We start from the raw sequence: 72,089 nt of genomic DNA on the forward strand, positions 1-72,089 counted from the left end.
CTCTGGTGATTTTCAAACTGATGTCCTAACTTACATTACCCAAGTATGTGTTAGCCCTCATAATCTCGATCGTCATGCCCACTTGGAATACAACCCTAATTTCTACTATTGGCTTATGCCAAAGTAGATAGCACCATACTATGCTCAAATGCCCTTGCCTCTCCCATGTCCAATCCTAGGAAGGATTCTCATCATTTCCCGAGGGGGAGGGGGTAAGGTGATTAGGTGATTAAGAAAACATAGGCATGAAGGAAACAAAAAGACTTAATCAAAGTTAAAAGCCGGAAAGAGTAAAAAAGGGTTGGAAAGAAATTGTCAAAAATGTTTTAGAATGAATAGGCAACTGTTCAAAAATTTCATGTCTTTAATTTAGCTTGTTCATTCTCTTCATGGAAGAAAAATCAATTTCCTGCTACTGAGAAGCCATCTGAGGAATACTAATGTTGGACTATGGTAAATGATAGGTACCCACAATGGCAGGGCAAGATAAAGGTGGAAACTCCCCTTCACAAAGGAAGAACAACCGAGATATGGCCTAAGTGTAGAAACAAGGGGCTTCATTCAATTCACCTTCAAGCACATGATAAACTTGGACGAAGCTATCCTGGAGGAACCGGATGTAAAGAAGCTGGTGGACAAATGTGCCCTCTGAAAGTACATGGAGAAAGTAGGGCAAGTGGTGGACTACCGCATGTGCATAGAGTTCTTGAGAAGTTTTGATGATGCAAGGAACTATGGCGGCATAGTAACAGTTAGGATTTTAGGAGAAGAAGAACCTCAAGTGGAGGTACCACTGAGTGCTACAATGATTGAGAAGGCCCTAGGCTTGGCCTTCAAGAAAGAAAGATGCCCTCAAAGAGACGTATATGCCATGCTGGGAGTGAATAAGCATGATGTGCACACAGCGGATAGGATAAGTCTAGCAGACATCCCAAATCTAGAAGTAAGGATGCAAGCGAAGATGGCCCATGCCCTCTTCTCGGGACAGAGGTACAATGCATTGATGGATAGAATTGGTGTGCCGCTGCTGGAGAGCATAGTCGCAGGGTCCCTTGAAGAAGTGGACTGGAACAAGTTTGTGTCCTAAAAACCATCAAGAACTCAGCTGCCATCCTAGCCACAAGTGCAGCACCAGCAGGAGGGGAATCCCCAGCCTCAAAGGCCAAGATCAACAAGAAAGAAGCCGGCTTCTAAGGCATCCACAATCAAATTTGGTGGAGTCTTAATGGCCATCATCCAAGAGGCCATAAAGGAGGCAGAAGGAGTTGAAGAGGAGGTAGGAGAGACACTCTAGAAGTCACCACGCCCTGACATAGAGAAATCCGACGAGAGAACCATCAGCGCGACCAAGGAGAGTAGGAAGTGCAGACTACCTTTAAGGAGGCTAGGGCACAAGAGAAGAAGAAGGCCACAAAGCCCCAACAACAAAGGAGGGAGGAGATGACGAAAGAAGAACGAGCATAACTAAAAAGAGTCCAAAAAGAATCCAAAAGGGCACAAGAAGAACGAAGGAGGAAAGAGGAGGAAGAAATAAAGAAGGCGAGAGAGGAATCACAGAAAGCCAAGGAGGAGAGAAAACAAAGAGCAAAAGAAGAGGCTAAGGAGCTAAGGAGAAAGGAGGATGAAGACATGGTAGAGGCCATGCACAGGTCTGTAGAGAAGACCATGGTGCCGAAGAAATGGCCACCATGAGCACCCACGAGAGAAAGGCGAGCCCAGCGGTAGGGCATGAGAAGCCCATATTGTTGCAAGAAGGGGCAAGGCCCCACTACATCCCCTCCCTTCGACTTTCATGCCTCAAACCATCACCACCGCTGCCGCCACCACATAGATCCAACACCTGAATGGACACCACTAAACTTATGTCCATGATATAGTTCTTAATCACGAAATTACAAGAGATGGTACCAAAAGCAAGAGTCAAAGGGCCAGCTCTGCAGAGCAGAAGTGGAGTCTAGGAAAGACCCAAAAAGGTAAAGGTTGGAAGCTCCACCACCATAGCATTTCCTACAATGCCCCAAGCTGCAGATTATGATGCATATGTAGCTGAACTTCTTGCCCAACTGGAGAAGGCTAAGGAAGAGAAGAAGTCAGCAGCAGTAGAACTAGAGGCTAAAAGAGAAGTTTCTGTGGCACTAAGGCTAGAGGTGACACGATAAGCTGCGGAACATAAGAAGGAAATCCAAAACTTGAAAGAGCAACTCAGTGCCAATGAAAAGTAGGCACAAGAGAATGAATATTGCCTAAGGCAGAGGCTGGAAAATGAGGCACAAGACCTAGTGGCCGAGCAGCAAGGCCACAAGTTGCTCATCCAACAATATGTTGAGCTCCAACAACAAATGGCATATGTGGAGGAAATGAATGCAAAACTATAGGAGAACCAGTAGGAAATCGACCAAGCATCAGAAGAACAATGCCAAGAACAAGAAGATGCCATGGTATTCCAGCTGTGGTTAGCAAATGAGGAGCAAGGGAGACTAAAGAGGGAAATAAAAGTTGTGGCAAAAGAGAAGGAAGAGGCCATAGACGAAGCTACCAGAAGCTTGCAAGACAACCTGGAAAATGCCCAGCAGGAGGTGGAGGCACTGATGGCCATGGCCATGACTGAAAGAAGACTGCATCTGGCAGAGCTAGAAAGCCACATGCAAATTACTGAAGATCTATCAGAAAGGCTTGCAGAAGCCCACCAACAATTCACCGTGGTTGAGCAAGGTAGAAGGATAGTAGAAGAGCAGCTGAACTACCGAAACAAAGAAAATACCCAAATGTTAGAAGTGTGAAATGAGAAGCAATAGGTGGTAATGATGCTATCTCAAGAGATGGAAAAACGAAAGAAAGATCTAAAAGAGAAAGCACAGCAATGAGAGGGGCACAATTTTGAAAGAGTGCAAAGATTGACAAAGTGCCTGGTAGTGGTGGAGTGCGTGAGGGTGCTCAGAGAATCTAGAGCACAAGCTACAGAAGTGTGCTCAAACACTCAAAGGGAAGATTTTTTGAGCATGGTGCTTCATGTCACCCATGTTGAAGGCAAGGATTCAATGGAGAGAATGAAAATGAAGCTGGAGTTGATAACCAGAGCATTGAGGTATGGCCTGCAAGAGCGTGCACTCCCAATTGGCACAGGCATAACCAAGGAGCAACAACATAGCTACCTACAACAAGCCGGCCTCTCCAGTAATGAGCTTAGGGAACTTGGATTCGAAGAAAAAGAGCAACCCTATCCACCCCCAGTCCACACCCCCAATCCAACCCATGATGGAACAAGACACCGCGGAAGGGCCAAAAGAAGAACCGCAAACTAGAGAGCCCAGTTTGCCCTTGCTTGACCTACTCCCAGAAGAGCCAGAGGGTGCCCAAGTCCCTAAACACATCATTGCTACCAGAAGAAGAAGATGAGAACTTATGGAGCAAGCCCAACAAAGAGCACAAGCACGGTCACAGCAGCTTCCTGACGAGCCCATGCCACTATGCAAGGATCACCGTCCTATCAACTAGCGGCAGGAGCTAACCATCTAGCAACAGCAAGAACTCCAATCCCAACCCTTTGAGTTCTCCTTCCTCTACCCATGAGACTTGGAACGAGTCCTACCTTTGGATGTGGTGGAAAGAATCATTCGCCTAGGCAACACCCTTGTGAACCGATGGGTCGAGGAGCGGAGCATCGTAATCACGCAATGGAGATGGGAGCCTATAGATTACTGCAAGCCTATTAGATTCCCAAGACCATTCTAGGCTAGAGACATAGCCAAAGTGGCGGAGGAGGTTTTGGGATACCAATTTTGATGCATGGATGGCCTTCTGCGGGATGCTACTTGAGGAACAGAATGATCCTATCTACATGCCCTACCCACGTAGATATGGAGTAGATTATGACAGAAATGTGCATGGAAGATACAACTTTCCAAAGATCTACAACGTCAATGTGGAGACTCCTGAGGGATGCATGACTTTCAAAGTAGGGTAGGGACTTGTGCCCATCCATCAACCACTTTCTCAAGGATTTCTCTTTGTGGCCAAATCCTGCATTTATAACTACATGTAACTACCTTAGGACCATTAGGTTTTTACTTAAGAAAAATCCAACAGTTGAGGAAACCCACCTTCCCCTACTCTTTTTATATATTAACTTAGGAATAGATAACTACGCTATGGCTAGGCTCATGATGAGGGCAACCCTGCTTCCCTCTTTTTGTATGAAGATCCTTGAGGACATGAGCAATAGCCACTTTACAAGGTGCAATCATCCTTTCTTGTCAACCACACCTATTAATGTAAAGGCTAGTATCAAGGACTACATGCAAAGCTGTTCCTTTTTTACTAGGTCCCTAAGACCACCTCGGGAATCATCCAAGGAAGATCAGGGCAGAACCTGAGCACACCCCTGTGTTAGAATGCCGGTTGTAATCATCTAATCCAAAATTAAAAAAAGGAAAAGAAAGAGAGAAAAGAAAAAGAAAAAGAAATAAAAAGTTGGAAACACTAGACTCCCCCAAATGCTTCTTGAGTGCCACAATCACTGCACCTAGGGTTTCCATACCTAGCCCCATACCCCACTACACATGCTTAGGGCACATCAATGGTAGGAAATTCTCCTAGACATGTCTCTCTAAGCCACGCACCATACATACAACGATGCATGAACTGGGCCCTCAAGTGTGGGATACCACCAAGGGTGCCCAAGGTTAGACACATCTCCTAGTTCCACAAGCACGTGCACCACACGGTAACACCACACAGTAAAGCAAACACACCCCTTAGAAAGTGCACATCTTTATCTTATAGGTTAAGATCGTGTTGCATCAATGAGAGAGCACAACCAAGGAAACCCATCCAACGGTTCCCTCAACCTCGAGAATAGGTCCACCATCTTTGGCTTCTCCAAGGAGGATCCAACCAACACCATTTTTAATTTCAAGGGTAGATCCACCCCTGGCCAAACCTTAAGACGAAGGCTTGCCTTAACACCATTGTCAATTTCAAAGGCAAACCTCCACCACAACTACCTCCTCGAAGGGACTCACTCCAACACCATCTTTAATTTCAAGCATGAATCCCTCCAACACATCCTCAACCAGGGCTTGTATATAAACTTAAAAAGCCACCCAGCTACCCCATCACCACCATCCAACTCACCACCCAGCAATGCCATGGGACTGGCACTCCATTAGGAGGGGGGTAATGTTTACTGCAGAGCAAAGAAAATGAAAAAAGAGGCATCAAGAGGAAAAGCGCAAGGCAAAAAAAAAAAAGGAAAAGGTGCCTCACAAGGGAATGGACTTGAGAAAAAAAATCCAAAAGCATGGGAACAATGAGCAGGAGTCCAAGGTGCAACCATGGAAGCTACAAAAGAGCCAAAAGCGAGAAGGCGCACCTCTAAATATAAAGGGGCAAGCAAAATCTTTGTAAAAGACTGTCAGGCTCTCTCTTGTGCAATTTGTAACCATGGACGGGTGGTAGGACTAAGCTAAGAATTTAGGGCAAAGGGAAAAAGGGCCTAGGCCATGACCTACCATGTAAAAAGGGGATGACCACCCAAGGGAAAGAGGGCATGTATATAAGCCAAAAAGTTAATGGAAACTCTCATTCTGGGTGTGTGGCAAAAAGCTTCTTCTTCTTCTTCTCTTCTTCTTGCCTTCTTGTGTGTGCTTGAGTGAGGGAGTGTGAGAGAGTGAGGGAGTGAGTGTGTGAGAGTGAGAGATCGAGGAGAAGAAGCTTCCCACTATCCTCTCTTCATCTTCTTGTCTTCTCTTATCTCGCGTGGCTATGCAGGATGGAGCTTGGCAAAGAGGAATGTGGAGCTATCGGTGTGCAAGAAAGAGGAGGGTACTCGATCGAGCATGAAGGTAAGCTCACTATACCCCATAGGTAGGGAGAGCACGTTGGCTATGTCAGAGGTAGCCATGGCTGCTTGGATTGAAATGCTTGACCAATAAGCGGTCTGTAGGTCTCGGGGGTTGAGCAAGAGAGCTCCCTTCAGCCTCTACCTCTCCCTCTACCTAATGTCAATACTGGTATTGGTCGGTAGTCCATAAGGATTGCATTGTCCTTTTTGTTGTATGAGACGTAAGGGTGTACGTAGTAAGGCCCTTCGTCGTTTAGCTCTTCCATGTAGTGGATTGGAGCGTCACTTGGTAGGTCAGTCACACAAGGTCCATGTGATCTAGGGATGTGTGTAGGGTTTATTTCCATCCTAGGAATGCGGCTTGGCGTCATTGGGTGTCAGGAGAGCCAATGGGGCTCCCCTTCCGAAGAAGTTTGGCAGCCTATTCACTAGGTAAGGCTGATTGTACGATTGCAAGTACGGGATTCTCCTTAGTAGTCTACAATGCATGGCATCATGGCTGATGAACCTACTACAATTTGCACAAGGTCATGACCTAGGGGCGTGACACTTAGCTGGCAAGTGGTTTTTTCTACAATACACACACTTGATGTGAGGTTTGGGCATTATCTCTCACTCAATGTTGAAGCTCTTTATGAAGTTCTAGCATTAGGCTCATCCTAATTCGAGCTCCTGAGGCCTTGTTCCTTAAGCTAGTCATCCACTTTGATCGCCTCTTCAAAGACCCTAGTCTTAGTACATCTCACTACAAGCGCGAGTTGCCTGCCAAGGCCTTATAGAGCTATTCACTTCATATCCCATTACTAAATACCATGGATAACGCTCTTTTGGTTGGTGGCTCTCTAGTTGAAGAGACTCCTCACGTGGGTCACATAATCCCAAATATCTTCCTTCTCTCTCTGTTTGATGTTCATGAGTGGCACTAGCAGATTGTCGAAGTATCCTATCTTGGAAAATCTCTTAATGAAGAGATACTTGAGGTTGTTAAAGTTAGTTCGCTCTACAGCATCTAGACTCGTGTACCACGTCCTATCCTTATCTCCTATGCATAGATCAAAAGCTTGCGAGCACAAAGTAAGATCGGTGAGACCGTTCGCCTCGCAAACTTTCTCAAATTGCTCCATGAAGCTATATGGGTCATCGTTAGGCTAGTACTTGTCTAGCTACTTTGTGAGACTATCGGGATTTTAGACTGGCTCTTGGAGCCCTAATTAACTCATAATCTTGCAAGCAACAAGGTTGCCATGGCAGTGGCACTTCACTCGAGGGAAGCATTGTCTAACAGTCACTTCATGAGAAGCTCACTCAACGTAAGATCTCCCTCTAGTGCTCTTTCCCTCTTGGCATATCCAAACCTGTCCTATTTCTGCTTGCTAGCACTAGGACTCACTAAATTTCACACACTTCAATGTTCTGTTCCAGGATCCTACCTTGTTGTTCCTGATTGTAGGTCATTAGGCTTCGCAAAGCTTCGCGCGCTAGTCTCCTCTCCTCTCCTAGGTCCGCCATGACATCCTTGGACATCTTGCTATGGTGGTCTATCCAAGCCTATAGGATGCTAGATTTCGATCGGAAGACTTCCTAAGTTGAGCTCCTCATGGTTAGTGCTTGTCTCTGCCATGTCTGCAGTCTCATGCTCCACCAAGTTGTCAATGAGATTGATTAGGTCATGTAGATCCACTTTTCCAATGGGGTCTGTCCTTGCTGTGCCTGGCTTCTCTATTGTGTTTTTAGTTGGGTCCTACACTTGGGGTTTCAATCACCCAGCCAAGTCTCAAGGTCTTTTCTCCTAGTGGTGGGTTCCTTAAGGTTATTGCGTCTGAGTGTGTTCCTTGTTATTTACAAGAAATTCTCAATTTACAGTCACTTTGTGTGTGTGTGTGTGTGTGTGTGTACTCTTTTCTATGCATTGTGCACAATCAAGCTTTCAACTCTTAACAAGTGTACTTCAAGTGCTAGAAAATAGTATGAATGTGAAGACAAGATGACTATTTAGCTTCCATAATCCTGCTTGTGCTCGTGGCCTCATGGGGCTCTAAGCTCGATTCCTGGCCTTCATTGCCACTTGTTAGGGTCTAGGTTATGTCATTCAGCTTGTTCAAGGTCAATTTGGGGTCTTACAATTAGCCTACAACACTAAGCATGTCAAGTTTGCTGAAATGTGCATCAACACGGTTCTTGGCTATTCGCTTATGATTTCTAGGTATACAACTATATGTAAGGCTTTCGATGAGTTCTCTTGGTGTGTGGGTCACGCTCTTCGTCAGTCAGGGTTTATCAAATTTCTAGATTTTGTCTCTCAGGCTACGTCCGATTTACTAGAGTCCGATTCTGAAAATTAGATGTCTGATTTACCAGTGTCCAATTTAGGGTATGTCTGATTTTAGGAATCGGACAAGATCAGGTCCAATTGTCACAATCAGATAGGATGTGTCCAATCGGACAGTGCGGGGTGGTCCGATTTTAATATGTCATATTATAGGAATTGGATGAGGGCGCTCGGTCCGATTCAGGTTGGTGTCCAATCGGACAAGTTATTGGGTTCAATTCTATGGTCCAATTTTCACGATCGAACGGGTTAAGCGTTCGATCGAATGAGGTGGTGTGTTCAATTCCCACCTGTCTGATTCTCAGAATCGAATAGGGGTGAGTTGTCTAAGTGGTGACATGGTAGGTCCAATCTTAAGTGTCCGATTTTGAAAATCGGTCCGAGTGTCCGATTCTCAGAATCAGACATTGTTACAACCGTCCGATTCCGACGAGCCAAAATGACATACTCGAGTATGATTCAATTAAAAGCTAATGATACAAGCAATGCTAGCACTCTAGATTTTCCAAAATACAACTAGGGATGTAGAGGAAGGGTCTCATATACCTAGATGTCACAAAAACCTCCGATCTAGCTCAATCAATCCATTGCCAAGTAAGGGCCTCCAATCTCTCTCTCTCTCTCTCTCTCTCTCTCTCTCTCTCTCTCTCTCTCTCTCTCTCTCTCTCTCTCTCTCTCTCTCTCTCTCTCTCTCTCTCTCTCTCTCTCTCTCTCTCTCTCTCTCTCTCACATAATGCCAGATCACAAATGAGGCTTTCCATTGCCTCCTAGGGTTTTAAACCCTTGCTAGGCACAACCTTAATCTCACCAATCACTCCCCTTGCTATTCCAACACATCTAATCACTCATTTTTTCCATTTTTTTCCTGTTTAGGCCTTTTTTACATTGTTTTACAGCAAGAAACCCTAAGCTTTCCACTTCGATTTCTCGATCCTAACCTACTCTAAATGCAACAAAAATCAAAAGCAAAGTACTAAAATGTTTTCTCCTACTCAATTTATCATCAAAAACAAAAAATACTCACTTGTAGTACGGATTAAAAACCCAAAATCTCCTATCTATCTCAAGCTCTGGTTCGAGGATGAAACACTTACTTCAATGTTCGGTTTAAAGTACGAAAGCACTCAAGATTAAATCGTTGGTCCCAGAAATGGAACTAAAATGTAAAGGGAGCTCTTGTTCAACCGCCAAGCCCCACTAACTGCTTATTCCTTCAAGCATTTCAAGCGAGCACTAATGGCCACCTCTCATATAGTTGACGTGATATCCCTCTCTACGAGTGTAGTGAGCTTACCTTGATGCCCGATTGAGTTTCTTCCTCTCTCAAGCACTCCAATAGCTCTAGGATTCGTGATGCAAGATCAAGCATCCTCAAGCCTCTTCCTCCAAGCTCCATCCTCCATATCCATGTGCAAGATGAGAGAATAGCAGAGAAGAGAAGAACAAGAGAGGAGATGGTGGAGGGCTTCACCTCCAAGATCCCTCACCCTCACACACTCACTCCCTCACTCACACACACTCCCTCCCCCAAGCACTCACAAGCAAGCAAGCAAGAGAAGAGAAGGAGAGAAGAAGAAGAGTCCACTTTGCCACACACCAGAGAATGGGCTCCAAGAATGAGCTCTTCATTCACTTTTCAACTTTATATACAAAACCCTAAATCCCTTTTGGGCAGTCATCCCCTTATCCCCTTTTTACATGGTCGGCTGTGGGATAGGCTTTTTTCCCATTGTCCTCCTATCTTCTTCCTAGCTTCCTTTCTACTGCCCATCTACCTTTACAATTTGCACAGGAGAGAGCCTGGAATTCTTTTACAAAAAGTTTTAGGGGTGCCTTGTGTTTAAGAATATGCTTTTGCCTTTGACTTAGCTTGCGCATTTTCACTTTTTCGCTTTCTTTTTGTGATGAGGTTAACACTATAAACTGAATGCAATTTGACAAAAACAAAGTCTAAATTTTCCTTTTTGTAAATCATAATATACATTGAAGATACATAAGATTGAGTGAATGTCGTCAACTTTCTCTAAACAATCTTATTATAAAGTCTACATTATACAAGTGTACGTGTTGGGAAGGAGCATGATGAATGTTGATGCCTCAATGCCATATATAAAGCTCTCTTTCTACAAAGTGTGTGACATGGAGAAGCATGGGGATCTCCTTATGAAACAGTACAAAGGGTCTATGACATCAAACAAACCTAGTCTAACTCCAAGTCGATATTTTGTGTGTCATGCTCTACTACCAATTGCATGAGCTTGCCAACAATGCTTGAAGAGGAAGCACCCACAAGTATTAGTCTCACTATAACATAGATAATCAATTATTGCTATATTTGTATATGAAAGTATCACTCTCACCATTACATAGATAATCAATGGCTTCTTCATTTGTATATGAAAGGTAAGTAATTTAATTCATAAACTAGTACTACTAACCTTCTAAACTTTAAACCTACCACCACCACCACCACCAGTACCATCACCACCACCACCATCACAACATACTAACTAATAACTACTAACACCCTAAAACATAAACCCTAAAGCTACTTTTATTAACCTATTAATTTATTAAACAACCTAATAAACCTTAAATCTTAAACCTATTGCTACTATGTTGCTAATGCTGCTAATACTATTATTACCACTATTTACAACCAAACCTAGTAGTATTAATACCCTACAACCTAAGCCTACTAGTTACTAATCTATTACTATGCTATTACTATTAATATACTAATCTACTACTTCTACTAATTGATCTACTAACTACTCTAATGACCTAGTACTATTGTTTATATCCTATGTTCTCCAAGATTTGTCACCATCATGAAAACAATTCAAAAGAAGAATAAGCACCATTTGCATCCCCAACATGAATTCCATTGCCTATTGAATACTCATTGAATACTTAATTTAGTAAACATGTAAGTAATAAACTATTTCTTGGGCTCTGATGGCCTTGTAAATTTGGACCCTAGAGGTTCACTTCAAATAATTCATAGGTTTAAAAATCCACAATGGTAAGGCAATTATGCCTCTTGTAAACTCTCTCTTGACTTTGGGTTTCGTGTAGAGGCAAGACAAAGATACTTGATCGATGGAGTTGACTATGATTTTTCAATTGTTGATGTAAGTAGTAGGCATACTTCTAGCTTGACGTCTCTACATTTATCGATGCATGATCTTACCTCATCTTGATTAGAACATTGTGTTATTCGTCCGTTTACAAATGATAATTAGGTGCCGCTAGATGCACATCTTGTGTTGAGTAGTAAGGGTAGATAGCAATGTATCAACATTAGGAATCCATGATTAAATGCTTTTAATAACTTTAGTCCCTGCATGATTGTTAGATTTGACAAGAACCCTAGTCCATAAGGATTATAAAAGCCTAAGGAGGTGGAGTGGTTCAAGGGGCCATACCCCACTTTTACGACAAAAAATTCATGATCTAGGATTGTCCTTTCGAGCTTGCATAATGACCTGAGTGCCATGTACTTTTCCTATTCAAAGAGATACTAGCTAAGGATGAATTATTATGTTATATGCATTGATTATCTACATTCACTTGTCATTATGGAGTGTTATCATGTTAGCTTCCATATTTGTTCATGGTATTACAACCATAAGCTTACTCTAGCCTTCATGTATCCCTAATCTATCCTCCATCAAAACCATTATTTTATCCTTCGTAGCTTGAGGGTAGGGGTTTCTATCGATAAGATATGTGCCTAGTATATGAGTTTGGATGGAGAAAACTTTTAATCTAAAAAATTTACAAGCACATGCTTACAAAAAGGGGGCGATTTTGCTAAAAAGTTACTTATACGTCAATAAAAATGGTATATTTTATCAATTAGAAGCTTATAGATAGTGCATTTTATAAATATGCTTTAAATGCACATGATATATAGGATTTAGCTATAGTTTTATGATGCCTACATGTTGAACTTAAATTTTATGATCCATGTCCAACCTTTACATAATAGGTTAACCATCATCTATATACTCCAATAATGACTTATAAAGTTTTTGGTAGTTGAAACTAGTTAAGTACTACACTAGTTTCTTGTCTCTAGCACATTGCATACATAATTGTTTCTTGAGCACCAATGCCAAAAAAGGAAGAAGATCTCAAGTTGAACAAAATCCCTCAAACATCAAGAGGAAAGTACACACACATAATAGTTTCAAAAGCTCAAACTTCCAAGGGTGCCAATATGCTAAAAGGTGGGTTGTATTGGTCATAAACCTCTTGTAATCGAAGTTTTGTAATGGCCTATGAGTTGCATTGATGTAGGCTAAGAGGAGACCAAGAGGTGGCTCCCTCATGGTCAAAGCATAGGCATGAGAAATGATCAAACCACAAACTGTGAATCCTCCATCAAAGGCTGGTTCACAAGGTTCAAGGTAGCCATATCCAAATATTCTTAATGTATTAGGGTTTGATTTTTTATATTTTTAATGCATTAGGGTTTACCTCTTTTTTTTTTATATTTGTGTCAAAAGTAATGCCAAGTGAATAAATCCCCAATATTATTTCACTTTTATGATTAGCTTCAAATCATACTTGCAAGTGTGTGGAATTCATTGATAGGGAAATTTAAATTATATCATTTAAATTTTTACCTCCAAATTACAAAAATAGAAAAGAGCTTAAAGTGCAATTCTAGCTAATATCATCGTTAAGAAGACTATTGTCAAGAAGCCAAAGAAGCACAAATCATATCTTGATAGTCTCCACCTGTATGGACATTTCTCTAAGCTACTATCATCTTTATAATCAAACAAAAGTGGTAGAATTTATAATCAATGTGGTTTCATAAGTTTATGTGATTTTGACTTTACCAAGGTATAATATAGATAGACGCTACACCTACTATACACCCTAATAACACCTTGACTCTAAATTCATAGTAAGTTCCAATCCTAATGTCTCCATCAAGATAATTTAACTGACAATAATTTGATACGTGGTCTACTCAAGTTACTTAAATGCATAAAGAGTTATAGGAGGAATTTGTAAGTCAAGAACAACAAGATCCAGCAACATTAAACTAGAAAGAAAAGGACAGCAAACATGCATTGCTGCTAATTGGTGATTTGAATATTTAAGTGGCTTAATACAGCATAACAATATACAATGCAAAACAAGGCAACCATGGTTATAACTTACATGTCAATAGGAACAAAAGTATCATGGCCCACTTGATGATATTATTGCTAAAGTCCTAGAGAAGGATGCAAGGGCCATGCTACTAGTTAGACTTCCAAAATAGCATGCATATACTAAGGACATACTTCAAATATGGAAAATGTCACACTAGAACATGTTATGCTTGCTTTTCTTCTCAAGGGGGAATAATTAAAGCTACCTAACAAGTCTAGTCCATGAAAAATATGCTATCTTATAAACTAAGAGAACACATTCAAAAGAAGCTCAAGTATTTTGTAGCCACAATTACAAAATAGGGCATATTGTTTCTAGAAAAAAATAAGGTAAAATATTTTCATGCTTGACATTGGGACGTACCAAGGAAAGGAGATTGTGTGTGGTGAAAGTAAGAGTTGTGCATAGGATTGATTGAATAATCACATCAAAATCTTACATTTCCCTTCATAGGCCACTCATGGATCCCCTTGGATCATTGGCATGCCTATAGCCCCATGGAAATCTTGCAAACCAAAGGTTTCCACAAAAGGACACCTAACTTATTTGGAGCACTTAACATGACAAGATCTTGACAAAGCCCTTCTTATATACTATCAAGGGACAAAACCTTATTATAAAACTGTATGCCCCCTTGTCATCACATTTTGAAAATAGGCCAACTCAAAGGATGGGCCACCCAATCATTCTGTCCATGTGCACGACTAAGGCATTCACTTTATCCATCCAAACATGAATCAAATCTAACCAAAAATCTCAAACCCACCCTTTATATTGCTTTCTAATATCAAAGCACTAGAGTAAAGGGGCCAATAGAGTGACATCTAATATTATTCTATTACATATTTAATTTCGATTATGATATTTTTGAGTGTGAAACTATATACATTACTAGATAAAATATGTGAGACAATTCCATAAATTTATCAAGTGGATCTAATTATAAGAAAAGGATTCACAAAAGACTAGCAATGAGGAGCCAATAGAGTGGCACTAAAGGATGCATTATTTTAAGGCTTTATAAAATCCAAAATATAAAAAAGAAATATGGATTACTTGTTTGATCCACAAAAAACTTATAATATATATATAATTTGTGGCATAGGTTGAAGTGGCTAAACAATATGCATCTTTTGTGGAAATTTGTTAGCAAATTTGGGTGAGCTATGTTTTGCTTTTGGGGGACATCACCTACCCCTTTATCCTAGTTGTACACTCTCATTTCTAGGATCCACTTTGCTAACTAAAGTTCTTAAGCTTACACTCTATGTCACATTTAACTACATAACTAAAGATTATATCATCCTTCTTGCCTATAGGACTTGTGCATATGTCATTAAGTGCACCTTTTATTCTAATGGAATGTGTGTTGGAATGCCAAACTTTTGAACAACAAATATCTTAAGAAATATATTAGGTTCATTCATGAACTGAATTGCTTGATTCACATGTTATTTATAACTAACATGTCCAAACCTTTTATTCCATCATCAGGTCCCACAGTATCCACTTTTGAAAATAATATAGCATCATAAAAGTAGGTTAGCATGTCTTTCTCACTGCTCTCACAATTGGTCTTCTTGACATTATTTAGGTATATGAAAAGACATTGGACGCCTTTAAATAACTATTGAGTTAGTACGATGTAGCTATGACTCTAAATTTGTAGAATTGTCTTTCTAGCTTTATTCAAAGAGGGTTTGATAATTTCTTTGTACTCAATCTAAAATAGGACTATATGATAGACACTACATGTTGGAAATCCTTTCAAAATCCTCCTCAATAACACAACTCATTCGTCTTATTTAGATGAATGCATACAAATTGTATGCATTTCCTTTTCTTTTTTGGCATACGGATGGTCCTCTCATGTTCAACAACTTTTCAAATTTCATAAATGAATGGCATTTTATTAAATATTTAACCCAATTCTTATCAAACATCTTCCTCATTCCACCTTTTAAAGATGCTCAACTTCAACCGTTTCAAGTCAATACCTTCCTTTAGTAGAGAGGACAACTTTTTTTGACATGGAGTCTTAATAAATAGCTTTTAGATAAACTCCCAAGTTTTTCAAAAAGTTGGAAAGGACTTGAGAAGAAGTTCCAAGGATAATCTTCATTTATTGTACTCTTCTTATACTTCCCAACTACAATCTGTGAAAAGAAGTATTATATATGGTTCCACTTCTCTAATCTTTCTTCTATTGATGGTTAAAGAGTAAATAGGAGAAACAACCCACAACTTCACATTTTAACTTTGCATAAAATCATTGGTTAAGTAAAAAACTGTCTCACAATAAGTAATCTTTCTTGACAAGTTTGGAAGATAAAAAATCAAATATTGATTTCTGAATCTAGGAGCTAAAAAATTAAAATAGTTATTCAAAATTTTAATTTTGTGGGTAATTGAAATGAGAAGTTGTGGATGTCTATTAAGGTGGTGCAATAACTTTCATTGAGGGTTTTTAAGTCAAGGATGCTACATTTTCCCGAGTTTTACTTTGAAATTTTGTTGGAAAAATATTATCATTTCATCATAATTTTTGTTTGTTCAATATGTAAAATTTTTGGAAAAATATTTTATCTCATTAATTTTTTGGTTCAATATGTAAGCAAAATTATCTTACTTTGTTACCATCGTAAATAACAAAAGATTAGATTTTTCTTAGGAAAAAGTTGTTATCTACAAAATAAACTCTAAGAATACCAATTAGATACAAACAAGAGAATGTTAGTATGAATTAGATAGAAAGAAGATATGATATTTGTAAATTGATCATATTTCTTGGATCAGTGGACTCTAAAGAGTTATTAAGAGACTATATCTACTATATTTATTATCAAAAAAAATTTCCCCTTTTTTTCACCACTAGGGGGAGGGGTGTCATGGGCACATGTGGAGCCCCCTCCCGCAAAACCCAGGGAGCCTCCCTACAGAGTTCCCAACCCCATACACCCTTGTCCCAACCCCATGTCCATGCACCCACATGGCTGTGAGCCCCCATAGACTAGCACCCATGTGCCTACTCTATAGAGGGAGAGAGAGATCTTGAAATCAAAAAGGAGGGAGGGTAAAGAGAGAGAGAGAGAGAGAGAGAGAGAGAGAGAGAGAGAGAGAGAGAGACCAAAAGAAAACATAGAAAAATATATATAGACCTTCGCACCTTACACACACACACACACACACACACATACATACAAGTATAACATATATACCATATTAATAATATATATTATTTTGTGTATTATTATATATGTTATTAAATATATTAATACTAATCTATATAATTAATTTTTTAATATATTATATATAAAATATTAATACATATAATATATATTAATGTGTGTGTGTGTGATTATATATGTTATTGAATTAAATTTAATATGTATATGTTTATTGAACTAATTATAATATATTAATATTTTTGTATCAATATTAATACATATATAATATATTGTGTGTTAGTATATTACATTATATATATCAATAGTTATCTATTAGTATATGTAATATTTGAACGCTTGATATCTTATATATGTATATCATATTAATATATTATGTTAAATATTAACCTATAACATAATGTTCTTATTAATATATTACGTTACAATTATATATTATATACATGCGTGTGTGTGTGTGTGTATGTACATATGAGAGAGAGAGAGAGAGAGAGAGAGAGAGAGAGAGAGAGAGAGAGAGAGAGAGAGAGAGAGAGAGAGAGAGAGAGAGAGAGAGAGAGAGAGAGAGAGAGAGAGAGAGAGAGAGAGAGAGAATGTAGTAGTAATAGAAGGATTTTTATGCGGTGGTAGCTCCCTTAAAAGCTTCCCTAGAGCCCGCATCTATACCTACTTTTGAGCCCACATACTCATCTGCATCCACTTGTGCTCTTTTTACAATCCATTCCCTTACACAACCATCAAGCCCCATGCTTTGGTTTTTCATCCTAACAACCTCAAACTTTGTAGGGAGGGGTCACCACTCAAGTAAACAACAATCAAACTTTGTTGGAGCCCACAAGCCTATGTGCTATCTACCCATGCCCCATTTCCAATCCACCTGTACCCATAGCCATTGAGCCCCATGCCATGTAGTTTTTCACCGTCGCCAGTACTCTTAAAATGTGTAGGGAAGGATCATAACCCCTTCAACTATTTAAAAGTGGAGGTATATGTAATCTTCTTCTCAACATTTTGACACTACAAGTGCCTAGGTACATGATACCTCTCTCTCTCATATTTAGTTATATATATATATATATATATATATATATATATATAATTTTCATATATACTTTCCTCTCTCTTTGTCTCTCTCAGATTGTACTTTTTTATTTCTTATGTATCAAATAATTGATATGTGACAATGAATCTATCTTACCCAAAACATATATTTTTTAAAATTTTGTTCATATTTTGGTATGGTTGAGATATACAAAATTATATTATGCATTAATCTATTTATGGTACTTTAGTAACACTATATCTAGGGATGTAAGATTGTTGCTTATATATTTGTGGACAAACATATGTACAAGTGAAATTTATATGATGATTTTAAAAAATACTATTGATTTAGTTTTAGAAACATCCTAGAACTATATTGGAAAAACATTTTAATATCTCGGTACATATATAGAGCATGTTTACACGTTGTGTATAAAAATACCTATATATAACATACAAAAAATTAGGTCTCTCATGGTTAGTTTTTCTGCGACTTAACCACCCATGAACCCTCTTGTGAGTGCATTAGGATGTGAAGTGTTCTAAGTATTACAATATTGGTAATTCGAACTTTGAAGCCAATCACAGTGTCTAGTACTAATTTAACAAGCCTAATAGCTTATTATGAAGCTAAAAGTGTTTATGATTGCCAACATGTATGCAATATGTCTCATGACCACTATCTTTTGGCCTATAATATTACCTCAAGGCTGTAAGCAAGTTGAAGTTTACCAAATAAATGTCCATGGATATTGCTAGGTAGCATATGCTATTTGCACTTTCTTCATAAAAATTTATTCTAATAATATATTTTATTCAACATGTCATTTCTTACAGGCAATTTTATTTAGATGTTCTCTCTCTCTCTCTCTCTCTCTCTCTCTCTCTCTCTCTCTCTCTCTCTCTCTCTCTCTGTCTCTCTCTCTCTCTCTCTCTCTCTCATAGAATCGAGGAGCAACCTCTGCCTATTTGTAGCGAACATAGAAACTTCCAAGAGCCTCTTCCATTCTTTCTCACTCTCTTATCTCTCTCTTATCTCTCTCTTATATCTCATTAGCAATAATTCCATGTGTGTGTGTGTGTGTGTGTGTGTGTGTGTGTGTGTGTGTGTGTGTGTGTGTGTGTGTGTGTGTGTGTGTGTGTGTGTGTGTGTGTGTGTGTGTGTGTGTGTGTGTGTGTGTGTGTGTGTGTGTGTGTGTGTGTGTGTGTGTGTGTGTGTGTGTGTGTGTGTGTGTGTGTGTGTGTGTGTGTGTGTGTGTGTGTGTGTGTGTGTGTGTGTGTGTTTTGGGGGGGGCGCACTAGGGGCAGTTGGTAACCTCAAGTTTGCAATCCATCATCTCGACTCTAAAAAGGTTAGAAACAAATGTCCATAATCTTATATAGCTTTGTGTGTGTGTGTTTAGATGGCATTACAAATTATTAGTAATCACAATATCACAAAATAAGAAACTAGTTAATCATATGGCCTAAGACTTTTCTTGTCAAGACAACACTCATACCTAAAGCATTAACTTTAGTCTTGTGAGTAGTCTATGATACATATGATAGTAATTAAGACCATATAAACTATGTATAATGACTTATGCAAAAAACACCAATAGTAATAAAGTCTAAAGAAGCAATAGTTGATGGATTGCTCAAGTTCCTCATCCATTACAAAATCATAAATTATTTATGCTAGTCATGTAATCTTTAGGCATATATTACAAGAGCTATGAAATATGCATTGCTTTAGATTTGGCATGAACAACATACTCTATTTGAGCACAAACTGTGCCACCAATCATGGGTCGATAGTACTGTGTGCGCTTGCAATATTTAGGAGTGTATCCAGAAGGTGTGATCTTTGGATGCGATATAAGGGTGATGTGATGCCTTAGAAGCAACCAAACAAGAATCTCTTTAGTATCATGCCACAGGCGCTACATATGCTACACCATTGGCTCACAAATTTCTTGTAAGAGTCATAAACTAGCATGAACCTATTGCCGAACGTAAGAAGAAAGCTAGAAAGACCAAGATGTGAACTAACCAGACCAAGAATCATTTACTCTATAATATATTTATCTAACCTCCTTTTAAAAATGAACCTAATTCATCATGCTGCCACCATGACCAAGCTTTGATGTGCTTTGTGAAATGTGAAGCTTCTAGAGTTGTCTCTTTGCAAGCAGCATAGTGGCTAAGAAATCTAGGAGTACAGAGAGGGAGAGAGATGTATCATTGGAGAGGGGAGACACATGGTAGATAGCTATAGACCATTATCTAGTTCGAGGAAACAAAACATCTCGTAAATACTAGTCTCGCTTTGCACTTATGTTTTTTCCACAATCGTCACATTGTAGTACCCTTATATCCTATAATCAATAAACATAACATGTCCCAGTATTCGTCCACCAAAATTATCATTATAGTGAGTCAACTAGGGGATATTTTAATCTACTCTAAGCATACCTCAACTATTTGAAGTGTAGGAATCCATAATATTTAAGCTAACACAGTTTGTATGCAAGATTAGTGTTAAGCTAATTAAAGTACCCAAAATATGAAAGACCTAGGGGAATTTCGTGTGTGCATATTTCTAAGCGTGAGAAATGAAAGAATGTGTGTATCGGTGTGTGTACCTACACCTAAACATTTGTAAGCATGTCTTACTTATTGTCTCAATATGAGAAGGGATTAGATCATATATGTATGCATAAAGTCCATCACATATGCTGGTACTTGTGCACTCAGAGATTCAAGGATATGGTAGTAAGATACCTTACCACCGATATTAAATGATGGTTAGTTCACATGCACGACAACATCTATTTTGAAAATCTAATTGAACATGATTAATATAAGTTTAGAAAACATGGCATGTCTAACTTGAACTCGAATTCCTAGTTAGTCAAATTGCTGGTGAAGTATTTTCTAATTTGTGTTACCATGACCAAACGAGCGATCTGGGGTTCCGTAAAGAGAGGCCTCTTTTTCTCGCAACAAGGAAGATGATGCATCTAAATCGGGTATACCAGGTGAAAGCCTATCTCTGTGTATGATGCAAGTTGTGCTCCTATGAACTCCTATCTCTGTGTATGCCACAAGTTGCAAAATAAAATATGTGAAATGGGAGGGTGGAAGTTGTCCATCAAGAAAGAAATGCTATGCTTAGGTAACCCTAAATCAAGGGCATGATTGAAGGTCAATTTAGTTCATTAAAGTCACAGCTATGACAAGTAGGGAGGGGTCTAAAATTGGACAACTAGATTAGCATGAGTAGGGGAGATGCCTATTTAGAAAACCTTGAAATATAGGTGCTAAAATTTGGCTATATTGAATCTAAACTATATTGATGTTCTATTTAAGAACCTTCACTACAAGGATTTGAGCTTATAGCGACGACGATTAGCGACGACGTCAAATACTGACGCAAATAACGACGATCCACAGGGAAAAAAAATGGGCCGAAACCGAGCACGGCTTTATTTTGCATTTTCGCGTTTTGTGTTTGAGAGCGAGAGCGAGGGAGAGAGCGACCATCGTGAGAGAAGGAGAGGAAGAAGACTTGCCGCTGCCGCCGCCGCCATTGTTCGCAAAGGAGAGGAGGAGCCTTCATCGCAAAGAGGAGCCACCCCACACTCGCCATATCTCATCGGTGAGTCTCCTTCTCTCCTTCTTTTGCTTGTTTAAGGTTTAAATCACTTTCTCTTTGCTTGTTTAGGAGAGAAAATGAGATAGAAAGAGAGGGAGAGGGAGAGAGAGGGAGAGAAAGAGAAAGAGAGGGAGAGGGAGAGGGAGAGGGAGGGGGAGGAAATGAGAGAGGGAGAGAAAGAGAAAGAGAGGGAGAGGGAGAGGGAGAGGGAGGGAGAGTGCATTCTCTCTCTCCCTCTCCCTTTTGCTTGTTTAAGGTTTAAATCACTTTCTCTTTTGCTTGTTTAGGAGAGGAAATGAGAGAGAAAGAGAGGGAGAGGGAGAGAGAGGGAGATAAAGAGAAAGAGAGGGAGAGGGAGAGGGAGGGGGAGGAAATGAGAGAGGGAGAGAAAGAGAAAGAGAAAGAGAGGGAGAGGGAGAGGGAGAGGGAGGAAGAGTTCATTCTCTCTCTCCCTCTCCCTTTTTCTTTTGGAGAGTGTTAGGATATATTGTGAGAGGGAGAGGAAATGAGAGAGAAAGAGAGGGAGAGGGAGAGAGAGAGAGAGAAAGAGAAAGAGATGTATACTCAAATGGATAGCTTTATGGAGATGTATGTCTACTCAAATGGATAGCTTTTATCTACTCAAGATGTAGTCCACCTGTGTGTGTATATATTGGAACGATAACATATCCATGATTATGGTAATGGTATGCACTTTTCTTTTTTTATGGGTACCATTACATCGACTCCTTAAGTGGGCTAAAAATTGGTCATACACTTTATAAAGTCTAATTAGGAGATTTAAGATGCACGATAATAGACTTATCTATAATGGTATGCAATGTGCTTTGCCATGGGCCACGTACATTGGTGACTCTTTAAGATGGCTTAAAATTGGTCATATCCTTCATAATGTCCAAGTAGGGGATCTAATTGTGATATGCATAATTCCTTGTTTTTGTATTAACTTTATAGGCATAACAAATTAGTAATCATGCCAACTAGTCAATGGAAGGACTAAAAGAAAATGATACCCTAGCTAATGGTCATTATGGTACTTCATCAAAATGAACCCAAAAGTATTGCTATAGAAGAAGAATCCCTTAAATTGAGCATAGGATATTTTCTTCAAATGTTATAACTATGAGTAGAATTGATTGGAACAAATTTTATAACTATAGTTGATAAATTTCATAGATGGCATTAATTTTTATACATGGACCTAGGACAAAAAAACCACATTACTAAGATGCTTTTTGTTGAGACTGATTTATTATTAGACTAAGAGATCCTCAATGATGCTCATAAATTTTGTTGACTAAGATTACTTATACTCAAAGCCCTCTAGTGCAGTTGTATAAGTAATCCTAGTAGAGCCCCTCTAAGATACTCAAAGTACATAACCTAGAGACCGTAACTAGGTATATAAGGTATAATGGCCATACAAGAAGACACCTCAATAATTGACTAATCACCACTAAATCCCAAAGAAGAATCGTGTTCCATCCCCTTCAACTCTATATTCACCTCGTGAAGAACTTCATTAATCATAGCATCCTTGTCACCAATCTTTTTGTTGCAATGATGAAGTAACATATTCATCACTTTTCCTTTTAGCATCTAAGGCATTATCCAATCTTTTAGTCAAGTCCAAACATTTAGTCTTCAACTCATGAACCTTATGAACCAAAGCTTTTTTTTTTACAATAATGAATAATTATCTACCACGACAAACAAATCCTTGAGCATGGTATATGGCCGAGATATAACATCAATAAATCTCTCAACTACTATGTCCCATGCATTCTTTACATCAATCAGTAAAGCATTTCTTATATCTTGAAGTTTAGATTTCAACACCATGGATGCATCAATATAAACCTCAATGTTTTACAAAATTTTCTTCTCAATCTCTTGCAGAGGCTAAAACCTCTCAAGCAAGAGCTTATGGTCAACTTGCAACTTGACATACATCTCTATAAAGCTATCCATTTGAGCCTCGTTTTCCCAAATTGTATTACAAGTCATTAAATTGTTTGTTGTAATGTAGATAAGATGGAAAACGAAGAAGGTCTTATTGTTCAAGATCGCAAGGCGTATCTTAATCAGCGTGTCCCATGTCCTTGCTCTCAATGTAAGTTGGTAATTAGACGAAAACGCCGATTGTCTATAGAACACGTACGAGATTTGGCAAGTTTCAATATGAGATCATTGATCAGGCGATTGTGGATTTTCAACAAATGGTAATTTGAAGTTAATATCAATCATGCATTGCACTCGCAAGCTAATTGAAAACCATATACAATAAGATTGGGTCTTGTTGGTAAATTTTCTATCCAGGGAGGCGATGTCTCGTCCCAAGGGGGAGTGCACCCTTTGCAGCCAATTAGAAGAGTTCGTGGCCATGCGATGGATGGAGTACAGGAGCCAATCCACCACTCGCAAGGCCAATCTATACCGTCAATGCCAGAGGAGATAGACAACCTTCCAGACCTACCTACAATCTTGGAGCCTGAGATGGAGGCAATGATCAATGTATTGATTCCCATGGATGTCGAGACTTCTGATCCGCTTAGAGAGGAAGCATCCATACCATTATATGATGGGTGCCGAGTATCTTGGTTGAAGACACTGCTTGCACTCTTAAGTGTGCAAGCAAAATACGGGTGGAGCGATACGATTGTGACCGAGTTATTCAGGTACCTTGCACATAGGCTTCATTGATTTTTTTTTTACACTATTATTACAAACATTTGTGCTTTTTCAAGGTGTTTTATGATTTTTTTCAGGTTATTAAAATATCATATATTACCACCTGCAAATACCATGCCTGAGTCTCGTGATGATGGACGACATGTTTTACGGAAGCTTGGCATCGACTACAATAACATCCATGCATGTATCAACAATTGCATACTGTTTCGAGGAGAATACGAGACTATGGAGACATGTCCAAAGTGTGGTGCTCACAGGTATCGACAGGACTTGCAAGCGCAAACCATCCCTCAAAAAGTTCTCAGACACTTTCCGCTCATCCCCTGCATAAACCACATGTTTCGTACGTCTGGCATGGCGAGCTTGACAACGTGGCATGTGCAGAATAGGTCCATGGATGGAGTTCAACGAATATCAGCGGATTTGTGCGCATGGAGCCACATTGACTCTACCTTCCCAGGCTTTACGCGAGAGCCAAGGAATCTTCAGCTCGATCTCGCAATGGATGGCGTGAACCCATTCGATCTGTGCTCAACTTCTTACAATGTGTGGCCTATAGTCCTTGTCAACTACAACATCCCTCCATGGCTTTCTACGAAGAAATGACATCTCATCCTTAGCTCGCTCATCCCAGGCCGCTACAAAGTAAAAAATATGGACGTGTATCTTCATCCATTAGTCGATGAGCTTAAGATTTTGTGGGAGGAGGGGGTCACTGTGCAAGACATGAGCAGGCGCGATGGTCGGTGGTCAACCAATATTCGAGCCATTCTCATGTGGACGATGCATGACTTTTCAGGATCGGGAGAGTGCTCAGGTGAGCAAGCCTCCGTTCTCGCTGGTAATATCTATATTTTATCTCATTCAATCAAGTATTCACTAGGTCGTGGTATTGGAACATGTCTGGTTACCTTAGGTTATCATGCATGTCCATTGTGCGGGCCACAGTTAGACTCCCGAAGGTCACGAACCATGAAGAAGATGGTATATCAAGGACACGCCGCTTTCTTGCCGAAGGATCATGAACTCAGGGAAGGTTTCCTTGGACGACCTCCAACACGTATGAACGCCGCAAGCTGGTACGAGCTGAAAATGGTCCACGCGGAATCACATCCAAATGGAATGCGACGGTTCTCAGTTTTCTACAAGTTGCCATATTGGACCCACTTACAGGTCAACTACTTGTTGGATCCCATGCATATTTTCAAGAATGTGGGTAGCTTGGTATGGGACCACATCATAGGAAAGAGAGACACTATAGGGGCACGAATGGATTTGAAGGAGGTAGGTAAGATGGAGGCGCTTTGGCCACAGTCGAGTGATGATGGTCGCATGCAGCTTCCTCGCACTCCTTGGGTTTTGTCACCTAAAGAAGAGTGCATTGTAAAGCAAGTAATCAAGTCTATTCGCACTCCGACAGGTATGATGCGTTCTCTCAGGTCCGCATTTTCTAAAGACGACCAATTGTCGGGGCTAAAATCCCATGATTGGCATAAGATATGTCAGGTTTATGCTACAAATGGATTGTAATTAGCGTGGGCATTTTGCAATTTGGAAAGTGGCCATTATTCATAATGCTTTCTCATTTGTGGCAGTTTGTCCTACTGATCGCAATCGCAGGATGCCTTACTCTAGAAATTCGTGGGGCCATTTACAAGTTGTCGACTTTGGTGCAATGGATCTCACAAAAAGAGATTAAGACGTCCTCTATTGAATCCGCGAGGCGGGGAGCAGTGGAGACGGTCTGTCTCTTTGAGAAATACCTGCCCACTAGCATGCTCACAATACAAATCCACCTTCTTGTGCATCTTGTGGATGAAGTGGAGATTGTTGGACCTGTCCATACGCGATGGATATTCTTCCTGGAGCGCTTCATGAAAACCCTGAAAGGCTTTGTGTGACAACGAGCTGGGCCAGAAGGTAGCATGGCCGAAGGTAGTGCATATTTCACAATGGCTACCAACGGTGGAACCAGACAATGAAATGCTATGGACGCTGAAGGACGATGATAGACTGACTGGAGATGTGGTGGTTGGAAATGGGGTAGAAAAAAGAATGGATGCCTCAATGGAAGAGAAGGTGAATCGCTTTTGTATGTTGCACCATGCCTCCATGGAAACGTGGCTCGCCAAGTACCAGATTGCAAGGCAAGATTGAGAGGAAGCACGAGCTGAATTCCGACGTAGTACGCATCGTCGACCGATTCGATATCCCGAAGGCATGGAGGAGATACCGCGGTTTATGTCAACGTGATGGTTGCATGGAGCCTTGACCGCAGCATCTCGCGAAGGGACAAAGGTCTCAATGGAGGAGTGGAAATTCTCGAGGGGATGTAGTCCAAAGGTGATGAGGGGTTTAGAATCTGTCGTATCTAAATTTTATATGCGACATCTAATTTGAGTGTTTCAATGTACATTATAATATATATAGTGCAGCGTGGTCACGCGGACGACATTTTCGCGTGGAGCGTATTAATTAAATGCGCTCCACAATGGACTGTGGTGTCATGGAAGGGTTCGAGCAAGAGAGCCGGCGACGAGCAATGGATCCAAACATGGTTGTGGATGAGATGGAGTATTTTGGGAACTTGCAAAGTATTAATACGGTGGATTATCGTAGCTTCTCCATAATACTATTCAATGTGCAGTGGTTCAAAGTGGTACTTGGAGGAGCTGGAGCAACAGTTGGATGAGGTCCATTTGGATTTCTCGAAATAGATTCCAAAAAAAATGAACGGATTTGCGCGACACCTTTGTGTTGCCGGCCCATTGTGAATAGGTGCATGGAGTCATTCGCTTGCTAATTGTATTACGACATTGTTTATGTCACAATGGTTTGAACTCTCTTGTCCGTGTTTGTGAATAGGTAATCTTCTATCCAAACCCCCGACAACCTCGATGGTGGTATGTTATACCTTCAACTCCCCGAAGTGTGAGAGTATATGATCAAAGCGATGTTCCGAGCATAGATGAAGATAATATGCAAATAGAGGGATCGATATTTCAAGGGGTGGAGGACGTCAAAAGCTAGGAGCCAGCATCAGCTAACAATGATGGAAATACAGGAGTCCAAGAATTTTTTTAGAATGAGGCGGACTCATTCTTTTGTGGTGACATGTCTATCGACCTTCCAGTGTACGCGGAGTTGCATCAGGAGATTAATATGGGACCATATGATACTTCATACTTGGAGCATCCACTTACTCAATTCATTGACCAATTTCATATAAAGGTACATAAGATATGCATTTTAAGAGAGATTTTTTTAAAATGATTTATATTACTGTGCTTTGTATGATTTAAATTGATTATTCTAACATCATTTTTTATCTGTGCAGGTGACATTTTCAGGATGAGTCGAGAGATGAGCGATGAGGAGTTACAGGACATCTTCACACACATGTCTCTAGACCAGCTCGCGAGATTCAGAGAGATGGCAGACCAGGAGCTGTCTCATTCTTCGTCAGGGCGCTCTGCTAGATCTGCTTCAGCGCAATCGGATGCTTCGGCTTTGAGCAAACGATCTCGACGCTCACGACTTGGGCCAGAGGGAGGGAGTGCATGGGGATCAGGGGGATGCTGCTGTGGAGACATGGATGTGGTGTCTCTGTCTCGTCGTTCAGCTGGAGCTGCGTCACCTCCAGGATTTGTCACACCTGTGGGGACGTCTACTCCAGTTACTCTGGCTTTTGCGCAGCCGTCAGCAGGTGGCACCCCTTTGGATGCCACCCCTTTGGGTGCCACTCCGACAGAGATTACCCCCGTCAGTACACTGGATGTAGAGGGGTCTCCTAGATATGCCCAGGAGCATGGACACAGATAGGAGAGGACCCATCTTAGGCAGACTCCTAAGGGTTATGGATATCTGGTCGATAGTAGGTCAGGAGCCATCATCATGAATGATGAGGGGAGGAGGGTGATGGCTCGCATGAGAGAGTTGTGCCAACAAGTTTTTCGGCACAATGTCCTGGATCATTGGAAGAACATACCGGAGGGGAGCAAGGACTACATAGTAGCATCCTTGCACGAGGAGTTTCTGGTGCCAAGCCGCAGTAGATAGATTCTCTACGGGCTGGATGATGAATTGCATGCATATATACATGTCACACAGACGATCCGACGCACGCAAGGCAATCAAGAGTGGGGTTGCAAAGCCCGAGTGGTTAGATGTAGACAACTGGCGCCGATTGAGGGAGGAGGCTACAAATTCTCCAGGACGTTAGAGTCAGCAGCGCGAGGCGGCGAGGGCACGACTCAAGGCCGGAGTGGTCCATCATCTTGGGAGTGGCAGCCACATGACATATTTGGAGGACTTTGTAAGTTTTTCTTTTGTTTTGCTTGTTTGTTTTTTTGAAATATTCTTTGTAATGACAATCATGTTTCTAACAGTTAGCATTTTATTTTCTTTGCATCACTCCATTACAAATCGCGATCCGATAGGCCTTGAGACTCGATATGCAGAGAGGCACGGTCTCAATGCATTGATCGACCGATTATATAGACGCAGCGACCCTGTAAGTCACTCATCTTTCTTGTCCGTAGTTACCATGAGATATTTGAATGCATTATTGTATGGTGGATTGATGTGTCGTTTCTTTTTCTGCATAGTCCGTTCGATGCTCCTTTGCGGCGGGACGAGCTTTTGAGGGACGAGGATTTGTAGCTCGCCCTTGGATCCTTGGAGCTCACACACCTTTATTTTTTAGTCGCCTGATCTATGTAGACATTTTCTATGTATTAGTGATATCCTGTCATGATTGTACCAATCGCTTTTTATGCGATCATGTATTTATTTCATGTATCAGTTTTATGATTTCAGTATACATTCTTTTTGTTCGTAAGCACGTTGTATACAATAGTGCAGAAACTATTTTGTATGGCTCTCATACAGCACACAGCTACCCTGCCACAAAATTTTTTTAATCCCTATTACCATCACTATTAGCGTCGCAAATTTACTGCTCGCATCGCTATTGCCGTTGCTATGCACATCGCAAAGTGTCGCTATCAGCATCGCTATTGGCATCGCTATCAGCGTCGCATTTGCAACGCTGATAGCGACGCCAATAGCGACACTGATAGCGACGTTTCTATGGCGTCGTTAATAACTACGATTTTTGCGACGACGGGGGTAAATTTTTTTGTTTGTATTTTCGTCGCTTTAAACATCGGTATAAGGCCTATATCTTGTAGTGCTTCCAATTTACTAAAAAGGTGGAACAATCCTTACATGCAGGCTGCATTTGCATATTCTAGCAGCAAATTTGAGGAATCTTAGGGATATATATTGCTCTACTTTGTCAAATATCATAATAATCTAGCAACCATCATTATTAGTCTATCCACTAGTGTAAAATGGACATGCAACATGAATCGAAATTGGCTAGCTCCTTTGGTTTCTATGCTTGAGAGAAGGTTCAACACAATTATCTAGCCAAAGAATGTTGATGCCTTACTCATGGTGATCAACTGTCCCAAACAAGTGTTAAGGATTATAGCTATCATTACTCATTGCTAGTTGGTGTTCTAGCACCCTATAGGTAAACAAGCAATTAGTCGTATGTTATGTATTAGACACATGTGTGTGTGTGTATGTGTGTGTGTGTGTGTGTGAGAGTGAGTGATTAAATATGTCAATGTAATACAAGGGCATGTGCACGTGTGTGCCATTTATAAGACTTAAAGACAAAATAAGCCAAGAAGGGTGTGTGTGTGTGGGGGGGCACACGCGCGTGCGTGCGTGCATGCATGCGCATGTACATGAGGACAACAAAGATATGATTTTGATATCTATGGAAGAAGGTACTATTTTTAATTTTCATTGTAATGTTTAGTTTTAAAAAAAGCCAACATATGCCATATTATTGTAAAGTCTCAAATTCATTTGTGTGAATTGCAAGATTTTAAAAACATGATAGGTCATCAATCATGCCCTTTGGCTTCAATTTCTTGTTATCCATGGATTTCAATGTGAAGAAAATCCAATGGATCATGCACTTCAACTTCTACCATCAATGGATTCCAAAGATAGGAAAATCCAAGAGATCATGTGCTTCGTTTTTAATCACTTGCCACGACCAATAGTTTCTAGATATAGGAAACTCCACCAAATCATGACCTTTGGCAGAGACAGTTGGGATCATATGCCAACATCAAGAAATATGAGGCCAAAAAAAAGAGACAATATTGTAAAAAATGCAAGTGCAAGAGCCAAGTTCATGTGTTAGATACTAATGAATTTAAAAAGTAGCAAAACATGCTTGACATAGCAAAGTTCTTCATTTGTAGCACCAATTAAGGCATGGAAGGAGGTTTGGGTGTCAAATATTTGATCAATTTCTATGACATGCTATAATTCTAGGATCACAAGATTATTTCTCTAGAGAGAAGTAGAAAATACAAGCAACGCTAATGGATGGCCAATGTGCACAATACATTGCCCATAGCAAAAAAATAACAATGATTTTTTTGTAAAGAATAATACATTGACCATGTTGGTAAAATCGATTGTACCCATTCATGATGTAGTAAGGGTTCTATGAGTTTTCAAGCAAGCTTTGTATTAGGCAAGGTCCCATGTCCAAGCCATTAGAAGTGCTGGAAATGGCTTATTCTTGTTGGTAGAATCAACAAAACATTACCACAAATGAAGAATTAAAACAACTAGCTTACACATTTGTGGGATGTTGAGATGATAAGCTCAACACATGCGGACATTGATGATGGACCGCCTGGTTAGATGGGTCCACACGTCTACACTTAGCACGTCGGTGGTCATTATGACTCTCACATGGCCACTGACTCATCACTTATTATATTCAGGTTGTTACACCTATTTACAGCTGGCATAGTTATAGCGCCAGTCGACTAGTGTAGTCGGTTATGCATTGTTTGACTTAGTAGGCCACTTTCCTTTTATGTTGTATCTTATCTATACTATGTGTACATTGTAAAGAGTGTGAAGAAGAAGAAGAAATCAACAAGAAAACGTTTTGGCCTCCATCTCTCTTCTTGTCTCTTGAGTGAGCTTCTCCTTGTGCATTCTGTGTGTTCTGCGCAATATCTTGAGCAACCCCCTCCACCACGTGATTCTTGACATGGTATCAGAGCCGCGCCATTGAGAGAGGCTGATTTCGAAGGTTGAAGTGAAGGAGAAGAAGCAAGGTTCGAGCAAGCAAGCTACAGGTAAGAATCTCTCCCATTCTTCCACTCCTTCTCTTGGATAGTGCCTGTGGAGGCACCGAAAGCAGGGCAGAGCAAAAATCTCAGATTGCAGTGAGATTTGGTGTGCGCGAAGAGCGCTGTATATTCTACAGATTGGCCCTTTAGGGCTTTCCCGCAGAGATTTTGGGCATTTGAGGCCGTTTCAGGGCCCGTTTTAGAGCCGCAAGGTTGCGGACAGCAGTTTCGGGGTACACTGTGACTTCGACTGTATTGACCAAACGTGGATGCGCAGGTTACAGATTTGAGATTTGTAAGTTCAAAGGTGTTTACCAATGAGTAAACACAAGGTTTATCTGCAATAAAGTTGCAGATTGCATGTATTGTTGAGCAGACAGTTAAAAAGGCTGTCTGGTGTATTGCTATGCACTACAGGTCCAGGGTTGCAGAAGATTTACTTGCTGTTGGTATTAATTTTGTGATAATGGCAGAGAACAGTGGAAGCCCTATCATTGAAAAGCTCGACAAGAACAACTACCCTTCATGGAAGTTCCGTGTCACGAACTTCCTTATTGGAAAAGGCCTCTACGAGTTTGTTTCAGGTGAAGAAAAGGAACCGAAGATGAGTGATCCTCCAACTGCAGAAGAGACAAAGGCACGGAAGGAATGGAATGCAAAGGATAAAAAGGTTATGTATTGGTTGTCTGTAGTAATTGACAATAATATGCTGGGACACATTAGAAATGCAGAGAATTCATATGCAGCTTGGACCATACTTGAAAGTATGTTTTCTGTAAATACAAAGGCACGAAAGATTCAACTCAAGCAAGAGTTGAATACATTGAAGAAAGGGAAGATGTCTATCAATGAGTATGCACTGAAGGTAAGAAGCATTGCAGATGCATTGGCAGCGATTGATGCAATGCCCGATGATGATGATTTGGTGTCGTCTACCTTGGGTGGACTTAACAATGAAAAGGCTTGGAAGTCTTTTGTAACTTCTGTATATGTCAGAAATCCATTTCCAGATTTCGATGAGTTGGTCTCCCTTATGATCACTGAAGAGATCAACATACAGAGTGAGACACCAGAAAGAAGTGGTGAACAGGTCCAAGCTTTCTACTCCAGTTCAGGAAGGGGACGTGGCAGGTTCTCTTCAAGAGGCCGTGGTACAGGACGTGGTAGTGACAACCAGCAAAACAGATTGAATCAGCAATTTGGCGATATGCAGGTTTCAGGAGGTCGTGGTAACTTTAGAGGCAGGGGGAGCTTTAGAGGAAGAGGTGGATGGCAGAACAGAGGTTCTAACATCTCTGGTATTGTGTGCCACTACTGTGGCAAAACAGGTCATATTGCAGCCCAATGTTATGCTAAGAGAGATGATATCCGTAGTGGTAAGTTGCAACAAGGAAACTATGCATCGTCTTCACGACAGAATGAAGATAAAAATGAACGTTTGTTCGTTATGCAGCATATGTTGAATGCTGTTACAGGAAAGGGAACACATGAAGATGTTTGGTATGTTGATTCAGGTGCATCCAATCATATGACCAGCCATGCAGAATGGTTTGGGGAGATGCAGGATTTGCAGAATGCAGGTTATGTGCAGACGGGTGATGACTCATGCCACCCAATTTCACACATTGGAAAAGTTCCCTTGTCCTTGCATGATGGTAAGACAAAGATCTTTCAGATGTATTGCATGTGCCATCTATTACAAAGAACTTGGTGTCAGTCGGTCAAATGGTAGAGCAAGGGCTGCAAGTTAGATTTAATGCAAATGGCTGCTTTGTAGAAGACTTCAATGACAAGTGCAGGTTGGTAGCAAAGGGAAGTAGAGTTGGACATATGTTCACTCTAGATGCTGGAATTCCTACTATGAATGCTGCTATGTATGCCAAAGGAAAAGGTGTTGTTGCAGACATTGAAATTTGGCACAAACGCATTGGACATGCAAATGTACAAAGGCTAAAATTAATGCAGTTCAAAGGGTTGGTTACAGGTTTGCCTACTTTTAAAGTTGCAGAATTTCAGAAGGTATGTGAAGCATGTCAGTTTGGTAAGCAGGCAAGACAACCCTTTTCACATGATAGAGATATAAGCAGAAATATCCTTGATGTTGTGCATACAGACATTTGGGGGCCTACACAAAATGTATCTCTTGGAGGCAGTTCATACTTTGTCACATTCATTGATGATTGTTCTAGAAAGCTGTGGGTATATTTTATGAAGGAAAAGAGTGAAGCTTTTGAGCACTTTAGAACTTTCAAGGCTGCAGTTGAAAGAGAAACAGGATTGAAAGTAAAGTGCCTGAGGTCAGATGGAGGGGGAGAGTACCTCTCAAATGAGTTCAGTGATTTTCTGAGGTCTCATGGGATAAAGAGACAGTTCACATGCAGGTATACCCCACAGCAAAATGGGGTTGCAGAAAGGAAAAACAGGCATATTGCAGAAGTTGCACGCGCCTTGATGGCTGAAAAGAATATGCCTAAGCATTTTTGGTCTGAGGTTGTTCATACTGTTGTTTATATTATGAACAGAACTCCCACAGCTACAGTTCATGGTATGACCCCCGAAGAATGTTTTACAGGTAAGAAGCCTGATGTTTCACACTTGAAAGTATTTGGCTGCATTGCGTATGTTCATGTGCCAGATGAGTTGCGGAAGAAACTGGATCCAAAGGCTGAAAAGTGTATCTTTATTGGATACTCTTTAGAGCAAAAAGGGTATCGCTGTTACAACCCTGTCACATGTAAGTTCAGAGTGAGCAGGGATGTCATCTTTGATGAAATGAGCAGTTGGTATGCATATAGTGGTGATGCATTGGATGTTGATGATGATCATGACACTCATGTGCATGCTGAAAGGCAAGAATCACGGACTCTTAGTGGACCAGAGACATCATCTGGTAGTCCTTGGTCTGGGAGACTAAGGAGTACCTCTACATCTTCGAGTGCATCTAGTAGCACTACAGGTAAAGACAAAGGAAAGAATAAAGTGTCAGAAGGCATTGATGCAGTTCTTGATGGAGACTCCAATGGCTCAGAGAGCTTGGATGATGAGCTTGGCATTCCTTCAGTGAGGACTCCAGGTGTGCAGAGAGCACGTGTTAATGCAAAGACTCCATTGAGTGATCCAGTGGTACACAGGTCTAACAGGGTGAGATACCCTGTTAAAAGATTTGGTTTTGAGGGTTATGCAGCTCACCATTATGCTTATATGGTGAAACTAGTTGAGGATGTTGAGCCCACATGTTTTGAGGAGGCTGTTGGTCATGCTCATTGGGATGCAGCAATGGATGAGGAGATGGCTGCATTAGAGGCCAATAAGACTTGGGATCTAGTATCATTGCCAAAGGGAAAGAAAGCTATTGGATGTAAGTGGGTTATAAGATTAAGCACAATGCAGATGGTTCTATTAGCAGATACAAAGCTAGGCTGGTTGCAAAAGGCTATGCCCAAACATATGGCATAGATTATGATGAAACCTTCAGTCCAGTTGCTAGGATGGCAACTGTCAGATGTGTGATTGCTTTGGCAGCAGCCAAAGGTTGGAGGTTGCAGCAAATGGATGTAAAGAATGCCTTCTTGCATGGTGATTTGCAGGAAGAAGTGTATATGGATCAGCCAGCAGGTTATGAAGATTTAGAGCATCCCACGTATGTGTGCAGGTTGAAGAAGGCACTCTATGGGCTCAAGCAAGCACCAAGAGCATGGTCTGACAAGATCAGAGAGTATCTTGTCAATATTGGCTTTTATGTTTCTGATGCTGATCACTCACTTTATGTGAGAAAGGGAGATGCAGGTTTGGTCATCATAGTCATCTATGTGGATGACTTGATTATTACAGGTGATAGTGATAGTGGGATTGCTGAAGTTAAGGGCTGGTTGAAGATGAAGTTTGAGATGAAGGATCTAGGTGAGCTAAGGTACTTCCTTGGCATTGAGGTGGTCAGATGTGATGATGGTATATGGCTATCCCAAAGACAGTATGGCTTGGATATGTTGTCCAAGTATGGTATGACAGCATGCAAACCACTTTCAGTCCCATTGGAGCATAATGTAAAGCTAAGTGCTGATGTTGGAGATGAGATAGAAGACCCTACTATGTTCAGGAGGATAGTGGGGAGTTTGATTTACATGACTATTACAAGACCAGACTTGAGCTATGTTGTTGGTCTTGTGAGTCAGTTTATGCAAGTACCTAGAAAGCCACATTTGGATGCAGTCAGACGCATATTGAGATATGTGAAGTCCACATTACATTATGGACTTTTCTATGAGGCAGGTACAGATGTACAGGTGTTTGGATACACAGATGCAGATTGGGCTGGTAGTATGTCTGATAGAATATCTACCAGCGGATACATGTTCTCTCTTGGTAGTGCAGCATTTGCATGGAGCAGCAAAAAGCAATCTACAGTTGCTTTGTCGAGTACAGAGGCTGAGTATAGAGGTGCTGCTGTTGCAGCATGTGAGGTAGTATAGCTGCAAAAGCTATTGGCTGATTTGGATGTCCAGGTGGAAGGTCCAGTTGTCATTTATTGTGACAACATGAGCAGTATACAGTTGGCTAGGAACCCTGTGTTCCATGCCAGGACAAAACATATTGAGGTACACTACCACTTTGTGAGAGAGAAGGTACTAGTAGGTGAGATTGACTTGGTGTACGTCAACACACAGGATCAGATAGCTGACATCTTCACGAAGGCCTTGGGTACAGAGAAGCTTCAAAAGTTTCGAAGCTTACTTGGAGTTGCAGAGATGCAGTTGAGCTTGAGGGGGAGTGTTGAGATGACAAGCTCAACACATGCGGACATTGATGATGGACCGCCTGGTTAGATGGGTCCACACGTCTACACTTAGCACGTCGGTAGTCATTATGACTCTCACATGGCCACTGACTCATCACTTATTATATTCAGGTTGTTACACCTATTTACAGCTGGCATAGTTATAGCGCCAGTCGACTAGTGTAGTCGGTTATGCATTGTTTGACTTAGTAGGCCACTTTCCTTTTATGTTGTATCTTATCTATACTATGTGTACATTGTAAAGAGTGTGAAGAAGAAGAAGAAATCAGCAAGAAAACGTTTTGGCCTCCATCTCTCTTCTTGTCTCTTGAGTGAGCTTCTCCTTGTGCATTCTGTGTGTGTTCTGCGCAGCATCTTGAGCAACCCCCTCCACCACGCGATTCTTGACATGGGAGTTTGAGTCACTTTTTCATCCCAGTACTACGAAGGATGTATGCATAAATAGATTAGTAAAGAAAAGTTACGTTAGACATCCAATCCATCTACTTAATGAACCTTTGGTGTATTGCACTCGATTCATATAATTCCAAGATATCTTTCAATATAATTGGCATTAATACATGTTCATCCTATACCTTGCACGCTAGTTGAGATATCTTTTAGATCATCCTAGCAACAATTCATGGCAATGTTGATAACTAGCATGCATTTGTTAACTAGAGCTTGTTATCCTTCAAAAAATAGAAAGTGTTCATGTGTTTTTTGGGAGGCATTTCCCAAAGATGTAAATAGACAAATAAAATAAAACTAATAAAGAATCCCTAACGCACATTCTCTACACATTGTTTGTGCTCATAACCTATGGGATTCTACTGGAATTACCACTAGACAATTTTCTTACTCCAGTGATGTATGCACGCATGATCATTGAAATATTTTTGTCAACAAAGCACATGTTTCTTGCTAGGATTACCATATCCTATAGCCATGTGATGATTGCTAAACCCTTTCTAATGAGGAAGATGCATACAATGTAGTGTCATATGAGGGACATCATGATATATTGAGCAATGCATTACAAATTGGTTACACATTTGCAATACAGTCAAATGATGCAACCAACATAGTGGAAACTAATTTTTTTCTTATCAAATGTATTGTAGAGATGATAGAACTAAAGACGATTACATGGATGCATGGAGAACAATATTTCTAGAGGAGCAAATTTTATTAAGGATTTGCATTACAAGCATGCAGAAATGTGTTTATTTAAACTCCTTATAAACATGTCCCCAATCCACATATTATCACTACAGTTTCCCTCCATCTTTCAGGAGCGGCTCCTTATAAATTTTTCCTACCATACTAGTGGTGGTTTATCCAGGAAGCTTTGATGTTTGTCTTTAAGAAGTTTGTTTCATGGTGTAGATCCCTTGGATCTATTTGAATACCCCCATTTAAATTTCCTTTTATATTTCTCTTCTCCAACTGATTAGAATTAATTCATTTTATTTATTAAATAACAGCAAACATTCAAATCAAAGTATCTAACGTTCTAAAAACCCATAAACTTTAATCCCTTGATAAACGTTTCTCCACTCCGTACTGCAATTTCGTCATTTGCTTTTTAGTATTTAAATACTTAATTCGTTTTGCGAGTATGACGTCCTTTCCTTCTTTCTCTTCACTAAATATCAATCAGGATAAAAACAGGTACTCTCTCTCTCTACTCTAGCGATAAACACATACATAATTCATTTTAAATCCCCATATTTTCGTTTAATTTATCAGTTAGTCCTAGTGGCCCTCCACTCTTAATCACAATCATCAGATGACTTCTTTTTAATATAAACAAAATGTAGATCATAAATATGGATACTGAGGCTTTCCCTCATGCCATCAAATAATTATTTTATTAAGTTTCTGATATTTGTAAATTAAATTTAAGGTTATAATTTTCTTATCATCAGCCAATATCATAAAATACTATTGCATCTCTCATTTTTCACCCATCCCTGTGTTATTGAATAGTACACCACGTATCGTTTTATTTACTTAAAATAAAAACACCATGTTCATGTAAATATTCTTTCAGTAAAATATAATTAAACTGATGTTTCTTTTCATCTTAAAGCTTACAAAAATTCATCAGCAATCAGGAATTGTCTTTTCAGCTTTTTATGTAAAGATCCATATTTTTATTGATAGAGAACATTTTTTATTTAAATATAAACTGCTATTTTGCTTTAAAAATAACTATTTTTGAATTTATATATATATAAACCATCTTTAAAAATTATGATAAAAATTCAGTAAATATTTTGAGTCATAAAATTTATAGAAAAAATATCACAACTTATAAATTTTCAATTAGCCATTTTATAAAAATTTATTTGTGTCATTTTTAAGTCATTTTAAAACATCTTTAACAGTTTTTTGATTTTTAAAATAAAAATAAGACCTACTTAAATTCTAAAAACTATCCAAAGTTGAAATTGAGATTTAAAGGTATTTTATAAAAATTCCAAACTAAAGAAATATTTATGTAAAATTATTTTTTTAATGTTAAACAAGTTAAGGCACTTACGTAAAGTACAAGATTCATAATTGCGTCTTTGGGAGCCGTGTCCTTTGTAGTCCAACAAAGGGGAGTCTATCCAATCGTTCCCAATGGATTGGTCAATTGCTTTGTTGCCATGGAAAAGCCACTTTTAACTCTTTTAAGACTTAATCTTGATTAAGTCCAAACATACGAGCTTAGCTTCCATGGTTTTATGTTGATGACTAAGAGAGAAGAGAAGAGAAAGGCTCCAAAATGGAGGTAGAAGGAGAAGACATGGTAATGGCTATGGAATAGGCATGGGCTTCAATTCTCTCTTCTTGCTCTCTCCAACTTCAATTGTTTCTTCAAATCCTCTTGCTTGGATGGCTTGAATTGATGGCACTTCCTTCAGGATGATAGTGTCCCCTTCTTGATGATGGTGCCCTCTTCTCTTTAGTTTGCTCTCTCTCCCTCTTTATAGGATGGTACCCCCTCCTCTCTTTCTCATGACTCTTCAACTTCCACTAACTCCTCCCCTTCCTCTTCTCCAATTGGCTTTTGGACTTCCTCTCCCTTTCCTCTTCCTCTTCCAGTTAGTCTTTTCCCATTCTTCCTCTCTTCATCTCCCACTATGATGTGCCCCCTAGGATGAGGGCGCCCTCTCCTTGGTCATAACCTCTTCAAATCCACATGCAATATTTTTTCTTTTAGTTATGGTTTTTTTAAAACTCATTTCCTAACCTTTAGAACCATAACACATAAAAGAACAACCCCCCCCCCCCCCCCCCCTTTCAACTAGCATCCTCTCTTACATAATATTTTTTTGTGTTAAGCTAAAATGTTAGCTACTTTTCCACCTTCATTATATGACTAACCTCTCTTGCATTTTTGCCTATGAGGTTGCCATTATCAAAATGTTTCCCCTCCTTGCTCATATTAACTCAAATACTCATGGTTCCACTAATAAAAAATAATCCCTTCTGATTAGATAAAACTATCGAATTCTATTTGGTATTTTCCTAAGTCCACCCTCTAGCACAAAAATCCTTTGAACTAGGATTTTCCACTTGTCAGACTACAAAGACACATCCTCCAAAGACGAAATTACGATCGCATCTGCATTAAATTAATGTGAAAATTTGGTAACAATGTGTCAATTGTATAGAATATTGCTAAAAAAATTTGCAATGCTAGGCATTGTTTCTAGGTGTTGTCATTGTTAGACATATTGGCAAAAATCCTTGGCCAACTTTGGCAACCAAAAGGTCCTTCTAACAAGCTGTATGGTCTTATCAATACCAGGATGTCCTGCACAAGGCACATCATGGTTATCAAACAAAACTTTCTTTCGTAGTTTCCATGCACTAGAAACACACATCTTGCCTTTTCGTTTAAGGAACCCATTCTCAATTGAAAGGTTCTAAAATGAACTGTCCTTATCAGAAATAACATTAGGTAATGAAACAGAAGTAACTGGTCCATCCCTGATCAAAGAGTCTCATTCTATGGCTTGATAAATTTTTGCCATATAAGAGTCCTCTAACTATGCTTCCTTTATTTCTTGAAGCAATGAGCTTTCTAAAATTGCAAAGCTTATTTGATACATTATATGAGATAATGCATCAGGAACAACATTATCCTTACCCTTCTTGTATAGAATTTCCATATGAAATTCTTGCATCATTTCAGCCCATCGAGCTTGGTGCCCTCGAAGATCTGGTTGACTACAAAAATACTTAAGGGTATGGTGATCTGTATAAACTTTAAAATCTACACCATATAAATAGTGCTACCAAACTTTAAGACAATGAACAACAGCATAAAGCTCTTATTCATGAATTGGCCAATTCGATTGGCTTGGGAAAATCTTCTTTCTTTCAAAAGCTACAGACATGCCTTCTTGGCTAAGGACTGCACCTATCACAATGCTACTTGCATCTGTTTCTAAAACAAATGGTTTCTCAGGGTCAACTATCTTGAGAATAGGGGCAGTAGAAACTGCTTGTTTCATAGCCTCAAAACATTCTTGTTGCCTTGATGTCCACACATAGGGCACCATACTTGCAACTTCATCCCTTACTCTAATATGGTGATAACCACTTTTTAAATCAATCTTACTAAAGACAGAAGCACTACACCTAGAGCATCCAAGAGATCATCAATACGAGGATAGGATATCTATGCTTTTCTTTGATAGTTATTTTATTTAAAGCCCTGTCATCTAGACACATTCGAAAAGAACCATATTTCTTTTTTACAAGTAAAACAGGGGCTCCAAAGGGTGAAAAGCTAGGTCTAATCAATCCTTTGCTTAAGTACTCATCCACCACCTTACGGACTTCATTCTCCTCTTGTAGACTCATCCTGAACGGGGGTCTAGCAACTAGATTAGCTCCTGGGATGAGCTCAATCATATGCTCCACGTTCCTACGAGGAGGTAAACCAAGAGGTAGTTCAGATTTAAATACATCATAAAATTGAGCTCTTTTTTTACTTGATAAGGCCGAAGGGATACTTGTGGAACTTCCACCTTTATCTGTGTCATCCTTTGACACACATTTAGAACTATTTAAAATATAACAAAAGTAAAGAGACTTACAGTCAATCTTGAGTGCCTTGGTCATCAAGAGAATCTTCGTGTCTTGGAGATTTGGTTCTCCATGAATCAACAATCGTCGGCCCTCATGCTCAAATTGATAAATATGAGAAGAGAAGTGAATGATAGGTGTCTTCTTTGCATGCCACTGCTTGCTCAACACTAGGTCGAATCTTGCAAGCTATGTAATTTCAAAATGCAATATGTCCTCATAGGACTGATCTGTACAGGGAGGTCAACAACTCACTGATCCCATGTCTCTATACCCATCCCGTCAGCTAGCTCTACTGAATAACTATATTTTGAAGGGGTAGTCTTGAGATTCAGCTTCTTGACAAGATTAAAGCTAATACCATATGCCTTTCATTGCAATGAGCTTAGTGTCAGCAAACTGGTACTCCTTTTCTACCTCAAGCGATAACACTACATCTGGCATTACTGTGACGGCTAGGATCCATTCATGATGACCTGAGTCATGTGGAGGTGACTCATCTAGGTCATCTCTCGCCTTATCCTCATCCTGAATTGGATTAAGCACCATTTGAGCATTGACTCTTGCCTTCTTGGGAGAAGCCTTAAATTTATGCTACCCCAGGCATCCGTAACAGATTCCTTCTCTCATTTCTTTCTCCCTTTGATGTGGAGTGAGCATAGATTTATTGTAGGCTCTCTCAGCCATAGCAGATACCTTCCTCTTGGTACTTGGCATAGTCTTGACCATATGCACCTCTCTAGTTTCCTTCGCACAAGGAGCATTAGATGCAACTACAGGAGTAAAGATAGGGCGTGCACCTCTAGTCCAAGGAAATCTCTAGGCCTTCCCATCTTCAAGGACCAATGCAAGCTCCACTACCTCATTCAAGGTTTTACATCTCTCCTTCCTGACAAGTGGCCTTAAGGTTTCTTTTAAGCCCATGAGAAATTTATGCACTTGTAGAAATTCAAGAATATGGTAAGGGACCTTTAACAGAATCTCTCTATACTTGTCCGCATATTCCTAGACAGAGTAGCTCTTCTGAGCTATGAAGAACCACACATCTAGAGCCCTTGTTTGCTCATCTAGAGGGACAAAATTATTATAAAACAATGTCTTAAATGCAATCCAAGTAGACGGCTCTGCATGATCCTACTCAATTTTCCACCACCAATGGTGAGTGGCATCCATGATATTATATGTAGCTTGAGGTATATTTAAAGCATCCTCATGAATATGGCATAACTTAAAACACTACTCCCATTTAGAGAGCCATTGTTTAACCGCATCTACAATCCTTTGTGTGCCGTTGTGCCATTTAACTTAGGCGGCTTAAGATCTTTAAGTTTGCCACTTAGCTTCTGGCAATGGAGGAACGACTATGGAGGAGTCATGTACAACTTGTGTGTTAGACATACATGCATGAGGTAAACTCTCATCTAAAGGTCTCTTGCCTTTATCCAAAGCATTTCGAGTTAAAATTTGCATTTTTTCAAGCAAAACTTGCATAGTGCCTTCCAAACTAGAAAGATGATAATGCACATCACTAGATGAAGAGGGCAATTCGTCATCATGCATAAGAGGTTCTTCCTCTCCATCAATGTCATTCAAAGGCATATCTTCAATGCCTAACATGATTGATTAATTGTTCTTTTTTTGGATTGATAATTCAAACCAACAAAAGCAAGGCAAACGTAAATACAATGTACTTTCAGAAAAGTGCTATGTTTTCACACAAGTACTATCCACAAGAAGCATTCGTGTCAAAAGAAAGCCTCTTTGTACATTTCAAACAAAAGTGCAAAGCTGAATAAGTCACCAAATCCTCTTTGAAAACATGCATAAACATCCAAATGCACAGAATCCACACTCTCAAGCATACATAGGCGCACTCAAAGTAGTGAATTTTAAGCTGTAACGTGCCTGCTCCTCAAATCACGGGACATGTCTTAGCAGTCCATCGAGAGATATATCTAGAAGATACTGCCCGGCACTCCCAAGGAATGACACAGGGTTTGCCAACTAGGGTCTCTCGAGTCTGCCCCGCAACGGAACTTATCCGGCCATTCCCACTAGGATCGACCTGAGGTCCGGATTCCTTGTAATCAGGTCTTCCTAAGAGCCTTCTAGCATCGATATGCAACTGCTCCCCTTTGCGCAGATACAACTGGAGCCAAGCAAACTCTTACCGCACTTGGTTCAAAGAGAATGGGAAGCAAGAGGGATGCATCGCTCGACCTCTCTGCCCATAGTGCATAGTCCCATTCCGGTCCCCTAAAATGGTATGAATTAGGGTTCTAACCAACAATGTCTAAGGTCATCGTCCGACTTTTCCTAATACTCCTCGCTAACATTTCCTTTGAGGAAAGCTCTCGGCTAACCAAGACCACCCTGCCATAGGATAGACCCACTGGTCACATCCACCACACTTCCCTCCGGAGTTATTTTAGTTATCTAATTACCTACCACATTATGTTTGACACATAAAAGCAGCTTCCTTAGTTAACCCGTTAATCACAGGTTCCTTTACGTAATTTAGGGCACTGACACGAAGACAAGATAAAACAAGATCAAACACTTCCTTAAATTATCTTCAAATTAATGTTTGTCTCCCACCCATACAGGAGAATTAAGTGTTCCTTTCTGCCTCCACAGAAAAATCCTTCCATACCCTGGAAATAAAAACCCGAAGGTTTATCCTACCAAGATTCTGCCTTGTGACTAGTATCAAGGCCTCGAGATCCCATCCCGAGTCACGTAGAACACTCGTGTAGGGTCTGGAGGCATTGGGATTTACGGCCAGAGCCCCCACTGGCACCCAAGTGTCCTCCTACGCCAAGTAATTTCCATGGAGAGACCTCTCGCGGTGGGTTCGGTCCACATTCCCGGCGTGGATTCATAACCCCCTTGGCTAGGGTTTGGCGGTTCGCGGGGGGTAGCTAGCGCCATCCTTCCTTAATTATCCCTTTAGAAAATCAACCATAGCTGAAGCAACAAGCTTAATAAAATTTACTAGGGAAAACATCCCTTTTGTTTCCATGGCAATCAGTCATCTTAGACCTGGCGATGCAATCATCAATCACAAACAACTTGGATTAGCGTCCAAAACCACATCAAGCAATCACCTTACTTATGATCCACTTATCCTTAGTAAGATTCTCTCCTCTTACCAACACAATCAGTCGACGTTCACTTGGAGATACCCTTTTCAAACAACCAAGCATAACTTTGGTCAACAATCCATCTTTAACAAGATCAACCTTCGTTAAAACCATTTCAACAGTTCCAAGCAACATGCTTAGCATAAATCAACTACGCTAAAGTTCGCTCTCCTCCTTGGGTTAGGGCTTCGCAAGGTCAAATTAACAAATTCCTTCTAGATCCTTTAAATGATCTAAGTGGTCTTCCCCTTGATCATGATTTGATCAAGGCTAACATTGTCCTATTGTTTCAAACATAGACAAGTTTGGTGGTTTGTACAACATTCCTGTTAAGGCGAAGTTCCTTTCCTAAATACCCTCAGCATTCTTCCTTAGGTCGATTGCAACCCACAAGATCCGATACCTTAGGAATTGGGGTTTCCCCTAAGTTCTTCTTTGCTTGTAAGGAACAAGAATCTACATAGTCGAATGCTAATTCAACTCGTGCTTTTCAAGTTATGGACTGGTGCTCCGCCCTTTCCAATGACCTTAGCATTGACTAGGTCTTCATAGGATTTTTTCCCTAAATAGTTTACCTATCTCACTCCTAAATGTTGTTGTGAATTGAGTCCACTAGGACGTCCTTGCCCTAGTATGTAAGTCTTCCCTTCGTAGAAGAACAGGAGAATTTTTCCGTCCCAAGTTCTAATGCATTTAAACTATCTTTTTGAACTTATAATTTACCATAAATCCCGAGTCTTAGAAAAACCTGATTTTGATCCGCAGGAGTTGAGACATTAACAGTTCCACTTGATTCGGTCGGCTTCTTTTCCCCTTTCATAGCTCCTACTTTCGTACTTTGATTGCGTCAAACGAGCTCTCGTCCTCCTTCCTCAAAGAGCGAACCTTGCAAGGAACCCCGTAGCTTTGCTAGGAATTCGGTAGCCCTCAATTTGAAGAGAATAGTGGCAACGATCCCGCAGTTTAAGTGAGGGGGAAGGATGAGTAGGAACAAGGTTTAAGCAGGGGGACCTTAGAAGGTTCTAGAACCTTCTCTTTCTCTCTCATTCTCTCTCTTCTTCTCCTACTCTCTCCCTCTTCTTCTCCTTCTTCTTCTCCTCTCTTCTCCCTCTTCTTCTCCTTCTCTTCTCCCTCTTCTTCTCCTTCTTCTTCTCTCTCCTTCTTCTTCTCTCTCTCCTCTTCTCTTCTCCTCCTCTCTTCTCTCCTTCATCCTCTTCTTCTTTCTCTCCCTTCTTCTCTTCTTCTCTCTCTCTCTTCTTCTCCTTCCCTCTCTCCCTTCTTCTTCCCCTTCTTCTTCTTCTTCTCTTCTTCTTCTCCTTCTCTCTCTCCCTCTTCTTCTTCTTCTTCTTCTTCTTCTTCTTCTTCTTCTTCTTCTTCTTCTCTCTCTCCCTCTTCTTCTTCTTCTTCTTCTTCTTCTTCTTCTTCTTCTTCTTCTTCTTCTTCTTCTTCTTCTTCTTCTTCTTCTTCTTCTTCTTCTTCTCTCTCTCCCTCTTCTTCTTCTCCCTCTTCTTCTCTTCTTTTTCTCCCTCTTCTTCTCTTCTTCTTCTCCTTCTCTCTCTCTCCCTCTCCTTCTCTTCTTTTCTCTCTCCCTCTTCTTCTCCTCCTTCTCTCTCTCCTCTTCTCTTCTCCTCCTCTCTTCTCTGCTTCCTCTTCTTCTTTCTCTCCCTTCTTCTCTTCTCCTCTCTCACTCTTCTTCTCCTTCCCTCTCTCCCTTCTTCTTCCCCTTCTTCTTCTTCTTCTCTTCTTCTTCTCCTTCTTCTTCTCCTTCTCTCTCTCCCTCTCCTTCTCTTCTTCTCTCTCTCTCTTCTCTTCTCCTCCTCTCTTCTCTCCTTCTTCCTCTTCTTCTTTCTCTCCCTTCTTCTCTTCTTCTTCTCTCTCTCTCTCTCTTCTTCTCCTTCCCTCTCTCCCTTCTTCTTCCCATTCTTCTCTTCTTCTTCTCCTTCCCTCTCTCCTCTCCCTTTTCTCTCTCTTCCCTCTTCTTCTCCTTCACAATGATCCAGGGGAGGGGGGCTGTCGATCAGGATGCCAAGGGGGGGGGTTCTCAGCTTGATGTACGAGGAGGGGGGAGTTCCTCAAACAGAAGCCCAGGGGGCTACTACAATCTGCAGGTAATGAAGTACGAGGGGGGGGGGGTTCTCTGTTCGATGCGGGGAGGGGCGCTGTGCCTACAACGGAGGGGGGAGGTGACAAAGTAGGGAGGGGGTGATGATGTAGGTGATGGGACAGGGGGAGAGAGGCTATGTTGGCCCTCTTATAAGGAGGGAGGGAGGTTTGGGGGGGGGGGGGGAGACGTTGCTCCCCCACCATTTGGGGGGCTGCATGCCCCCCCTTCTCTTACTACTCACACACTCTCTCTCTCTCCCCGCCATGCACACAACAAAGGGGAGAGAGAGGGAGGGTAAAATTTTTTAAAAAAATTAAAAATTTCTTTACGGAGGGGGGGGTTCTTATGGGCAAGACACGGGGGAGCATGGGGGTCATGAGGGGGGGGGAGGGGGGGACATTACATCCTCTCCCCGTTAGAGGAATCAAGATGTCTGGGGAAGACAAGCACTAGTGGGGCTTATGACCTGCGGGTTAGGACCCACCATGCATCCGTTGTGCAACTCTAATCATGCAGCACTCAGTCCTTTAACGTTTTTACTCTGATACCAACTGTAACGTGCCCGCTCCTCAAATTGCGGGACACGTCTTAGCAGTCGAGAGATATATCTAGAAGATGCTACTCGGCACTCCCAAGGAATGACACGGGGTTTGCCAACTAGGGTCTCTCGAGTCTACGCCACAACGGAACTTATCCAGCAATAGGATCGACCTGAGGTCCGGGTTCCTTGTAATTGGGTCTTCCTAATAGCCTTCTAGCGTCGGTCTACAGCTGCTCCCCTTTGGGCAGATAGAACTAGACCCAAGCAGACTCTTACTGTACTTGGTTTAAAGAGAATGGGAAACGAGAGGGATGCATCGCTCGACCTCTCTGCCCATAGGGCATAGTCCCATTCTAGTCCCTTAAAATGGTATAAATTAGGGTTCTAACCAACAATGTCTAAGGTCATCATCCGACTTTTCCTAATATTCCTAGCTAACATTTCCTTTGAGGAAAGCTCTCGGCTAACCGAGACCACCCTGCCATAGGATAGACCTACTGGTCACATCCACCATGCTTCCCTCGGGGGTTATTTTAGTTATCTAATTGCCTACCACATTATGTTTGACACATAAAAGCAGCTTCCTTAATTAACCTGTTAATCATAGGTTCCTTTACATAATTTAGGGCACTAACACAAAGAAAAGATAAAACAAGATCGGCAATCAGTCATCTCAGACCCAGCCATGCAATCATCAATCACAAACAAGTTGGATTAGCATCCAAAACCACATCAAGCAATCACCTTGCTTATGATCCACTTATCCTTAGTAAGATTCTCTCCTCTTACCAACACAACCAGTCGACATTCACTTGGAGATACCCTTTTCAAACAACCAAGCATAACTTGGGTCAACAATCCATCTTTAACAAGATCAACCTTCGTTAAAACCATTTCAACAGTTCCAAGCAACATGCTTAGCATAAATCAACTACGCTAAAGTTCGCTCTCCTCCTTGGGTTAGGGCTTCGCAAGGTCAATTTAACAAATTCCTTGTAGATCCTTTAAATGATCTAAGTGGTCTTCCCCTTGATCCTAATTTGATCAAGGCTAACATTGTCCTATTGTTTCAAACATAGACAAGTTTGGTGGTTTGTACAACATTCCTGTTAAGGCGAAGTTCCTTTCCTGGATACCCTCAGCATTCTTCCTTAGGTCCATTGCAACCCGCAAGATCTGATACCTTAGGAATTGGGGTTTCCCCTAAGTTCGTCTTTGCTTGTAAGGAACAAGAATCTACATAGTCGAATGCCAATTCAACTCGTGCTTTTCGAGTTATGGATTGGTGCTCCACCCTTTTCAACAACCTTAGCATCGACTAGGTCTTCATAGGAATTTTTCCCTAGATAGTTTACCTATCTCACTCCTAAATGTTGTTGTGCATTAAGTCCACTAGGATGTCCTTGCCCTAGTATGTATGTCTCCCCTTCCTGGAAGAACAATAGAATTTTTCCGTCCCAAGTTCTAATGCATTTAAACTATCTTTTCGAACTTAAAATTTACCATAAATCCCGAGTCTTAGAAAAACCTAATTTTGATCCGCAAGAGTTGAGACATTAACAGTTCCACTTGATTCGGTTGGCTTCTTTTTCCCTTTCGCAGCTCCTACTTTTGTACTTTGATCGCGTCGAACGAGCTATCGTCCTCCTTCCTCAAAGAGCAAACCTTGCAAGGAACCCCATAGCTTTGCTAGGAATTCGGCAACCCTCAATTTGAAGGGAATAGTGGCAATGATCCCGCGGTTTAAGTGAGGGGGAAGGATGAGTAGGAACAAGGCTTAAGCAGGGGGACCTTAGAAGGTTCTAGAACCTTCTCTTTCTATGTCATTCTCTCTCTTCTTCTCCTACTCTCTCCCTCTTCTTCTTCTTCTTCTTCTTCTTCTTCTTCTTCTCCTCTCTTCTCCCTCTTCTTCTCCTTCTTCTTCTCCTTCTCCTTCTCTTCTCCCTCTTCTTCTCCTTCTTCTTCTCATTCTCTTCCTCTTCTTCTCCTTCTTCTTCTCCTTCTCTTCTCCCTCTTCTAGGGAGAGAGTAGGAGAAGAAGAGAGAGAATGACAGAGAAAGAGAAGGTTCTCTCTCTCCCTCTTCTTCTTCTCTTCTTCTTCTCCTTCTCTCTCTCCCTCTCCTTCTATTCTTCTCTCTCTCCCTCTTCTTCTTCTCCTTCTCTTTCTCCCTCTTCTTCTTCTCCTTCTCTTTCTCCCTCTTCTTCTTCTCCTTCTTCTTCTCTCTCTCCTCTTCTCTTCTCCTCCTCTCTTCCCTCCTTCTTCCTCTTCTTCTTTTTCTCCCTTCTTCTCTTCTTCTCTCTCTCTCTTCTTCTCCTTCCCTCTCTCCCTTCTCCTTCCCCTTCTTCTTCTTCTTCTTCTTCTTCTCTTCTTCTTCTCCTTCTTCTCCTTCTCTCTCTCCCTCTTCTTCTTATTCTTCTTCTTATTCTTATTCTTATTCTTCTTCTTCTTCTTCTTCTCTCTCTCCCACTTCTTCTTCTCCTTCTTCTTCTCTTCTTCTTCTCCTCTCTCTCCCTCTTCTTCTCTTCTTCTTCTCCTCCTCTCTCTCCCTCTCCTTCTCTTCTTCTCTCTCTCTCCTCTTCTCTTCTCCTCCTCTGTTCTCTCCTTCCTCTTCTTCTTTCTCTCCCTTCTTCTCTTCTTCTCTCTCTTTCTCTTCTTCTCCTTCCCTCTCTCCCTTCTTTTTTCCCTTCTTCTTCTCCTTCCCTCTCTCCTCTCCCTCTTCTCTCTCTTCCCTCTTCTTCTCCTTCACGATGATCCCCGGGTGAGGGGGCGATCGATCATAATGCCAAGGGGGGTCCTCAGCCCGACATACGAGGAGGGGGGAGTTCCTCAAAAGGAAGTCCAAGGGGTTGCTGCAGTCCACAGGTAACGAAGTACGAGGGGGGGTCTCCGTTCGATGCGGGGAGGGGCACTATGTCTGCACAACAGAGGGGGGGGAGGTGACGAAGTAGGGAGGGGGCACTGATGCAGGTGATGGGACGAGGGGAGAGAGGCTATGCTGGCCCTCTTATAAGGAGGGAGGGAGGTATGGGGGGGGGGAGGGGGGAAGATGGCGCTCCCCCGCCATCTGGGGGGGCTGCATGCCCCCCTTCTCTTACTACTCTCTCTCTCTCTCTCTCTCTCTCTCTCTCTCTCTCTCTCTCTCTCTCTCTCTCTCTCTCTCTCTCTCTCTCTCTCTCTCTCTCTCTCTCTCTCTCTCTCCGCCATGCACACGATAGGGGTAGAGAGAGGGGGGTTAAAAAATTTAAAAAATTCAAAAATTTCTTTACGAGGACGGGGGGACATTACATAAGCCCCAAAAGGTCCAGATAGTGCATATGTGGCACCATGAAAGCAGTTTGAAATGTCCTCGCCAGTCAAAACCAGAGGTCAAATATGCTGAAATTTGATACTCATCGATGCAAGAAAACCACAGGAACTGACAGCACTTCAATCAGAGTCCATTGGAGCTTTAAAAATCCCACTTTTTGCCCACCTCAATAGGTCACTTTGGCGTGAAATTTCGGAAGTGCTCCCAAGCTCAATTGGCCTTGATAATACTTCTCTCAGAAATGTGCTTAGAAAGAGGAAAAAATGCCCCTTTTTTTTTACAAGGGGATGGAGGGCTCACAAGCTTGGTAAAAAGGGAATTCTATCCCACATGCAGAGTGCCATAAGGAATTTACTAAGGATAAAATGTGAAAGTGAGATGGTCATTCTCTCAAGTAAAAGAGAGAGAGCTCTCTTGTGTGATGGAGTGTGCCTTGGCCTTGGTGGTGCTATTGGCCGCCGTTGGCTCACGTGATTGACTCACTCGGTTGTCGCTGGGCCTTGTGGTGGGTGCCTCCACTTGTAGAGAAAGATGCTTTTCATGTTGCGATGTCTTCTGTGGTGTGTTGCAGATATGCCTTCTTGCTGCCCACTCCTATGCACTCACATGTCTGCAACATGATCTCACCTGTGTGGCCGTAACAAAATACCCCCAAATCTCTTCTCTTTTTTGGAAACCCTGGGCTCTGATACCAAATGTGTGAGAGAGAAGAAAATTTCTTGTGTGTCTTACTCACCTCCCAACCAAATAAACCCTCTTTCCACCTTCTAATCGGATTTCTAGGGCCTGTTTTCATGGTGCACCTGATCAGTGTTCCCTCTAATAGACAAGTCCTACCCAATTTAGCAAGAAATCTGAGGATATCCCTCAAGCTTCGGACCTTGGCACTTCTTGCCCTTGTCCAGGACACACTAATTAATGGCCATCTTGGGCTACTTGCCCGGCCGAAGGTTATTATGTCTGACAATGTGTATCTTAATACATTTGGTGGAGCACATTATTTTTATTCAGATAGAATTTTCACCCAAATTCTTGCTCAAATAGAGAGTACATTACAATAAATTACATTGTTTTTAATAAACTATGCTTTTTTAATTAGTCATCTTATTTTTAAGAACTATGTTTTAAATATTAATTTTAAAGGAAGTGTAAGAATCAATGTCAAATATGTACATACAAGTTGACATATATCTATAAGTTGGTACACAAGCACTAGCCAAATATTTATAAAACGATTTTGATAACAAATATGCACAACTTCAGTACAAGTATTTTTATGTTGACCATTTGGAAAACATGAAATACTTTTATCATCTAATGGTATCATTAATTGGTACTATAATGGAAGAAGAGAAAGAAAGACTAGAAGAGGAGAGAGAAAGACAGAAAAGAGGGGAGAAGGGAGGAGGAAGCCATGGAAGCTGAAGATGAAGATGAAGAGTATGCTTTTGAGAATAATTGGTTGCCCTAAACTAGGACTCTTACACCTTATATACCCTGATCAGTGTGACAAGGTATCTAATGTTGAGATATCGAGCTCGACTCGTGATATGCTAGGGTGACCATTGTGCATTTATGTCACCGACTTGTCAGTTGTAGATGCGGTTGGTACACCGCCCATGAATAATAGCTAGATGACAGCTATCCTTATCTACTCTAGTTCGTGGCTCAGTTAGTATGCCACCTTAGTTAGTTGTCTTTGGTTTGAGACCCATATATAGGGTTCTTCTATTTCTTTGTAAGAAAGTTCTTTTGGCTTACACAACTAAGAAGAGGAAAACTATTTTCAGCCTCCACCCTTGTGTGTATTCCCCCATTGTGCAAGTAAGAAAGCTACAAGTGAGACTCCTTCCTTCTCTCCCACAATCTTGACATGGTATCAGAGCCTTGTTCGTGGTAAGGAGCTCAAGAAAGCAAGCCAAGCTCGCAGTGTTCTGGTAAGAGGAGCAGTGTTGCTTTCATTTTCTATTTTGGGAGCAGATCTCTGCAGGTAGCACAATCAGAAATTGCAAGAGTGCATTGTCTCAGGTTGAGACGCCCTTCGCAGTGAAGCAACAGGGCAGTATATGCTGCGGGCGAGGGCTTTCGGCGACCCTATTTTTTTTTATTTGAGGCCATTTCGGGTCTATTTTGGAGGCGGAAGTTTTCTGTACGCACTCAGGAAAATGCCCAGTTTTATGCTGTGCAGTCCACTGTTCTACAGGTCGGTGAAAAGTTACTGTAGAAATTGCATTGTATGCCTCTGCGCAGAGACATTGGGAATTACAGAATCATCCTTGTTGCCTGTTGATGCAAAATCGTCACTAGGAAGTGACTATGTGATTAAATACCACTTTCGTCAGTTTTGCAGATTTGCCCTTATGAGGCTGAAGCTGTGTTCTCTGCAGTGACAGAATTTTTTGCAGTATTCTGTAATGGCGTTTGATTCTCTTTCACAGATTGTAACTGAAAAGCTTGACAAGAACAACTTCCAAGCATGGAAGTTTAGAATGACGAATTTCCTTATGGGAAAAGGATATTGGGAATTTGTTGTAGAAAATGAAGAAGAACCAGTTCTTCCTGATGTTCCCAATCAACAGCAAATGCAGGCATTCAAAGCATGGCATGAGAGAGCCAGGAAAGTTATGTATTGGCTATCTATTAGTATTTCAGACTCTATGATTGTGCATATTCAAGATGCAAGTACGCCAAAGGAGGCATGGGATACTTTGTCAAAAATGTATAGCACAAATACGCAAGCCAGGAAAATGCAGCTCAAGCAAGAGTTGCATAATGTGCAAAGAGAAAGTATGAGCATCAATGACTACCACATGAAGGTGAAGAAGATTGCAAATGCACTTGCTTCCATTGGGTCGCCAGTGGAAGATGATGATTTAGTTTCTGTGACCTTGAATGGTCTAGAAAAGGATTATGCACAATTTCGGACATCCATTTCAGTTCGTGAAAGATTTCCTAATTTTGAGGAGTTGATTGCTCTTCTAATTTTTGAGGAGCAAAGAAATGGTGGTGCATCTTCTTCAGGAGGAACTTCAAAAGAAACTGTCTTCTACTCAAATGCTGGAAGAGGTAGAGGTAGAGGCAGAGGTAGAGGAGGCCGATTTGGAGGCCGTGGTAGAAATCAGAATATGCAGCAAACTCAAGAAAACCAGTCCTATGGAGGAGGACATGGTAACTCTAGAGGCAGGGGGAGCCAAAGAGGTCGGGGTGGATAGCAAAGAGGCCAAAATACAAACAGTAATGTTGAATGCTACTACTGTGGTAAAATGGGTCATATGGCTAAAGACTGCTATAAAAAGCAGAATGACATCATGAATGGAAAACTGCAACAAGGGAATTATGCATCTTCTAGTAGACAGGGTGATGACAGAAATGAGCATTTGTTTATGGTGCAGCACATGAACAATTCTGTGACAAGTGTAGAAGAAAGCAACGATGTATGGTATGTTGACTCAGGTGCATCAAACCACATGACAGGTCATGCAGAATGGATGGAGGATGCAAGGAAAATGGAAAAACCAGGATTTGTGGAGACTGGTGATGATACTGCACATCCTATTGTGCAAATTGGAAAATTTCCTTTGTCTATGCAGGATGGGAAAAAGAAATACATGTCCGATGTATTTCATGTCCCGAATATCACCAAGAATCTGGTTTCTGTTGGTCAAATGGTTGAGCAGGGCTTGCAGGTCAGATTTAATCCTCATGGATGCTTTGTTGAGGATATGAAAAATAAAGGTCGCTTGATAGCAAAAGGAAAGAAGAAGGGCAGAATGTTTATGTTGGATGCAGACATGTCTGAATTGAGTGCAGCAATGTTTGCACATGGGACCGGTGTAGTTGCAGATATTGATATCTGGCATAAACGCATTGGTCATGTTAATGTACAGCGACTTAAATCAATGCAGGCCCAAAATATTGTTGCAGGATTGCCTAAATTCAAGGTTGCAGAAATGCATAAAGTATGTGAAGCCTGCCAATTTGGAAAACAGGCAAGGAAACCATTTCCTAGACATCTTCAAGAGAGTGAGAAGCCATTGGAATTAATCCACTCTGATGTGTGGACTACTAAAGCTGCATCTCTTGGAGGCTGTCATTATTCTGTCACTTTTATTGATGACTATAGCAAAAAAGTTTGGGTGTATTTTATGAAAAAGAAAAGTGAAGTTTTTGGGCATTTCAAAACTCTTAAAGCTATGGTTGAAAAAGAAACAGGCCTGCAAATAAAATGCCTAAAGTCAGATGGAGGGGGAGAGTACCTCTCAAATGAGTTTGCAGGTTCTTGCAAGAGCATGGCATAAAGCAGCAATATTCATGTAGTCATACCCCACAACAAAATGGAATTGCAAAAAGGAAAAACAGGCATATTGGAGACGTATCTTGTGCCATGCTCAATGAAAAAGACATGCCAGATTTTTACTGGGCTGAGGCAGCTGCTACAGTAGTCTACATAATGAACAGGACTCCCACTGCATCAATACATGGCATGACTCTAGAGGAGAGGTATACTAGTAGAAAACCAGATATTTCTCATTTGAAAATTTTTGGTTGCATTGCCTATGTACATGTGCCAGATGAGTTGAGATCCAACTTGGATCCAAAAGCTGAGAAGTGCATCTTTATTGGTTACTCTCTGCAGCAAAAGGGGTATAGATGCTATAACCCTTCTACTCGTAAGTTTACAGTGAGTAGAGATGTTATTTTTTATGAGATGAGTAGCTGGTATAAACCAGTAATTGTGATTGATGTTGTAGATGCACAAAATGGTAATGCTGCACAGAATTCACAGCAGCAGTCACAAAATATTAGTGGACCTGGAGCGTCCTCTAGCAGTGGTTCACATTCTTCACCATGGACAGGCAGATTGAGATCAGGAGAATCTTCTCAAAGCAATGCAAATAGTGGTATGTAGGTATCACGAAAAGAAAAAGAGAAGGTTGATCAGCCCATGTTTGATGTGAATGCAAGTCACTCTTATGTGGATGGTGAATCCAGTGGTTCAGAACAGAGCATTGATGATGAGCTAGGTATTCCTTCTATTGTTACACATGGAGTAAGGAAGACCAGAGATGTTTTGAGAGCACCTGGGAGTGAACCTACTTTGCGCAGGTCTACCAGAGCTAGGTATCCTGTGGATAGGCTGAAATATGATGGATTTACAGCCATTCACTATGCATATATGGTCAAAGTGATACAGGAACCAGAACCCACTTCTTTTGAGCAAGCCATGGGAAAAGAAAAATGGGAGAAAGCCATGGATGAAGAAATGGATGCCTTGGAAGCAAATGCTACATGGGAGTTAGTACCTTTGCCTAAAGGTAAGAATGCAATTGGCTGTAAGTGGGTTTATAAGGTGAAGCACAATGCTAATGGTTCTGTGAACAGATACAAGGCAAGATTAGTAGTCAAGGGGTATGCACAAACATATGGCATTGACTATGAAGAAACATTCAGTCCAGTTGCAAGGATGGCAACCGTAAGAGCAGTCATTGCTATGGCAGCATCAAAGGGATGGTCTTTACATCAGATGGATGTAAAGAATGTCTTCCTGCATGGTGATTTGCAAGAAGAGGTCTATATGGAGCAGCCACCAGGTTATGTGCATGCTGTTCATCCTGAGTTTGTTTGCAGGTTGAAGAAAGCTTTGTATGGCTTGAAGCAAGCACCTAGAGCATGGTCTGACAAGATAGGATAGTATCTTGTCACTATTGGCTTTCAGATTTCCAAGGCAGATTTCTCACTTTATGTGAGAAAAACAGAGAAATGTATTATGCTACTTGTCATTTATGTTGATGATTTGATTATGACAGGTGACAGTGATGAAGATATCCTTCATGTGAAAATGCTATTGAAGCAGAAGTTTAAGATGAAGGATTTGGGAGAGCTGCGTTATTTCTTGGGCATCGAGGTGATTGGATCACCAAGTGGGATACAGCTCTTGCAGAGGCAGTATGGATTGGACATGCTGTCCAAATATGGGATGACAGGCTGTAAGCCTATTTCAGTTCCTTTGGAGCAGAATGTGAAGCTGAGCACAGATACAGGTGAGCTTCTGGAAGACCCTACTATGTACAGATGCGTAGTAGGAAGTTTGATTTATATGACTATTACTAGGCCAGATTTGAGCTATGCTGTTGGATTGGTAAGTCAGTTTATGCAGGCTCCAAGGAAGCCGCATTTGGATGCGGCTAGACGCATACTCAGGTATGTGAAGTCCACATTGCAATATGGACTATTTTATGAGACTGGGGTTCAGATACAGGTGCATGGATACACTGATGCTGATTGGGCTGGTAGTATTTCTGATAGACGATCTACCAGTGGATATGTGTTCTTTTTTGGGAGTGCTGCAGTCACTTGGAGCAGCAAGAAACAGCCTACAGTTGCCTTGTCGAGCATAGAGGCCGAGTACAGGGGTGCAGCAATGGCTGCATGTGAGGTAGCTTGGTTGCATAAGCTACTTTATGATATGCATCAGCCTACAGATGGGCCAGTTGTCATTTATTGTGACAACATGAGCAGTATACACTTGGCAAATAACCCAGTCTATCATGCTAGAACAAAGCACATTGAGGTGCATTATCACTATGTGCGGGAGAGGGTTTTACTAGGTCTTATTGATCTAGTTTATGTCAGCACAGAGGATCAGGTAGCTGACATATTTACGAAGGCATTGGGCGCAAAGAAGCTGCGCAAGTTCAGAGACTTGCTTGGTGTGCAGGAATTGGGATTGAGCTTGAGGGGGAGTGTTGAGATATCGAGCTCGACTCGTGATATGCCAGGGTGACCGTTGTGCATTTATGTCACCGACTTGTCAGTTGTAGATGCGGTTGGTACACCGCCCATGAATAATAGCTAGATGATAGATATCCTTATCTACTCTAGTTCGTGGCTCAGTTAGTATGCCACCTTAGTTAGTTGTCTTTGGTTTGAGACCCATATATAGGGTTCTTCTATTTCTTTGTAAGAGAGATTTTTTTTGGTTTACACAACTAAGAAGAGGAAAACTGTTTTCAGCCTCCACCCTTGTGTGTATTCCCCCATTGTGCAAGCAAGAAAGCTACAAGTGAGACTCCTTCCTTCTCTCCCACAATCTTGACATCTAACCCCCCTAGTTTCTATGTATTCCACTCGTTACAATCCATCCCCACACCTTGAAAGTTTTTGCCCTCAAAAACAAAAGATAACTGGAGGGAAGTGAGAGATGGGCTTAAGGAGTGGGGTGCAGAGTACTAGTCTAAGCCACATTAGAATGAAAATGGGTGGGTAAAGACTAGGTATAGCATGTTGTCCATGACAGGCCTATTAAGTAAAATTTTTCATAACTTTTGATAGGTTTCTCCAAATGGGGCGTGTCGCGTATTGAAATGGAGCTTATGACTTTAACCCATGTAGGGAGCACATTGTTGAGATTTTAGCAAGTACAAAACTATTCTAAAACAATGTGCGACTATAAGCAGGCAAAAGGGAACATAACTTGCTAGTCTTCAGCCCATTAGGCATCTTGGAGGTGAGGAAATTCATTGACACCAAGAGGCTTCTTCTAGGGGTTGGCCTTGCCATTTGATGAGATACTCCTTGATCGATCGAGATCTTAAGTTTTTATGCCATTGCCCAATGATTGCCTCATGGATATATTGAGTGATACCTTCTTTGTCTATGGAGGGAAGTTCTTCCATATACTCCACTAAGGTGCCAATGAAGGGCTTAAGCTTGCTAACATGAAACACATTGTGAATCTTGGTGGTAGGGGGACGCTCTAATTAGTAGGCCAAATCATCAACTCTCTTAAGGATCTGGTAGGGGCCATAGAAATTGTGGGCCCGCTTATTACTACTATCCTCTTTGAGATTGGAGTAATGGGACGTAGGCACTTTGAAGGGGACCAACTCCCCCTCTTGTAATTACAAATACCTTATTTTCTCGTTAGCATAGAGTTTCATGTGAGTTTGTGCCTTTTGAAGGTTCACCTTGCATTGCTAAAGCAAGGTGCCTGCATGCGATCCAATTCGGCCTCGCGCTCTGAAGGTTGATCTTATCATTGAATAAGACTCTTTGACAAAGGGATTGTGGTAAATCCTACAAAGGTTAAAGATGTGCAAGAATGAGCATCCCCAATAATAGTTAAGGAAGTTTGAAGTTTTTGGGTTTTACAAGATGGTACATGATTTTTATCAAGGACTATGCATTGATTGCCACACCCTTATGCCTGATTTACTCAAGAAATAGGTTGCCATAGTATGGACTTCCACAGTGAATAGCCTAGCTTTGAGAAGCTTAAAAAAAGCTTGATCATAGCTCCTATTTTGAAACTACTAGATTGGAGCCAAGATTTTGAAGTTGTTGCTGATGCAAACTCTCTTACATTAGGTTGTGTACTCATGCAAGAAGGCCATCTGATAGCCTATTCTTCTAAGAAGCTACAGACTCATGAGAAGAATTATGCTACCCATGAATTGGAGCTACTTTTTGTAAGTCATGCTCTCAAACTATGGAGACACTATTTTCTTGGCATCAAGTTCACCTTAGGCACCAACCATAAGAGTCTCAAATCGATTTTTACTCGGCCAGACCTAAACATGAGGCAACCATGATGGATTGAAGTCTTGCAAAAGAATGACTTTGAGATAAAGTATAGGTCAAGTAAGGAGAATATGTTGTAGATTCCCTAAGCTAAAAATCATTTCTTAATACCCTTATCTTAAGAAACCCTCTAAGGCAATATCTCTAGCAGCAATGCTGTCAATGTTGCCTAGTAATCCATTCATAGAAATGACTAAGGAAAAACAGGCATATTGGAGAGGTATCTTGTGCCATGCTCAATGAAAAAGACCTGCCAGATTTTTATTGGGCTGAGGCAGTTGCTACAGTAGTCTACATAATGAACAGGACTCCCACTGCAGCAATACATGGCATGACTCCAGAGGAGAGGTATACTGGTAGAAAACAAGATATTTCTCATTTGAAAATTTTTGGTTGCATTGCCTATGTACATGTGCCAGATGAGTTGAGATCCAAGTTGGATCCAAAAGCCGAGAAGTGCATCTTTATTGGTTACTCTCTGCAGCAAAAAGGGTATAGATGCTATAACCCTTCTACTCGTAAGTTTACAGTGAGCAGAGATTTTATTTTTTATGAGATGAGTAGCTGGTATAAACCAGTAAACGTGATTGATGATGTAGATGCACAAAATGGTAATGCTGCAGAGAATTCACAGCAGCAGTCACAAAATATTAGTGGACCTGGAGCGTCCTCTAGCAATGGTTCACATTCTTCACCATGGACAGGCAGATTGAGATCAAGAGAATCTTCTCAAAGCAATGCAGATAGTGGTATGTAGGTATCACAAAAAGAAAAAGAGAAGGTTGATCATCCCATGTTTGATGTGAATGCAGGTCACTCTTATGTGGATGGTTAATCCAGTGGCTCAGAACAAAGCATTGATGATGAGCTGGGTATTCCTTCTATTGTTACACGTGGAGTAAGGAAGACCAAAGATGTTTTGAGAGCACCTGGGAGTGAACCTACTTTGTGCAGGTCTACCAGAGCTAGGTATCCTGTGGATAGGCTGAAATATGATGGATTTACAGCCATTCACTATGCATATATGGTCAAAGTGATACAGGAACCAGAACCCACTTCTTTTGAGCAAGCCATGGGAAAAGAAAAATGGGAGAAAGCCATGGATGAAGAAATGGATGCCTTGGAAGCAAATGCTACATGGGAGTTAGTACCTTTGCCTAAAGGTAAGAATGCAATTGGTTGTAAGTGGGTTTATAAGGTGAAGCACAATGCTGATGGTTCTGTGAACAGATACAAGGCAAGATTAGTAGTCAAGGGGTATGCACAAACATATGGCATTGACTATGAAGAAACATTCAGTCTGGTTGCAAGGATGGCAACCATAAGAGCAGTCATTGCTATGGCTGCATCAAAGGGATGGTCTTTACATCAGATGGATGTAAAGAATGCCTTCCTGCATGGTGATTTGCAAGAAGAGGTCTATATGGAGCAGCCACCAGGTTATGTGCATGATGTTCATCCTGAGTTTGTTTGCAGGTTGAAGAAAGCTTTGTATGGCTTGAAGCAAGCACCTAGAGCATGGTCTGACAAGATAGGACAGTATCTTGTCACTATTGGCTTTCAGATTTCCAAGGCAGATTTCTCACTTTATGTGAGAAAAACAGAGAAAGGTATTATGCTACTTGTCATTTATGTTGATGATTTGATTATGACAGGTGACAGTGATGAAGATATCCTTCATGCGAAAATGCTATTGAAGCAGAAGTTTGAGATGAAGGATTTGGGAGAGCTGCGTAATTTCTTGGGCATTGAGGTCATTAGATCACCAAGTGGGATACAGCTCTTGCAGAGGCAGTATGGATTGGACATGCTGTCCAAATATGGGATGACAGGCTGTAAGCCTATTTCAGTTCCTTTGGAGCAGAATGTGAAGCTGAGCACAGATGCAGGTGAGCTTCTGGAAGACCCTACTATGTACAGATGCATAGTAGGAAGTTTGATTTATATGACTATTACTAGGCCAGATTTGAGCTATGCTGTTGGATTGGTAAGTCAGTTTATGCAGGCTCCAAGGAAACCGCATTTGGATGCGGCTAGACGCATACTCAGGTATGTGAAGTCCACATTGCAGTATGGACTATTTTATGAGACTGGGGTTCAGATACAGCTGCATGGATACACTGATGCTGATTGGGCTGGTAGTATTTCTGATAGACGATCTACCAGTGGATATGTGTTCTCTTTTGGGAGTGCTGCAGTCACTTGGAGCAGCAAGAAACAGCCTACAGTTGCCTTGTCGAGCACAGAGGCCGAGTACAGGGGTGCAACAATGGCTGCATGTGAGGTAGCTTGGTTGCATAAGCTACTTTATGATATGCATCAGCCTACAGATGGGCCAGTTGTCATTTATTGTGACAACATGAGCAGTATACACTTGGCAAATAACCCAGTCTATCATGCTAGAACAAAGCACATTGAGGTGCATTATCACTATGTGCGGGAGAGGGTTTTACTAGGTCTTATTGATCTAGTTTATGTCAACACAGAGGATCAGGTAGCTGACATATTTACGAAGGCATTGGGCGCAGAGAAGTTGCGCAAGTTCCGAGACTTGCTTGGTGTGCATGAATTGGGATTGAGCTCGAGGGGGAGTGTTGAGATATCGAGCTCGACTCCTGATATGCCAGGGTGACCGTTGTGCATTTATGTCACCGACTTGTTAGTTGTAGATGCGGTTAGTACACCGCCCATGAATAATAGCTAGATGACAGATATCCTTATCTACTCTAGTTCGTGGCTCAGTTAGTATGCCACCTTAGTTAGTTGTCTTTGGTTTGAGACCCATATATAGGGTTCTTCTATTTCTTTGTAAGAGAGATTTTTTTTGGCTTACACAACTAAGAAGAGGAAAACTGTTTTCAGCCTCCACCCTTGTGTGTATTCCCCCATTGTGCAAGCAAGAAAGCTACAAGTGAGACTCCTTCCTTCTCTCCCACAATCTTGACATCTAACCCCCCTAGTTTCTATGTATCCCACTCGTTACAATCCATCCCCACACCCTGAAAGTTTTTGCCCTCAAAAACAAAAGATAACTGGAGGGAAGTGAGAGATGGGCTTAAGGAGTGGGGTGTAGAGTACTATTCTTAGCCACATTAGAATGAAAATGGGTGGGTAAAGACTAGGTATAGCATGTTGTCCATGACAGGCCTGTTGAAAAAAAATTTTCATAACTTTTGATAGGTTTCTCCAAATGGGGCGTGTCGCGTGTTGAAATGGATCTTATGACTTTAACCCATGTAGGGAGCACATTGTTGAGATTTTAGCAAGTACAAAACTATTCTAAAACAATGTGCGACTATAAGCAGGAAAAAGGGAACATAACTTGCTAGTCTTCAGCCCGTTAGGCAACTTGGAGGTGAGGAAATTCATTGACACCAAGAGGCTTTTTCTAGGGGTTGGCCTTGCCATTTGATGAGATACTCCTTGATGGATCGAGATCTTAAGTTTTTATGCCATTGCCCAATGATTGCCTCATGGATATATTGAGTGATACCTTCTTGGTCTATGGAGGGAAGTTCTTCCATATAGTCCACTAAGGTGCCAATGAAGGGCTTAAGCTTGCTAACATGAAACACATTGTGAATCTTGGTGGTAGGGGGATGCTCTAATTAGTAGGCCAAATCATCAACTCTCTTAAGGATCTGGTAGGGGCCATAGAAATTGTGGGCCCACTTATTTCTACTATCCTCTTTGAGATTGGAGTAATGGGACGTAGGCACTTAGAAGGGGACCAACTCCCCCTCTTGTAATTACAAATACCTTATTTTCTCGTTAGCATAGAGTTTCATGTGAGTTTGTGCCTTTTGAAGGTTCACCTTGCATTGCTAAAGCAGGGTGCCTGCATGCGATCCAATTCGGCCTCGCGCTCTGAGGCTTGATCTTATCATTGAATAAGACTCTTTGACAAAGGGATTGTGGTAAATCCTACAAAGGTTAAAGATGTGCAAGAATGAGAACCCCCAATAATAGTTAAGGAAGTTTGAAGTTTTTGGGTTTTACAAGATGGTACATGATTTTTATCAAGGACTATGCATTGATTGCCACACCCTTATGCCTGATTTACTCAAGAAATAGGTTGCCATAGTATGGACTTCCACAGTGAATAGCCTAGCTTTGAGAAGCTTAAAAAAAGCTTGATCATAGCTCCTATTTTGAAACTACTAGATTGGAGCCAAGATTTTGAAGTTGTTGCTGATGCAAACTCTCTTACATTAGGTTGTGTACTCATGCAAGAAGGCCATCTGATAGCCTATTCTTCTAAGAAGCTACAGACTCATGAGAAGAATTATGCTACCCATGAATTGGAGCTACTTTTTGTAAGTCATGCTCTCAAACTATGGAGACACTATTTTCTTGGCATCAAGTTCACCTTAGGCACCAACCATAAGAGTCTCAAATCGATTTTTACTCGGCCAGACCTAAACATGAGGCAACCATGATGGATTGAAGTCTTGCAAAAGAATGACTTTGAGATAAAGTATAGGTCAAGTAAGGAGAATATGTTGTAGATTCCCTAAGCTAAAAATCATTTCTTAATACCCTTATCTTAGAGAAACCCTCTAAGGCAATATCTCTAGCAGCAATGCTGTCAATGTTGCCTAGTAATCCAATCATAGAAATGACTAAGGAAAAACAGGCATATTGGAGAGGTATCTTGTGCCATGCTCAATGAAAAAGACCTGCCAGATTTTTATTGGGCTGAGGCAGTTGCTACAGTAGTCTACATAATGAACAGGACTCCCACTGCATCAATACATGGCATGACTCTAGAGGAGAGGTATACTGGTAGAAAACCAGATATTTCTCATTTGAAAATTTTTGGTTGCATTGCCTATGTACATGTGCCAGATGAGTTGAGATCCAAGTTGGATCCAAAAGCTGAGAAGTGCATCTTTATTGGTTACTCTCTGCAGCAAAAGGGGTATAGATGCTATAACCCTTCTACTCGTAAGTTTACAGTGAGTAGAGATGTTATTTTTTATGAGATGAGTAGCTGGTATAAACCAGTAATTGTGATTGATGTTGTAGATGCACAAAATGGTAATGCTGCACAGAATTCACAGCAGCAGTCACAAAATATTAGTGGACCTGGAGCGTCCTCTAGCAGTGGTTCACATTCTTCACCATGGACAGGCAGATTGAGATCAGGAGAATCTTCTCAAAGCAATGCAGATAGTGGTATGTAGGTATCACGAAAAGAAAAAGAGAAGGTTGATCAGCCCATGTTTGATGTGAATGCAAGTCACTCTTATGTGGATGGTGAATCCAGTGGTTCAGAACAGAGCATTGATGATGAGCTAGGTATTCCTTCTATTGTTACACATGGAGTAAGGAAGACCAGAGATGTTTTGAGAGCACCTGGGAGTGAACCTACTTAGCGCAGGTCTACCAGAGCTAGGTATCCTGTGGATAGGCTGAAATATGATGGATTTACAGCCATTCACTATGCATATATGGTCAAAGTGATACAGGAACCAGAACCCACTTCTTTTGAGCAAGCCATGGGAAAAGAAAAATGGGAGAAAGCCATGGATGAAGAAATGGATGCCTTGGAAGCAAATGCTACATGGGAGTTAGTACCTTTGCCTAAAGGTAAGAATGCAATTGGCTGTAAGTGGGTTTATAAGGTGAAGCACAATGCTGATGGTTCTGTGAACAGATACAAGGCAAGATTAGTAGTCAAGGGGTATGCACAAACATATGGCATTGACTATGAAGAAACATTCAGTCCAGTTGCAAGGATGGCAACCGTAAGAGCAGTCATTGCTATGGCAGCATCAAACGGATGGTCTTTACATCAGATGGATGTAAAGAATGTCTTCCTGCATGGTGATTTGCAAGAAGAGGTCTACATGGAGCAGCCACCAGGTTATGTGCATGCTGTTCATCCTGAGTTTGTTTGCAGGTTGAAGAAAGCTTTGTATGGCTTGAAGCAAGCACCTAGAGCATGGTCTGACAAGATAGGATAGTATCTTGTCACTATTGGCTTTCAGATTTCCAAGGCAGATTTCTCACTTTATGTGAGAAAAACGGAGAAATGTATTATGCTACCTGTCATTTATGTTGATGATTTGATTATGACAGGTGACAGTGATGAAGATATCCTTCATGTGAAAATGCTATTGAAGCAGAAGTTTGAGATGAAGGATTTGGGAGAGCTGCGTTATTTCTTGGGCATCGAGGTGATTAGATCACCAAGTGGGATACAGCTCTTGCAGAGGCAGTATGGATTGGACATGCTGTCCAAATATGGGATGACAGGCTGTAAGCCTATTTCAGTTCCTTTGGAGCAGAATGTGAAGCTGAGCACAGATACAGGTGAGCTTCTGGAAGACCCTACTATGTACAGATGCGTAGTAGGAAGTTTGATTTATATGACTATTACTAGGCCAGATTTGAGCTATGCTGTTGGATTGGTAAGTCAGTTTATGCAGGCTCCAAGGAAGCCGCATTTGGATGCAGCTAGACGCATACTCAGGTATGTGAAGTCCACATTGCAATATGGACTATTTTATGAGACTGGGGTTCAGATACAGGTGCATGGATACACTGATGCTGATTGGGCTGGTAGTATTTCTGATAGACGATCTACCAGTGGATATGTGTTCTCTTTTGGGAGTGCTGCAGTCACTTGGAGTAGCAAGAAACAGCCTACAGTTGCCTTGTCGAGCATAGAGGCCGAGTACAGGGGTGCAGCAATGGCTGCATGTGAGGTAGCTTGGTTGCATAAGCTACTTTATGATATGCATCAGCCTACAGATGGGCCAGTTGTCATTTATTGTGACAACATGAGCAGTATACACTTGGCAAATAACCCAGTCTATCATGCTAGAACAAAGCACATTGAGGTGCATTATCACTATGTGCGGGAGAGGGTTTTCCTAGGTCTTATTGATCTAGTTTATGTCAGCACAAAGGATCAGGTAGCTGACATATTTACGAAGGCATTGGGCACAGAGAAGCTGCGCAAGTTCAGAGACTTGCTTGGTGTGCAGGAATTGGGATTGAGCTCGAGGGGGAGTGTTGAGATATCGAGCTCAACTCGTGATATACCAGGGTGACCGTTGTGCATTTATGTCACCGACTTGTCAGTTGTAGATGCGGTTGGTACACCGCCCATGAATGATAGCTAGATGACAGATATCCTTATCTACTCTAGTTCGTGGCTCAGTTAGTATGCCACCTTAGTTAGTTGTCTTTGGTTTGAGACCCATATATAGGGTTCTTCTATTTCTTTGTAAGAGAGTTCTTTTGGCTTACATAACTAAGAAGACGAAAACTGTTTTCAGCCTCCACCCTTGTGTGTATTCCCCCATTGTGCAAGCAAGAAAGCTACAAGTGAGACTCCTTCCTTCTCTCCCACAATCTTGACATCTAACCCCCCTAGTTTCTATGTATCCCACTCGTTACAAACCATCCCCACACCCTGAAAGTTTTTGCCCTCAAAAACAAAAGATAACTGGAGGGAAGTGAGAGATGGGCTTAAGGAGTGGGGTGCAGAGTACTAGTCTAAGCCACATTAGAATGAAAATGGGTGGGTAAAGACTAGGTATAGCATGTTGTCCATGACAGGCCTGTTGAGTAAAATTTTTCATAACTTTTGATAGGTTTCTCCAAATGGGGCGTGTCGCGTGTTGAAATGGAGCTTATGACTTTAACCCATGTAGGGAGCACATTGTTGAGATTTTAGCAAGTACAAAACTATTCTAAAACAATGTGCGACTATAAGCAGGCAAAAGGGAACATAACTTGCTAGTCTTCAGCCCGTTAGGCATCTTGGAGGTGAGGAAATTCATTGACACCAAGAGGCTTCTTCTAGGGGTTGGCCTTGCCATTTGATGAGATACTCCTTGATGGATCGAGATCTTAAGTCTTTATGCCATTGCCCAATGATTGCCTCATGGATATATTGAGTGATACCTTCTTTGTCTATGGAGGGAAGTTCTTCCATATAGTCCACTAAGGTGCCAATGAAGGGCTTAAGCTTGCTAACATGAAACACATTGTGAATCTTGGTGGTAGGGGGAAGCTCTAATTAGTAGGCCAGATCATCAACTCTCTTAAGGATCTGGTAGGGGCCATAGAAATTGTGGGCCCGCTTTTTACTACTATCCTCTTTGAGATTGGAGTAATGGGACGTAGGCACTTTGAAGGGGACCAACTCCCCCTCTTGTAATTACAAATATCTTATTTTCTCGTTAGCATAGAGTTTCATGTGAGTTTGTGCCTTTTGAAGGTTCACCTTGCATTGCTAAAGCAGGGTGCCTGCATGCGATCCAATTCGGCCTCGCGCTCTGAAGGTTGATCTTATCATTGAATAAGACTCTTTGACAAAGGGATTGTGGTAAATCCTACAAAGGTTAAAGATGTGCAAGAATGAGCATCCCCAATAATAGTTAAGGAAGTTTGAAGTTTTTGGGTTTCACAAGATGGTACATGATTTTTATCAAGGACTATGCATTGATTGCCACACGCTTATGCCTGATTTACTCAAGAAATAGGTTGCCATAGTATGGACTTCCACAATGAATAGCCTAGCTTTGAGAAGCTTAAAAAAAGCTTGATCATAGCTCCTATTTTGAAACTACTAGATTGGAGCCAAGATTTTGAAGTTGTTGCTGATGCAAACTCTCTTACATTAGGTTGTGTACTCATGCAAGAAGGCCATCTGATAGCCTATTCTTCTAAGAAGCTACAGACTCATGAGAAGAATTATGCTACCCATGAATTGGAGCTACTTTTTGTAAGTCATGCTCTCAAACTATGGAGACACTATTTTCTTGGCATCAAGTTCACCTTAGGCACCAACCATAAGAGTCTCAAATCGATTTTTACTCGGCCAGACCTAAACATGAGGCAACCATGATGGATTGAAGTCTTGCAAAAGAATGACTTTGAGATAAAGTATAGGTCAAGTAAGGAGAATATGTTGTAGATTCCCTAAGCTAAAAATCATTTCTTAATACCCTTATTTTAGAGAAACCCTCTAAGGCAATATCTCTAGCAGCAATGCTGTCAATGTTGCCTAGTAATCCAATCATAGAAATGACTAAGGAAACACAGGCATATTGGAGAGGTATCTTGTGCCATGCTCAATGAAAAAGACCTGCCAGATTTTTACTGGGCTAAGGAAATTGCTACAGCAGTCTACATAATGAACAAGACTCCCACTGCATCAATACATGGCATGACTCCAGAGGAGAGGTATACTGGTAGAAAACCAGATATTTCTCATTTGAAAATTTTTGGTTGCATTGCCTATGTACATGTGCCAGATGAGTTGAGATCCAAGTTGGATCCAAAAGCTGAGAAGTGCATCTTTATTGGTTACTCTCTGCAGCAAAAAGGGTATAGATGCTATAACCCTTCTACTCGTAAGTTTACAGTGAGCAGAGATGTTATTTTTTATGAGATGAGTAGCTGGTATAAACCAGTAAATGTGATTGATGATGTAGATGCACAAAATGGTAATGCTGCACAGAATTCACAGCAGCAGTCACAAAATATTAGTGGACCTGGAGCGTCCTCTAGCAATGGTTCACATTCTTTACCATGGACAGGCAGATTGAGATCCGGAGAATCTTCTCAAAGCAATGCAGATAGTGGTATGTAGGTATCACGGAAAGAAAAAGAGAAGGTTGATCAGCCCATGTTTGATGTGAATGCAGGTCACTCTTATGTGGATGGTGAATCCAGTTGCTCAGAACAGAGCATTGATGATGAGCTGGGTATTCCTTCTATTGTTACACATGGAGTAAGGAAGACTAGAGATGTTTTGAGAGCACCTGGGAGTGAACCTACTTTGCGCAGGTCTACCAGAGCTAGGTATCGTGTGGATAGGCTGAAATATGATGGATTTACAGCCATTCACTATGCATATATGGTCAAAGTGATACAGGAACCATAACCCACTTCTTTTGAGCAAGCCATGGGAAAAGAAAAATGGGAGAAAGCTATGGATGAAGAAATGGATGCCTTGGAAGCAAATGCTACATGGGAGTTAGTACCTTTGCCTAAAGGTAAGAATGCAATTGGCTGTAAGTGGGTTTATAAGGTGAAGCACAATGCTGATGGTTCTGTGAACAGATACAAGGCAAGATTAGTAGTCAAGGGGTATGCACAAACATATGGCATTGACTATGAAGAAACATTCAGTCTGGTTGCAAGGATGGCAACCATAAGAGCAGTCATTGCTATGGCTGCATCAAAGGGATGGTCTTTACATCAGATGGATGTAAAGAATGCCTTCCTGCATGGTGATTTGCAAGAAGAGGTCTATACGGAGCAGCCACCCGGTTATGTGCATGATGTTCATCCTGAGTTTGTTTGCAGGTTGAAGAAAGCGTTGTATGGCTTGAAGCAAGCACCTAGAGCATGGTCCGACAAGATAGGAAAATATCTTATCACTATTGGCTTTCAGATTTCCAAGGCAGATTTCTCACTTTATGTGAGAAACACAGAGAAAGGTATTATGCTACTTGTCATTTATGTTGATGATTTGATTATGACAGGTGACAGTGATGAAGATATCCTTCATGCGAAAATGCTATTGAAGCAGAAGTTTGAGATGAAGGATTTGGGAGAGCTGCGTTATTTCTTGGGCATTGAGGTCATTAGATCACCAAGTGGGATATAGCTCTTGCAGAGGCAGTATGGATTGGACATGCTATCCAAATATGGGATGATAGGCTGTAAGCCTATTTCAGTTCCTTTGGAGCAGAATGTGAAGCTGAGCACAGATGCAGGTGAGCTTCTGGAAGACCCTACTATGTACAGATGCATAGTAGGAAGTTTGATTTATATGACTATTACTAGGCCAGATTTGAGCTATGCTGTTTGATTGGTAAGTTAGTTTATGCAGGCTCCAAGGAGACCGCATTTGGATGCGGCTAGACGCATACTCAGGTATGTGAAGTGCACATTGCAGTATGGACTATTTTATGAGACTGGGGTTCAGATACAGCTGCATGGATACACTGATGCTGATTGGGCTGGTAGTATTTTTGATAGACGATCTACCAGTGGATATGTGTTCTCTTTTGGGAGTGTTGTAGTCACTTGGAGCAGCAAGAAACAGCCTGCAGTTGCCTTGTCGAGCACAGAGGCCGAGTACAGGGGTGCAGCAATGGCTGCATGTGAGGTAGCTTGGTTGCATAAGCTACTTTATGATATGCATCAGCCTACAGATGGGCCAGTTGTCATTTATTGTGACAACATGAGCAGTATACACTTGGCAAATAACCCAGTCTATCATGCTAGAACAAAGCACATTGAGGTGCATTATCACTATGTGCGGGAGAGGGTTTTACTAGGTCTTATTGATCTAGTTTATGTCAGCACAAAGGATCAGGTAGCTGACATATTTACGAAGGCATTGGGCGCAGAGAAGCTACGCAAGTTCCGAGAGTTGCTTGGTGTGCATGAATTGGGATTGAGCTCGAGGGGGAGTGTTGAGATATCGAGCTCGACTCCTGATATGCCAGGGTGACCGTTGTGCATTTATGTCACCGACTTGTTAGTTGTAGATGCGGTTGGTACACCGCCCATGAATAATAGCTAGATGACAGCTATCCTTATCTACTCTAGCTCGTGGCTCAGTTAGTATGCCACCTTAGTTAGTTGTCTTTGGTTTGAGACCCATATATAGGGTTCTTCTATTTCTTTGTAAGAGAGATTTTTTTTGGCTTACACAACTAAGAAGAGGAAAACTGTTTTAAGCCTCCACCCTTGTGTGTGTTCCCCCATTGTGCAAGCAAGAAAGCTACAATTGAGACTCCTTCCTTCTCTCCCACAATCTTGACATCTAACCCCCCTAGTTTCTATGTATCCCACTCGTTACAATCCATCCCCACACCCTGAAAGTTTTTGCCCTCAAAAACAAAAGATAACTGGAGGGAAGTGAGAGATGGGCTTAAGGAGTGGGGTGCAGAGTACTAGTCTAAGCCACATTAGAATGAAAATGGGTGGGTAAAGACTAGGTATAGCATGTTGTCCATGACAGGCCTGTTGAGTAAAATTTTTCATAACTTTTGATAGGTTTCTCCAAATGGGACATGTCGCGTGTTTAAATGGAGCTTATGACTTTAACCCATGTAGGGAGCACATTGTTGAGATTTTAGCAAGTACAAAACTATTCTAAAACAATGTGCGACTATAAGCAGGCAAAAGGAAACATAACTTGCTAGTCTTCAGCCCATTAGGCATCTTGGAGGTGAGGAAATTCATTGACACCAAGAGGCTTCTTCTAGGGGTTGGCCTTGCCATTTGATGAGATACTCCTTGATCGATCGAGATCTTAAGTTTTTATGCCATTGCCCAATGATTGCCTCATGGATATATTGAGTGATACCTTCTTTGTCTATGGAGGGAAGTTCTTCCATATAGTCCACTAAGGTGCCAATGAAGGGCTTAAGCTTGCTAACATGAAACACATTGTGAATCTTGGTGGTAGGGGGACGCTCTAATTAGTAGGCCAAATCATCAACTCTCTTAAGGATCTGGTAGGGGTCATAGAAATTGTGGGCCCGCTTATTACTACTATCCTCTTTGAGATTGGAGTAATGGGACGTAGGCACTTTGAAGGGGACCAAATCCCCCTCTTGTAATTACAAATACCTTATTTTCTCGTTAGCATAGAGTTTCATGTGAGTTTGTGCCTTTTGAAGGTTCACCTTGCATTGCTAAAGCAGGGTGCCTGCATGCGATCCAATTCGACCTCGCGCTCTGAGGCTTGATCTTATCATTGAATAAGACTCTTTGACAAAGGGATTGTGGTAAATCCTACAAAGGTTAAAGATGTGCAAGAATGAGCATCCCCAATAATAGTTAAGGAAGTTTGAAGTTTTTGGGTTTGACAAGATGGTACATGATTTTTATCAAGGACTATGCATTGATTGCCACACCCTTATGCCTGATTTACTCAAGAAATAGGTTGCCATAGTATGGACTTCCACAGTGAATAGCCTAGCTTTGAGAAGCTTAAAAAAAGCTTGATCATAGCTCCTATTTTGAAACTACTAGATTGGAGCCAAGATTTTGAAGTTGTTGCTGATGCAAACTCTCTTACATTAGGTTGTGTACTCATGCAAGAAGGCCATCTGATAGCCTATTCTTCTAAGAAGCTACAGACTCATGAGAAGAATTATGCTACCCATGAATTGGAGCTACTTTTTGTAAGTCATGCTCTCAAACTATGGAGACACTATTTTCTTGGCATCAAGTTCACCTTAGGCACCAACCATAAGAGTCTCAAATCGATTTTTACTCGGCCAGACCTAAACATGAGGCAACCATGATGGATTGAAGTCTTGCAAAAGAATGACTTTGAGATAAAGTATAGGTCAAGTAAGGAGAATATGTTGTAGATTCCCTAAGCTAAAAATCATTTCTTAATACCCTTATCTTAGAGAAACCCTCTAAGGCAATATCTCTAGCAGCAATGCTGTCAATGTTGCCTAGTAATCC

The sequence above is a fragment of the Lygodium microphyllum genome, chromosome 3 (genome assembly GCF_053477565.2).
Source record: "Lygodium microphyllum isolate KBCC chromosome 3, Lygodium_microphyllum_v1.1.10, whole genome shotgun sequence".
In the NCBI taxonomy this organism is placed as follows: domain Eukaryota; kingdom Viridiplantae; phylum Streptophyta; class Polypodiopsida; order Schizaeales; family Lygodiaceae; genus Lygodium; species Lygodium microphyllum.